Genomic DNA, 72089 nt, shown 5'->3' with positions numbered 1-72089 from the left:
CTCTTGGACTCACTCCTGCCAATAAAACTTTTTTTGTCCTTTTAATTTTATTTAGACATCGATTTCTTCCGTTTTATGCCCAAAGGAACGTTAGCCCAGAAGGGTTATTAGTCTCAAAACGGAATTTCGCATTGAATCACTATAAAAGTCTGAATCACTTTTCAAACTGTTGCCACCAAATATTATCGCCCTGTGTTGTATTTAAAGAAATTAAATAGTGAAGATTCTGCATAAATGTATGCATTTTTTCCTCATTGTGAAAAAACAACGGCACCTAGAGCCATTAAATTTTGAATAACATAGTCCTCCACCCGAATATGGATACCTGGAATCCCGAATTTTGTATTTGTTTTATTCTGTATTTCATATTTTTGAAAACTTTAACAAATGTTTGATTAACAATTTGAATGTGGTTTCTAATTTCGAAAACTCGAATTTTATCGAATTTTAAACAGCATTTTTTGTTTTGGTTCACGTCGGAGCAGATTATATCTTGATAACTGATTAAAAATTTTCTCTTAAAACATATTTGCTTTATATTATTAAATAAAAACAAGAATAAAATGATAAGAAATAAGAATAGAAAATATGTTATGAAAAACCTAAAAGTATTCTGACTTTAAAGTCGCACTACAGGGACTACTGTTTCAAAGCGAGTAATGGCAACACTGTAAGGGGAAAAATAGTTTTATCTCCAGCACGCTAGACTGTCTATCAGAAATTCCAAACATATGTTGTTTTTAAATATTTTCGCTCAAAGAGCATTAGACCAAATACCCTCAAAACAAGTATGTGTTTGTAAAAAAAAAAAAAAAAAAAAAAAAAAAAAAATACCCACCCACTTTTTGGCAGTAATATAAAGTTTGAAAGCTTCCACCAGATTTTTTTTTTTTCAGTTTTTTCTCAGATTATTATGGTAATGCTTAGTTTTCTTAGACTTAACGCAACTTTTTTTGTCTTTCTGTTATAAACTTCATTTACTAAACATCACTTTCTTCGCCCTTCTGCTACATAAAATTCAACAGCAAATCCCAAATTATTTAATAAGAGCCTACTTCTAGAATTCCTGATGGAGCATTAAGTATTGTCGTGCATATATTTAGATTCGCTGTATTATATCTATATTTCTATAAAAACTAGTAAATCCTTGATTCTGGAACGAATCGAACAAGCTAACCCATGAAACTCGCTACGTATAAAGTCCATGGAAATAGAAATAGAACTAAAAAGTAAGAATAAATACAATAAGTACAATAGAGAATAAATAAAACTCTAAGTTGCATAAACATTTGGAGACTTGGTATCAGAATATGGATTAAACGAAGACAGCCCTTCGTTTTCCTTTGTTATTTTCTTCTCTTTGAATATCTGAATCATATTAACCAAGATGTTGATGCCATTGCTAACGCTGGAAATAGTATCTAAAGAAACAATAACAATAATAATAATAATAATAACAATCTAAAATCTTTCAGATTTTGCATTACTCTCAAAGGGGCGCTTTTTCCATTTACACTTACATACACATTTCGAGAGCATTTGGGCTAAAAATATTTAAAAACAGTATATCCTTACAATTTCCGATAGAGAGTCTCGCTCGCTGGAGATAATGTTTTACTCCAATATGTTGTCACTACTCGCTTTGAAGTCGTTGAGTTTCTTAACCAAAATTTCGTTAAAGTTTAAAAAAATTGAAAGAGATGATAGAGTCTGGCTACTAGATGTATATATTCGGGATGAGAACTACGTTATTCAAAATTTGATGGTTCTAGGTATCGTTGTTTATTCACAATGCGAGAAACATACATACATTCATGCGGATTCTTCATTATTTGATTTCTAACATAATACAGGCGGTAACATTTGGTGGCAACAATTTAAAAGTTATACAGTCGTTTATAGTGATTCGACACAAAATTCCGTTTCAAGATTAATAACCTTTCTGGGCTAGCGCCTATTTCAGCTAATAATAACTAAAGTAAGCAACTCATGCGTTAAAGAGCATTCCTCTCATAATATGTTAAAACTAGTATCCAAACAATTCACAGAATGCAAATCATAAACATAATAACGCTTATAAAAGCTTACGAACTACATGCAAACTTAAAATTCACGCTTTTAAATATATACTACTTCTCAAAATTTCATTTTAAATCGCTTTACAAATCGTTGCCATTCTAAGTCTTAAAATAAAGAAATTAAGTAATAATATAATAAAATAATGAAATTAAATCTTTTGATGCTTTCCAGCGTTAATAGTTCGTGTAAAGCTTGGAAATTAACATACCACAGCAGCAAAAAAGCGAACCAAAAATTTTGAATCCTTTTTACAACTCCAATCAGCAACAATTTTTGCAGGGGAACATACTCAGAGCAAATCCTGATATCTCCATCAATTTATATCTGAAATATAAATGCTAAAGAGAATATTAAAAAAGTATGGAAATATTCTGCAAACATAAACATTGATCAGCTGAGTTCGTCCATGTCACACACAATTTTCTTCCTGTTCGTTTTTTCGAATATAAAATTATGGGCAATACCATATAATCAGTTATTCTTTGTGCAAGCGGTTGTAATATCGGGTTTTAAGGATAGTTTCCCGCCCCGTAAATATCGTCTGCGCAAACAGTTCCGTTGGCGTCTTTAATCACATTTTGCCAAGCGATTTTTGGGCATTTGAAAGAAAGAGACTTGCTTTAGAACACTGTGTTGTGAAATTTGTAGAAAAATAGCGTTATCATTCAGTACAAGGTGTCTGAAATAGAACTATCACGCTATCAGATTAGAACCATCTTTTGCTTCCAGTTCTGTTGCAAAAAGCCAACTACGAATGTCACCAAATCATGTTTGCATCTTTAGGTTGTTGTATCATATGACACGGTAAAGGTTTGGTACCGAAAGTTCAAAAACAAGGACTATGACATTCAAGAAGCAGAGCGCTCTGGCCGGCCTACTGATGTTGATGAGGCCCACCTGCGAGAACTTGTGGAAGAGAATCAGTATAAAACCACTCGAGAGTTTGTTAACGAGTTATACGTTAGTGCCATGTCCATTAGTCGCGGTTATGCGTCGCATAAACTTTACGTACAATTTCAATAGCTGGGTGCAGTATGAGCTGACTCAAGCAGATAAGAACAGACGTTGTCCGGGGCCTGCACTAATCTGCTCGAATATCAATGCGAAAACAAAATTGCGGACCGGATTGCCACTTGTGATGAAAAGCAGATTTTCGTCAACAACACAGGCCAAAAAGGAGGTTGGTCTGCGCACGGTGAGCCCGTCAGCAGCATCGCAAAGCGCAATTTGACTAACAGAAAGATCATGCTTTGTATCTGGTGGCACTGCCGTGGTATTATCCGCAAAGAGTATTTGGCATACTCTTTGTGGATAAAAAGGTAAAACCCTCGACAATAAGGTGTACAGCGAGATGCTAGTCTGTGTAAACACTGCTATTAAAGAAAAACATCCAACTGAGTCCCGGGACAAAAAGGTAATGTTCCATCAAGATAATGCAGGACTATATGTGTCTGCATTCACCATCTGGGTTCAGTATGGACTCAAATGGGATCTTTTTCCTCATCTACCATATAACCTCGACATCTCACCTTAGGACTTGTACCTTTTTTCACATCTGCAACTACATCTTGCTGGTGCTATCTTCCATTCTGCACAGGACTTCCAAAATGAGGTTGACCCTGTTTTGGACACCCGATCACCAAGTTTCTAGGACGAAGGCTTTGGAAAACTGCCGAAACGTTGGCAGAAAATCATAGATTTGGGTGTTGACTACTATCCGCACTAAAGGTACAGCTTTCATGTTTTTTTCCTAACTTTATTAAGAACGTCGTTTTTTGGAGGAAAACTTTCGTTACAACTAGATATTTTTAATGTTCTTTCCTCATAAGAAATTCTTTTCTAGTTTGTAAGATTTTAATTAGTGTAATTCTCAATTACCGTAGAAAAAGACGAATCATAAGAACTAGTTAGCAAATAATCGCTTAAATTCGTGTGACAAGAAACAACAAGATGGAAGGGTAACTAACACTTTATTATTCCAATAAGATTTAACAAAACTCAGTCTTGGAGTGTACAGTCAAAGCCGACACTTGGGCTTGAACTTATGAGACTAAAAATTAAACTAAAACTAAGATTAACTAAAGAAATATAGCCGAAGCTATCAAGATTCTAATCGAGTTGGCCCCTTAACTCTATTTGACTACGAAGCTTATCAAGGGCCTGAGTACGGCTGAGCATAATAACAGCTTTGAGAGAGAGAGTGGCCAAAAGGCAGACGCGCGTAAATCAGAAAAACTCTGATTCTCTCTCACTCTGTAAGTTCGCGGTTTAAATACCGCTCCTCCTCATTAAGTATTCAGAAACATTCCAAAACTACGTTCTGGCCGGAAGTAGTAAGTTGAAGTTAAGAATTTGAGAGGAAAGGAACTTTAAATTAAAATTTAACTGTTAATAAAATTAACATAATCCTTACAAGTTGTTTCGTATATTTTCTGAAAATTGCATTTATTCTTCTACTGTTGATGGGAATTTCGAAATTTACAATTACTTTTGAGACCATTTTTGAATTATTATTATGCATAAATGTCATATAGTTATAAACAACTCACTCTGCAATAGTAATAGAAACAAAATTCTCTCAAGAATAAACATATTAATCAAACAAAGCTAACAGAACTCCACCTCTCGTGTCAAAATAAATACATACAGTAGTTTATGCATAATTTGATTCGAAGAGTAAATATGTAGAGCTGAATTTTATTTAATTTTATTCAAACACGTTTCATAATTACAAGGTTATTTCTTGAACAATGAAATCTTTACTCATTGCTGTTACAATTCATAAAGAACGGATTATGTATAAATAATTTACTTTCCCGAAAACAAAAACTTAGTTGTCGGGAATCAATATCGTAATTAAAATTAGAATGGTAAAATCCTTTTGTGCGATAAATAAACTGAAAGTGTACTTCAGTTAAAATATTAACGTTGAGGACATTAATTTTCATCCGTTTTATAAAATAGCTGGAGCATTTTATTGGCAAGGAATAAAATATCATTAAAGATATCTTAAAACAGTGAATTATTTTAACTATTTTTAGTACGCTACTAACTAAAATGCATGTAAAGAATTTACGATATTAATGCATATCTTTGAATTATATTGCATTGTTTCGTGAAAAGGAATTATTTAAAAATTTCTAAATATATTTAATATTAAGACAGAACAATAAATTCTATTGCTATTTTTAATAATGTTATTTATTACAGTTTTTAAAGCACTCGTTATTGAGAGGCTGAAGTACTTCAACTACATGCATGAAATTTAGATTTTTAATGTTTTCTAATTTAAGAATTTAAATTATTCGAGAAATATCTTTTAAAAAATTGGGGAAACTCAAATAATAATTTTATATTAGAATAAAATTTTATATTAGATAAAAATTTTCTATTAGAACAGGCGAAGAGAAAAGAACATTTGTGGCGGGGAAGCACTCAGCTGATCAGTGTTTACGTTTTTAGAGTATTAGATGACGCCATTTTTTAATGTTCACTATATAAGGTATTTCTCCCGCCTTCTGCGCATGCCTTCGGGGTGGGGTGGTCTGCACGCTGGGCGCGTATTCCAGAGGTTCGTGGTTCGATTCCCGGCGAAAACGTTGCATATTTTTCATCTTGCCTGCTTCCAAACAAATACATAATGTCTCTACAAGTGGCGCCCGAACTATAAGGATGAGGTCCGTGGTTCGATTCCCGGCGAAAGCGTTGCATATTTTTCATATTGCCTGCTTCAAAAAAATTACCTAATGTCACAACTAAACCAGTGATCTTCAAACTTTGTCGACTCACGGAACTCTTAGAACTATAAGGTATTTCCGGGGAACCCCATCCGAACTTAGAAAAATATATCCTAAAATAATATTCAGAGTAAATCAATATGTTATAAGTACTTTATGTAAAGAGAAATTAAACAGAAGTATTGTATATTTTATTTAAAATTTTAAAATAAAATAAATTAATTTTACTCATTACTATTTAATGTAAAATAATGAAGATATCCGGATTTGCTCCGGAGTGTTCAGCTATAAAAATTGTTACTGCTTGTAAATGCAAAAGATGTTCCAAATTTTCGGTTCATTCTTTGGCTCTTCTGCCATGCTTATTTACAAGTTTATACAAACTGTTAAGACGCAAAAGTACTCATTCAGTATCTGAAAATGTGGGAAAATATCAGAATGTTTAATTTCATTATTCATTAAAAGCATCTTAAAACGTAAATTTAAAATGTTTTTGATAAATAAATTTACATTTATATTTTAAAATGTTTCTGATGTTAGACATGGCATTGCCATTGAAAATTCTTATGCCGTAATTTGCTACTGCTTTATCAGGGTGATAAAACTTTGCATCTTATACTTTTTCACAAATTTCGTGGATTAAAGGACAAGGATAATTTTTCCTTCTTAAATTCTTCTGAGACATTTTTTCGACAATCGCCTTTTATTGATGTTACTTAAGCAGCTGTAGTTCTTTCTTGTTTCGCTGAATTTAGACTCGTCCAGCAATTTCTGCACGTCTTCATTGTGAACTTCCCAGCCTATGGTTTTGCCAAGAGATATGATGCCATGGATAATAAAAAAAAAAGGGATTTGGTTGCTGACTCTCAAAGTCTCTGCTTGCAACCTGTTGGAAAATCTGCATTCCCTCTTGCGTCTGCGCAGTGCTGCCTTAAGAAGTTCTAAATAATCTATATAATTCCGCCTATAGAAATCAAGATTGTGTCTCTTCGTAAATATCATGTAGCTTTTGCCTGATTCTACATTTTAAATCAAGTCATGTGACTAAGAACTTTTCTCCTATTCTGTTGTATGTTTTCTATTTTGTCTATATACACTGCTGGCCACCCAAATTGCAACACCAAGAAAGACAAGAGATATCACAACAAAATTTATTTAGTAGATGACATGTTGACCAAGTATCAAATGATTAAATTTATAGACTTCTGTGAAGTGTGGTTCCTTCCAGAATCAGTAGCCAGAGTTGGAGATCACTGCTGCCACACGCCTCGGCGTTGATTCAAAGAGACTTTGGATGTGTTCTTGGGGTACAGCAGACCAAGCAGCTTCCACACGTTACCAAAGTTGACCTGGTGTGGCAGCTTGGGATGTAATCTGGGTCAATCGTTCAGCAACTATGGACCACATGTTTTCTATCGGCGAAAGATGCGGAGAGCGAGCCTGCCAGGGAAGCAATTCAATCTGCCGTGACGAAGAACCCTTGGATAATGCATGCCACGTGTGGTCGCGCATTATCCTTTTCAAATATGGCTGTGGGCAAGTCCTGAAGGTAAGGAAGGACAACTGGCTCCAATACCTCTGAGATGTAGCGCTAGCTGTTTAAAGTATCGGCAGTGCGTATTAAAGGAGTGCGAAGAGTGATATCCAATACCACGCCATACCAGCCATAACATAATACCCGGTGCTGGACCAGTGTGGCGGTGCATAACGCAGCTGTTCAACATCCTCTCTCCACGATGTCTCCAGACCATCGTGGTGTTGCAGACAGAAGCGAGACTCGTCAGTAAAGACAATTTCATTCCATTCTGCCTCCTAAATCCTTCTTTCATCTCACCATTGGCGTCGGAGATATCTGTGGTTCTGCGTCAAGGGTAGACGAAGCAATGGACGTCTTGCGGACAGACCACTCTGCTGTATACGGCGTCGAATGGTACGTGCAGACACTGGATGATGTGTTACAGACTGAATGTGTTGTGGTATGGTTCGTGATGTGACTGAGCGATCCGTCACTGCCATGCTCACAATGTTCCTGTCATCACGTGAAGTGGTGCACTGAGGTGGATGCGATCGAACACGCCGGTCCGTCGTACCCTCCTGCATCCAACGGTCACATATCCGCATCACAGTTGTTTTCGTCCAACACGACTACTGATTTCCCTGAAAGATAATTCACACTCTCGGTAGGCCACTATCCTTCCTCTGTCGAACTCGGATACTTGATCAAACGATAATCGCTGTTTACTGCGAGGCATAATTGATCGTTTTTTTGAAAAAACCACAAGAAAAACACAATTGCCGAACATGAAATCCTCGAAAACTCCAAGCCTTAAATAGCGCTTTGAAGTGGCGCTACAGGCGCGCGTGATGTGCGTCTGCACTGAAATTCTAATCATTTGCATATCTCACCTCCGCTAATGTTGTAAATTTCATGTTATTTGCATGCTTCCTTCAGGGTGTTGCATTTACGGTGGCCAGTAATGTATTATTCTGTTCAAGACGGAAATAAAAACAATTAACTGTACATTTATTTATCTTATTTTACATATATTTTCATGCATTTCTTTTAATTCTAGGTGCAGGCCTAGAAATTCTTCAGCCAATGCAACGAGGGAATGGGACTACTCATCGTCGGCGTTTCATCATCACTCCATTTCTCCTTTGGGCCAGTTCGCCGTCGGGCAATCGTCAAGATATATTTTTTTTACATGCCTATATTACATCTGTTTTGTTTACATCTGGTTGAGTTAAATTTCAAAAGAAAAAAAGCTTTTGTAACTAAACACATCTTCTAGAATTACTAAAATGTACTCAAATAATAAATTCATTAATGATATGCGGGGTTTAAGCAAATTGAAACCAAGAACTAAACGTATTCATAATTAAGATCAAATATAATATAATTACAACAATAATATATAATAATGAAATAAGGCATAATATAAAACTTAAACAAAATATGGTGTAACATTCACAATAAAGATGTAATTATTTTGAAATTTTAAAATAAATCGACTATTTTTAAGATAAAATTTGAGGAATTTAAAACATTAAGTTCGTTTCCAACCTAGGGAACATTTAACGGGTACTGTTTTCATATAATTAAAAAAACTGAATTTTGTTTTTGACTTTATATCAAAACTCGATTTCTTGTAAGCATTTTAAAACAAATCGCATGCAATTTTTTTCCTACAAATAAAGTTATGGTAAATCGTCTTTGTAAACTTTTGCCATTTAAAGAACGAAATGATTTTTTAACATTTGCATTTCAGTAAATTCCTCGTATTAAAATCTTTTGAATAATATATAAAAAGCTTTCGTATACATTCTTATACAAATATTTCGTTATGCATAATATAAAAATTAATTTATTAAGATATCTGTCTACTTATATATTAATTTTAAGAGAATTTAACAAATATTCTCTATTGGTATAAAGCTAATATAAAATTAAAATTTAATTAAGAAATTTTAATTTCAAAAATAAAAATAAAAGTTAAATTTATTATTGCTGTGAACTAATTTACAATATCATTTAAATTCTAAGAGAATGTAAATTAAGTGCACGTATCTAAAACCATGAAAAAACATATTATTTCAAAAAATTAAATAACATAAGTGAATAATTGTTGAGCAGGCAAGAGACAAATTTATCAAGGGGGAGTTGCCTCCAAACCTAACTCTTCAATTACTCAATTCGTGCTTCGTCATCCATATAGGCAAGGACAAAAGTAAAACTCAAAACTAAATGTAAAATCAAATGTTGTGAATTACTAAAAAAGAAATTAAAACTAGTAGAATTTTGAGAAATTAGCAAGCAAATGACTAAAATTAAATTAATTAAATATCAGTTAAGAGTAGAAAACCAAAGTAATTTAGAAACTCTTGCCTACTGGAAACTTCCCCTACACGAATTATGCATGTAAACCTAAAATAAACTGTATACAGTCAATCAAATAATAATAATAATAATAATAAGGCTAGTAAATAGCAATTTTTAATTTAATTTGCCTAGAACATATTTGAATTCCTGAGTTGGACTAGCATTTGCTAAACTAGGTGAAGTTGAGTAGTTTGTTATTGCTAACTGTATAAATAGAGGACGCTAATACCATGTAAAGTTGAATGTAAAGCTGTTACCTGTGAGAGCTATTGTAAAAACCTATGATGTAAATTTTAATAATGTAAAATGCTTTTTTGTGGGAAAAAATGTTGCTAACTTTGAGGCATTTTAAGAGATAATACGCTAAAAAAATTTCAACGTAATTCTATTTCCAATTAAAATTTCATTAAAATGTGAATTTCCTGCTTGCATGAGTGATTTCTCTGGATAAACTGATTAAAATTTCAAGAAAGTTTAACGAATCGTGTAAACATTGCACCTGCATGATTTTAGAAACCATAATATAACAGAATAACACAGAAGATTAGCCATAATTATGAAATGTGATGATTTCGTTGCATTTGATATTGACATAATTTTATAAGAAACTCTGTGTCGTTCCTTTACATCCCATATGTCCGTTATAATCTCGAATTTTGAGAGGAGACGAAGGAATGTGTAGTAGGGGTTGCTATTGGCGAATTTTTACTCTTGCCATGTAGTTTACGTAAAAAAATATAGGAATTAAAAAACTGTAACTTTAGAAGAATTAATTTGGTAAAATGATAAAAAATGAAAATTAAGTAACAAATGTTAGAAAGGAAACAATCGTCAATCTAATCGGCAAACAATAGAGATTTTTGAAAAGAAAAATTGTCAATTTTTTAGTAAAAGAAAGAATAGAAATATCACACAAATTTTATAAAAATTACACTAGTTACATATATACACTATCAAGTTTCTTCTCACACATCCATACCGGTGCTCCTAAAATAAAGGTTTAAAAATGGCTTTCATACCGTTACATAAAACTTTGCTGAGTCTACTACAGCTTTTTTTTTAACTGTGAATTAATGAAAGTCAGTGGAATTTTCCCCTTTCAGTAATTTATACCATTATAACTTTATTATTTTTATTTTTTATTTTTTTACTTAATTTTGAAAGATTGCATTTAATTTCATTTCTAATTTATCTTTGAAAAACTTCTGTTGACTTACAATATATTGTTACGAATTTGTGCATAGATATATCATTTTAATGTACTTATATGTGAAATTGTTGTATTTTTTTGTATAACGTAACATGAAAATCTTGAGGGAGGAAGCTCTGTCGAAAAAAAAAGAATACAGGGGCAAATCTCTTTACCATTGAGTACATGGCTATCTCATGAATTTGGCTAGATATCGCCAATCCGGCAAGGCTTTTGGCGGCTAATTTATATTACGCAATTTGGGGAGAAATCGCCAAAAATCGCCGAACTTGGTGACCATTTGGCGACATTTGGAGCCGCTCTCTTTAGTACAGTAATAGGTATTGTAATTAAATAACTGTAATTGATTTCATATATAGTTGTAACCGTAATTCAACCCTCATATACCTTCTAGTAATTTCGAAAAGCAGAAAGTACTAGAAATATCTCGGCCGCTGGGTGAAAACTCTATAAGACCGGACAGTAAGGCACTGGACTGTGAGATTATGCAATATTTCAACATTTTTCAGTGCGAGATTTTAAATGAAAATCGACACCTTAGACCGTATGCAGCTATTTTCTCATGGATAATCAGAATTGCCCCACCTAATGTTGGTCATGTTTCTGATGAATTGTATTTCTGCAATTAATCACAAACAAACACCCCAACCCACCTCTTCATAGTTCCAACGGTATCGTCTTTTCAGCCCTGGATAAAGCCAACTGTCTTGCTGATGACCTGGAAACTTCCTTTCACAGCAACCTGTCTCCCGATGACAATAACACAATCAGCATGGTAAATCGCATAGTCACATCTTTTCTCCATCAGCTGGATACCAAGAATTTCTCTCCTATTACATCTCCTTCTCAAGTTAAGAAGGTCATTAATAAACTCAAAACGAAAAAAGCTTCTGGTTCTGACGGTATCTGTAACGTTACTGTGAATAATATTCCCTTAAATGCTGTCACATGTTTTTCTAAGATCATCAACTCCTGTCTCCAGCTCCCTCACTTTCCTGACCAGTGGAGAACCCCCACCATCATTACTCTTCCCACGCTTAATAAGAATCTTCTCTTTCAACACATCAGTCTCTATCCAAGATTACGGAACGTGTTATCCTTAGCATTTTCATTAACAACTGCAATATCCTTATTTCTCTCCCGCTAGGCAGTTAGGTTTTGGGGCGAAGTATAGTACCAATCATCAACTCCTTAGAGTAGTCAACACTATCACCGAGGTCATGAATGCCACGATCTATTACTGGGGACGTCTTCCTTGACATCACAAAGGCATCCGACCGAGTCTGGCACCAGGTACTCCTTTATAAACTCATCCAGCTTAATCTCCAGGATTTCGTCATTCACCCCATAGCCCCCTTCCTCACCAACCGGGGCTTCAAGGTACGAGTGGGGCGTATCTTCTTTTCTAGTCGCCGTTTTCAGGCGCTGTACTGCAGGGAAGTGTGCTTGGGCTCATTCTTTTTAATCTCTACACTCATGACATCCCTCATGCTCCCAGGATGCAGATCGTTCTTTTTGCGGATGATACTGCCATCTTGACTCAAGCAGCCCACTTCAAATACGTTAGACATCTCCTACAGAACTACATCCTTACTCTTGAGGACTGATATATCAAATGGCATATTACTGTCAACACACAAAAATCTGCCGCAATTATCTTCAGAAAAGGAAATTCCAACAGAAATCTTGGTGCCCTCCTCCTCTTTGACGAATCAATAGAATAAACTAGCAACATTGCCTACCTTGGAGTAAATCGCGACAGCAAACTCACCTTCAAAATTCATTTCAAGAAAGTTAATGGAAATTTAATTATGTTATTTGCAATATGTTCCCTCTTCTTGGAAGCCACAGCAAGCTTTCCATCAAAAAGAAGATTATATTGTGCCAATCTGTGCTTCGTCCTGCTGTGCTCTACGTATCTTCTATTTGGGGCCCAGCCGCTAAATCCCATCTTTACCACCTACAGTTTTTTCAAAACGAGATTATCCGAATGACTTCCCTTGGTATATCAAGTACTCTGTCATCCACCACGAAATATATCAATGACTATATTAGAAACAAGGCCTTTAAACAAACAAGGCCTTTAAACTCTATCTTTCAATCAAACACCATCAGAATCCAATTATCTCCAATCAAAAACACATCCCTTTCCACTGGAAAAATACGCTTATCTTGCTAACACTTTGATCATTTAATTCTCTTTTCCACTTCTGCTTTTGCAGGCTTCAGGTCCACATATCTCTAATCCGTTTCGAGTTTTTTCTGACATTACCTCTGCTTGAATATCACAAATTTTAAATCCTTAGGGACTTCCTTAGGGAATTTTTTCACCTGCTGAGCAGTTTCCCTTAAAAGCATTCTTGTTGTTCAAATGATGAATTTTCAAATATACTTTGTAACTCTTACGGAGAAAAGGGAGCTTCGTTCAACATATAGTCAAGTGAAGCGACTATAGAGACAACTACTTTCGACAGCCGGACCGCGCACGATAATCGCGGCGATCAACGGGAGTTGGAGTTGCCTCAGTAGTTGTTGCAGTTGCTAGTTAAGACGGACTTTAGGAGTATTGGAATGCGCTTTGCTTGCATTGTGTTTAACGTTCTTAGTAGTTTGAGTTGTAACAACTTATTGTACTCTGTCATGCTGTAAACACCTACACGAGGTGTTTAACCTCCTATAAGAGGTGTATAGGAGGTATTTCTGTGGAAAGTTCCAGACCTCTGAAGTGTTTCTTTTGATAAATTAAATTTTGCCATCCTATATCGGACCTGTGTGCATTCAATCTACTACGAAACCGTACACACTTTGGTATTGCCATTGGCAATAAAAAAAGGGAGGTTCGCAAATGGATGTTATAGTAGACCTATATACAAAATTTCAATGTTCTCTGGCTAATTCTTTTTGAGATGCGAGATACATACGTACATGTGTAGGTGGAGATGTCACAAAAAATCAATTTTAAATCCATTTTACAATCCGCTTTGAAAAAGAAAAAAAAAGAATTCTTAATTCAGTCCGTACGTACACGTAAGAAAATTGTCAATATATATATATATATATATATTTTTAAATATGATATCTTTAGTGCAAAGGAAGTAAAAACTCATTGTCAAGCAAGTCATTATCTTTTTTAATTTTAAATTAATTTAATTGCATTGTCAAATGTATTTTCCGTAATCTTTTTTAAGTTATAATGTGAGCCTCATGCTTTTACAATTCGCTATATAAAATTATGCATGCATTCTGTAAATAGCATCATTCAATCTATTTTTCCCATTAAACTATATTAAAAATTATTTTTCTTTTTTTTTACTGCCTTAATTATCATACTCATTTGATAATTATGCACTCATAAATGAAAGCTTAAAGTGTGAAAAACCTTCTTTTTTAAACTTTTTAAAAAAATTTGTTTTTTCTACTTTTTAGTCTCAACTGCATGTTATGAATGTTGAAATTTTTAGTCGTTATTAAAACACAAGCTTAAGAAAACTATGAAGAAATTATGAATTATGAAATATGAAGAATTAAGAAATTATGAATCATTAGAAAATTATGAAATATAGAAAAATAATTGGGCAACATTCAAAGAGTAAAGAAATCGCTTTGAATATTCAGTTTCGAAAATTGGGTATAATAAAAAATGTAACAACGAGCATTTTACTTTTGAAGCTAAAACGGAAAAACAAATATTGGCATTTCATCATTTTTCGAATTTGCTCCAATCTGTTTGAGACTTTAAATGTAGAAAATCACTCAATTAATATTTTTTTTCATCATTCAAGCTTAAAAAAAAAAAGAGTGAAAAGTTTGTTTTATAATCTGGATGAAATACAAAACTTAATATTCGATACATTTTTAGATGCTTACCTTTTAAAATCATGTGAAATAGTCTAATCAATTTAGCGATTTTCAAAAATTCGCGAAGAATTCAGGAATTAAGGGACAATTTTCATGCAAGTTTAATTGAAGAGACGTTCTTCCGCTCTATTTGGTGGTGCAAACAGTAAAATTCTGGTATGCTTAATTCGTTCGTTAAACGAAGATATGTGCGAAAAGTTGTTGAAACATTTAATTAAAAATAATCTAAATCGAATTTTGAAGAAATTCTTTCACCACACTGCAATGTGATCGACCAACAGTGTATGTGCAAAATTTAAACACGATAGCTTTTCAGAAAGTAGGTTAAAAATCGATGACGAAATTCCATTTACAGTGAAACGCCATGAGTATAAATAGAGACTTGGGAAAAAAAAAAACGAAGAATAACATCCGCATCATAAGAGTTCTGCTGAAAGGAAAATACCAGCTCAAAAATTTCGAAGTACACATCATAATTTTACAGAAAGATATGCAATCTTATTGTCATCATTTCTCAACAACAGACCTAAACAACTGACTTTAAGAAAGAAACATATTTAAATCTTCAAAGCATCTTCACATGTTTTGTTCTACAATTTTTACTACTACAGCGCAATAAAAGCACAATTACTAAACATTCTATTAAGTAAACGCGATTCAGTTTGAATACATTCTAAATAAATAATTGTATTGTTATCTGTTTAGTGACTTTTGCTGAATATATATTGTTATGACAATACGTATTTCGTTTGATATTTGCTCTGAGAAATTTATTCGGATGTTCTCTTCATATTTGTACGTTGTCAATAGAAGCCGCTGGACAAATTCTACACTTCTGTCTTAGAAAGATCTCATGAGGGAGGGAATGAGGTGTGTTATTGTATTCTAATTCATTTTTTAACTTCTGCCTGCTTGTATTTTCGTTCTTTCACATCAGTTTAACTAGAAGATATATTTACAGTTACAAATTGAACAAATTTCGGAAGCGTATATGTAATGCTTACTAAATATAATAAGAACTCGCCAAACTAAGCGTTGTTTGAGCAAAATCCAATTTAAGGGAATTAACACCTCTAAAAATGTATGTATAATTTTGGCGAAATGAAGGTATGGCATATTTCTAAGTTATTTTTACAAAAATTATGAGAATAAAAAAAAAAAAAGGAAAAAGAAAATCTGAAAGGATTCAAATGTTAACCGTTGCAGAAAGTTCTGTTGAGGTTTTTATGCTGTCGCTGAACATCGCAGGATACCAATCTGCTCTTGGACTGATTCCTTCCAACACAAATTTTTCCTCTTTTTAGCTTTATTACTATGTAGGGTTTATATTTATTTTAACTAACATTTATTTTAAGTTTAAGCTATCTTTCCCGTCAAGCCTTTACTTTTCCCTAGAATTGCCAATGCCAGAGTATGTAAATCATAGTAGAACGCGCAGAGTATTCAAATTTTAAGCAGAAGTAATTTGAGTTAAATAGAGGGGAAACGAGATTTGTAAGTGTGCTTCTTGAATCACGAGCGTAAAGGTTGCTAGGTAGAAATTTAAGAACCGCGCGTTTCGGCCTGTGTGCCTACTTCGGCAGTTAGTTGAATCTTTCAACTTCTTATTCAGAAAGTTTGCCGAATCTCAGCTGTATCTTAGAACGCGGTTAAGATAGTTACAATTATAGAGCCTCGTAGATAGAGACTTCGTTAGTTATTCATCCTGTCATTCATTTTTAGTTGTACTTTTCTATTTTTGTTTAACCGCCGGGTCGGCGTAGTTTGTGAGCGTCGAGTGAACGCAACTGTGACTTCTAAAGTGAAATAAAAAGAGAGTTAAAACCCTTCTTAAGAGTCTGTGTAATTTCCAGTTCATAGCAGTCACTACTACTATTGCTAACAAGTTGGGGCCTCTCAACATCACAACTAAAGCTCGCTTTCTTCGCACTTACGTCACATAAAAATTCAACAGCAAAAGTGCAAAAGTTTTTTAAAATAGCATATGAGCATAACTTTGTAATTCCCGATACAGTGCTAACAGTGCTGGCGTACATTTTTCTACCTTTTTAAATCTTTTCTCATTTTATCCTATCAATATTCAGTTTTCTCAGTAAGATAATTTATTATTATGTATCATGTTCTTACGCCACATAAAATTCAGCTTACTCAACATAAATTAAGCATAAATTACGCACACTTACATTCAAACGTTCAACAGCAAAATGTACAAAATATTTAAAAACAGCATAGCTTTAGAATTACCGATAGAATATTAGGAGTTACTATGCCTTTTATTATATTCGTTGTATTATTTCTTTGAAAAGTAGCCGCCTAAAAGAGTTATCACTAGAAAGAAAAGAGCATATAATGATTTTAATTAGTCCAGCTAGTGATATTTCATAAAAATATTTAAAATTTCTGATTAGATATTTCATTTTTTAAAGCATTTTTATTGAAATCAATCATATTAAAAAGTAGAAAATAGTCTTCAGAACTTTGTTTATTGATTTTGACTCGCTTAATTTGTTACTTAATAACTTACCAGATTAAATCTGAAAGTTGAGTATCTGAGGTTTTACTGAATGGCAGCACACTGTGTCGTGAAAAACAAAAGTATTTTATTTCCTCTAGTGGCGGCGAATTGCTTTCAAATAGCCGAATTTGTCAATTAAAATTGAAGGAAGCTATTTTACATTTTGCCGAATGGCTACAGTCTAGTACGCCGAAGATAAAAATGGTTTGTTTTCAACAGTATTGCCCCTTCTCGCTTTTTATAAATACCTCTCTTTTTCTGGGAAACGAACCCTGGGATGGAGGTTGAGACTTTTAAGGAAAGAAATACTCCAACCCAGTATCTAAATCTTGTAAAATTATAAAAATCACATATTTTCCCCTTGACAGATGGCATCACGTGTTGTTTTCTCTTTCTTCTACGTATTGACTTTCCTAAAAATACGATTGGGGTTCCTTCCATCTTTACAAAAATTTTTTGCTTCTGAAGAAGAAGGATCTGTGTCTAATTCAGCTCGAAATCGATGGAACTTTATTTAAAATCTACGCAGTCTGAAGCTGCTTTTCTGCTGAATTTTAGATTTTTGAAATGTTTGACTACAGTACTGATAATAAGTCGGTTACTTGTTAATTGATTAGCCACGCAGCAGTTATCGTCTTAGGGAATAAATTTCAAAGCAGAACTGGCTCTTATTATTACGTTTCCAATTTTAAAACTCATGCAACCACTTCGCTCACTCAAAACCAATTTCGGAGAAGTTACTAGTATTCAAGTATCTTTCCAATTCTGTGGTCCTACACCCAAAGGAATCTGCTTTAATGTTCTTGGATTATCTTCTAAGAAAATTTCTGTTGCGCATTTTGCTAATCTTTATAAACAAACAATTCTTTCGCATTTTAGAATTTTAGTAAAATTTAGTGAAATAAAATTGTTGGTTTACTTCATTAATTTCGTCTAGTAAGTGTATCCTTAAATGATAAAATTATCATTAATTTCGTTTATGGTATTCTTAAATTATAGCATTATCATTAGACGATAAAATTATCATTAGTTTCCCATAGTTTATTCTTAAACGATAAATTGTCCTTAAGGAAAAGAAAATGAGTTTTTCATTTGAAAAATTAATGCGTGTATGGGACTGCTACCACTTAAATTTATTAACAGTTGAGCTAAAGCTAAACACTATCCTATCTTTCTTTAATTCACGTCTCATATATTTGCTTAGACCAGTACCTCGCTTCGCATCATTTGTATTCGGTGGAGGCCGTATTATTCCCACTTGTTGTGCCAATTTGTAAACTGCTTTATATGCATAATTGATTGAAAAACAACTAAGTGAGGAGGTTTAAGGGAAACTTGCTCTTGTATGTTTTCCTCCTCAATAAGTCGCTTCACATTTTGTTTACTCAACAGTGATAGGTGTGACTGCGTTTTGTGCTGCTTATTCTCTTCTTAGTTATGAATCATCAGGAATGGATAGATAAACTATTATTTAGTTTTAATCTGTCTTTGTCTGAAGTTGGTCAATACAACAAGGGGATAACTCGCAAGGATAAGTCTGCACAAAACACCGTTTGGTAAACAATATTATAAGAATAGCTAAACAAGAGAGTTATATGTATGCTGAAGTTTCACCAGGATTGCTCAACTTGGTGCTTTACCATCTACTGTGGTTCTGTAAGGCTTACATTGATATGCTTAATACCTGCAGGCATTCAAAGTTTTGTTGCTTGTTTCCTAATTCTGCTCGCTAATCTATTTTTATGATGCGGAGGTAAAGTAGAATCTTTCTTAATCGACAGTAACGGGACCGCACCAATTCCGGAAAAGAAATTTTCCTGGATAATTGAATATATATTACTAGACCTTTTCTTTAATGTTTTTTGAATTTCATTTATAGAAACTGCAACATACAGAGACACTGAAAACGTAAATATTATTTAAAATTAAAACACATAAACATAATTTTATATTTCAGAAAAATAAATCTGAATAAAGTTTAAAATTGAAATATATACTCTGATAGCACAGTTATGAATTTTTTAGTGTGAGTACATATAACTTCAAATGTTCTGCCTGCTTACGAGACTGTTCCCAGAGTTTTAAAAATTGGCTTTGTATATAATGGAGCTTAAAAAAATCATCCACTGATATGGAAAAACATTTCTAGGCAAATCTTATTTGAAAGCCAGCAATTCCGTGTTAGCTATTTTCCACTCAACACTCTTATTTTGCTTAGGTTTTTATCTTCATCCTGCCCTTTCTCTTCTTTTCCTTTCTCAGCGCATGTCCCAGCATTTCTTCATCATCTCGAGAGAGCGTTACAGGAGTAGAATTGTCTACATCCGCCCAAGCCCGCACTGCCTTTTTTTTTTAAGCTTCTTGGAGCATGCAATTAAACTCAAGATATCAGACAGGGACACCAGACGTGTTTTAAAACCAAGAGAATTTTCTTCACTCGAATCACCATCTATGTACATGATCATAGCCCAATATTTTCATGAACAGCGATGCAAAGTTACATTTTTTTCAGGCAATAAACGAAGTAAATATGATCTCTTTCAATGTGAATTCTTTCTAAAAATCATCAACATTACCCTTCAAAGTATACACATAGACGCATGAAAAGGGATTCGGTAATTAATCTGTATATTCTGGATAATTCATTGGTTAGATAAGGCCAGTGGCGTAGCTGGAACTTTTGCCGCTCAGGGAGGTCTGTGAGTTTTCCACCTAGGGCGAACCCTGAATTTGCCACCCTTCTTCTTAAACAAATAATTTCAAAAAACATAAAAACGGCGTGTAGAGAAATAAATTAAAACTACGTTTATTTTTGAAGAAAAAATGTAATTCTAACAAATTAAAATTATATTGTTTTGCTTGTTTATCTATTGGTGAAGCCATCGATGTCATTGTAGTAGTCTGCTACATTGCTCCTGTTTCTTATGTAGACAGTATATAATAAATATTGCTTAGCTGTAAAATTTACGCTTGTAGCTCTTTAATACATCTTAAATAACATTTATTTAGAAAACGCTTCTCACAACTCGCCACACTTATAGCGAGTGAGAGAAAACTTCTTTAGCAATAACCGAAATAAAACTCTAAATTAATTCTTTCTTGACGAGGAATTCTTCTTTATGAGTGTCAGTCACCATGACTATAATTAAGTTGATATTCATAATTTGCATTCTATAGTTACCCGGAATGAAAAAAGGTGTAACAAAAGTACAGCAGTTGAAATTTACGTGTTGAATTTTTTTTAAATACTTTATCTCGGGTAAAACTTTTTTCCCCTCAATTTAATTCCGTATGGAATTTATAATCTAACTATTCTTCTCGTTCAAAGATCCGGCTGACTAACTCAAGTAAAATTGTATTTCAAGCAAGAAATGCTGAACCTAAAAATGTGCTGCCCGGGGCGGACCGCCCTCTTTGCCCTCCTCTAGTTACATCACTAAATAAGGCTTGTTACATTGGATTTCAAAAACGCAATAGAAAGGTTTCCCACTTTTAAGTCTTCAGGTTAGTCCATCACATATTTCTTTTTATTTCATAGGCCTAAATTTCGGATTTAAGTTTAGGCCTTCATAAAGTGTCGTTATTTTGATATTGTTGGTTACAAAGGATTTTGCTGTAATTGGTTCTAAACCACCAGCGTTCCGAAATAAATAATCTTTGGTCCTTCATCGTTGCTGAAACTTAAATTTTGAAAACAAATTCCCTAAATGGTTTAAGAAAAAAATTTCTTTCGTTCAGTTTATTATGTGCTGTTCAAATACCAAATGTATGTCGTACGTATCTGTTTTTGGATAGAAAGAAAACCGAACGGATGCATTAGGCGAGAAAATTTCGAGGCAGAGCCGAGAATTGCATTTTGTCCTCTCTCCCCTTAATCCATGGAAGGTGTTTTCGGCCGTACGTCCCTCAGGACTTTACTGGCGCGCTGTTGACAAGGGGCGAAAAGAGGAAGTCTTGATCAATAAGATCGATATTGTCCAAGGTATAGCGCCTCATATAACTCTTGGCCCATATTTCAGCCTTCTAGAACAGCCTGTTATAGACAGCCTGCGAACACAGTTAAAGTTTCAAACCATCGGACTTGGAAACTTGCAGAGATTGAAACGCCATTGATTGGACGTATCGTTATATCGAATTTGGAGAATGTAGATATCTAGAAATATGTGCTTATCAATAAAATATTTTATTTTCGGGTTTGTCTTCGAACAGTTTTGGGTTGTAATCTTGTAATCAGACTGTACCTTTTGTTGAAAAACGTAGGAAGCTTTATTTATTTATTTATTTTTAGCTGGAAAAGAAAGCGTGTTCCAGCAGATTTGTTAATATGTTCGCAGTCATAAAGAAGTCATCAAGCAGGTCAGAAAAATAGAAATTGTATTAAAATTACGAACTGCTTTATCAGAGTGGTTCATAATGAGAAAATGCATTTATGGGTAAGCAAAAAATCATTGAATTTCTTTCTTAAAAAAAAAATAAATAGAAAAATTGAAAGAATTTAGATTTTAACCTCGCACCAGAGGATTCGCTAGGATAGTTTATGCTCTCGATGAGCATCGCAAATTACCAGTCTGTTCTTAGACTCAGTCTCGCTAACACTTTTTTTTTCTGCTCTTATTAGCTGTGTTATCAAACATCGTTTTCTTTGTCCGTACGCCCCATAAACTTCAAGAGCACAATATTTAAAAACAGCATGTTTATGCAATTCATGATAGACTGTTAGCTGTTAACATACATTTTTTATAATCGCTTTATTATTTCTTTGAAAACTAGCCGCTGGAGCCGCCAGCTGACTAAAAGAGCTATGAAAAAATATATAATGGAAACGGAAAAAATATGTAATGGTTTTAAATGAGTGAAGGTAGTTCCCTTTCACAAAATTATTTTATATTTCTACTCGTAATTAGATATCTCATGATTTAAATGCATTTTAATTTGAATCGATCAAATTAATAAGTAGAAAAATAATCATAAGAGTTGCGTTTATTGCTTTTAAATTACTCGTTTTGTTACTCAGTAACAAAAAGATTAAATTTGAAAGTTAAAATATTTTACGCTTTACTGAATGGCAACGGCACTGGTGTGTGTGGAGGTAATAAGTATTCTACTTTTTTTGAGTCATTTGGACTACATTACCGAATGGCAACAGTCTGATCCTCTTTAGATTAAATTTTTTTTTTCTTCCGAACTGTGTTGCCACTCCTTTCAAATCATTGAGTCTGCTAAATAAAAAATTCTTATATTTATACAAATATGAAATGAATCAAAAACAAATTCGGAACTTAAAATTTCGAGCTTTCAAATTCCTATGCTCAGATGGAGGATTACGTGTCAGTGGTGCGAGATCGTGCGATTTTGCGCAAATTTGCGACATTTGAAAAACTTGCGCTACTAAAATTTTAATATTTGCGATTTGCGAAATTTTTGCGACATCCATCGTTTTCTTATGCTACTTTTTGCTACTTGAGAAAGATTTTTTAATACATTGTAAAATGATTTTATTTTAAAATAGTTTATGAATTAAATATAATTTATATTAAAAAATAGTTTATTTAGGCTTAAATAGAAGTTGACATCTGGCAATCTTATTAAGATGTGGGCTTTCCCTTTCAAGGCTGCACAGCCTGATGCCGGTATAACGAGAAAGCGTAAAGGAAGTGAAAAAAGCAAAAACAAAGGGAAAAAAAATGCTTCTGGACCTCTCACCCCCCCCTCGTCCCCCGTGCATTTTGTTTTTAAGTCATCCCCCCTCCCCAGTTCTATGGTGATAATGAACTGAACCAAAGAACTCGCAGCTTGCGCGCCATATATTGGGTACCCAAACAGAGAAATAAATTAAATTCATACTCCTGATTATAATATTGTTAAGAACTAAGCGATGGAAATGACTTGAAAATCAAAGCAACGGCATTTTTCTAATTAACAACAAAAGTAAATTTAACAGTGAAAGAAGAAGGCTTTGTTAAGTAATCAGAATCTGAAACAGATCCAGAACAAAAACGGAAAACTCGCTGAAAAGCATTCCTCAATTAAAATGTTCACAATTAAGCAAAAAAACAATGAATTAAAAAAATTAGCTGCCAACTCAAAAAATTTAGCTAGCAGTCTAAACGTGAGGAATCTCGTAAGAATGGATATCTGCAAATTAATTTTAAAATTGAAACTAAATTAAATGAGAATTAATTAAAAAAAGAAATGGATATTTAAACAATTGAAAACGAGCAATATACTAGTTTTAAAATTTTCGTTAAAGCTAAGATACGTAATAAAAACGACTAAGAATTGAATACAGTCTATAACTTACGAAACCAATGGACGGTAAATTTGTGATGACGTCTGAAGTCCTTTGAGCATACGCAAATATGACGTCAAAAAATCACGTAATTTCTGACGTCATTTGCGATCTTTTGCTACTTTAGTTGAAAAGTTTCTGGCAACAGTGTTACGCGTATGAAAAATTCGGTGGCTGGGTACCGTCGTTTTTCCACAATGCGAGCAGCACGTATATTTACATACAGATTCGTCATTATTTAGTTTTTACTTCCTTGTACGAAGTAAAGCCAGTATTGTGATTGCGAAAAATTTTGGGTATCGTATTTCAACGAAAATATCCATTTCAGCCGCTCCATTAGAAACCATTTAAACGATGCTTTTGTGCGACATCTGTACACGCAAACAGAATAAAGGGCTATTTTTGCCAAAAAATGATTATAAAATGGTAAAAGGGATTCAAAGGAGATTTTTTCTTGGCATCCGTTCGTACGTATGTATGTATTTATCTCGCATAACTCAAGAATGAGTAGTTGCAGAACATTGAAATTTTGTATATGGGACTCATATAACATGTAGTTGTTCACCTCCCTTTTTCGTTGTAATCGGCTGCACCAATATTATATATATATATCCAATCTGTTACCTGGCTCTGTGAGCTTAGTTTTTTATTTTTGTATGTTGGTAAACTGTGCATTTTTTGCTTTAAAATTGATTGAATTATGTAGGTTTATGTTCCGATTGAGGTTTTTATGCCTTTAGTTAATTTGCAGGCAATAGTTGTAGAATTATCAACAATTTAAAATTTTAAGTGGCGAGTTAAACCTAACGAACCGCCATTTGTTCACATTTGAAACTCAGTAAGTGAATTAAGGTAGTTTCTGCACCTTTAATGTCTTTTTGCCGAGTGGGACCAAAAGTAAACTTTCAGCTTCGTGCAGCGAAAAGTCTGCCTTTTTGCCTGATGGCCGAATTGCTGGTTTTTGTGTAGAATTTGTAATTTTAATTGTAAAAATTGTTTTTTAACTATTTTAACTTGTAAGGATTATATTAATTTTATTAACAGTTAAATTTTGAGTTAAACTTCCTTTCCTATCGCTTCTTAATTTCAACTTACCACTTCCGGAAAGAACGTAGTTTCAGAATCACGTCTGAATGCTAATGAGGAAGCGCGGTATTTAACCGCGAACTTCTACTGTCTTGGTGAGAGAGATACCAGATATTCTGGCTAGCACGCGTTGGCCTTTTTAGGCTACTAGTAGTAACCGGAGGTAACCGTGCGGTCAAAGGATGCCGCCATGACGTAATATAACAATAGATGACGTAAGAGAACAATAGATGTCGCAATGGGGGCGTTCCTTTGATGTGCCGCCTCCGCCATCTTGGATCACGTGACAACCGGAAGTGCCGTCACAGAAAAGCGTGGCCTCCGACATCTTGGATTTCTCCGGAAGTGACGACACCAGCGCCATCTTGTATCACGTCATGGAATGACATCATCAAAGTTTCGTTTTTATTCTTTGTGATATACGTTTTAATTTATTATTTTAAGTGTTTAATCATTTTTATTCATTATTTTTAATTATGTTTCGTTATTTAATTGTGAATCATCCTTTTTTAATTATTTAATCCGTCATTATTTTTAATTAGTTTTAATTGATTACATTATATTTTTAATACTTTTTAATGAATTTAATATTATTTTACCTGAATTTTAAAAGTAACTCCACGGCTGAGATTCGAACTCGCTATCTCTGGGATGGGAGTCTAGCGCTTTACCGCTCAGCTAAGCCCTTCATGTTATCAAACCTGTTATTTTTCCGTTTGGAGCGAAAATCACCATGACGTCAATAGGCTGGGGGGGAAACAGGCAAACGTCATCTCTTTCACGTTGCAGCCTGTCGAAACCGCTTCACGCTTTCTACATCCGCCGTGGCGAACGTATACAATCTTAACAACCAATCAGATTCTCACTAATATTTTCTATCTTATTTCAGCCAATCAGCGTGTTTGTTTCTTATACATCGCCTATAAATTCGCTCGCTTTCACGATTTCATCATTACTATATGGACTTAGGCATGGCCTTCCACCCCTAAGAACCAAAATAAACTGGAACAACTTCACTTACCTCCTCAACCAGCACATCCAAGCCACTACCAGCCTAGGTTCAGGCCCAGAAATTGAAGCAGCAATAGACTACCTTAATAATCATATAAATCAGGCCATTAATCACTCCAAATCTGCTAGCAACGATACCCCTGCCACTTTACCTCCTTATATTCTTCAAAAAATCACCGAGAAAAATAATCTAAGAAAAGCTGCTCAAAGAACTCAAGATCACAGAGATAAAAGAAAATTCAACAAAGCCCAAAAAGAACTCAGGAAATTAATGAAAGACCACAACGACAAAGCTTGGAATGATTTTGTATCCAGCTTAAGCAACACCGATCACTCTGTCTGGAAAATTGCAAAGGTTTTAAAAAACAGGAATTACACAATAGGCCCAATCAAAAGAAACAATACCACTATCTCGAAAACCGAAGAACTTGCAGAAATTTTTGCCAGCGACTTTCAATCCCAATTCTCCAACAGCTCATACCCTTGCAGTAACGATATAAATGTAATTAATCATGTGAACCATTTCATCTCAGAAAACAGCAATAACCCAAACCTCCCTACCAACCCAAATGAAATAAGAAATATCATAAAAAATCTCAATGTCAAAAAAGCAGCAGGTCATGATCAAATCAGCAATAAAGCCATTAAAAACCTACCCAAAAAAGCAATCATCCTTCTATGTAATATATACAATGCTTGTCTAAGAAATAACTATTTCCCAAACTGCTGGAAGCACGCCATCATTTTCATCCTAAAGAAACCTGGAAAAGACCCATCTAATACAGCAAATTATAGAACTATTTCTCTTCTCCCTTCCATAGGGAAAATCTTTGAACGAATTATCATCAAAAGAATTAAAGACCATCTAAATCAAAATAATATCATGAAAAATCATCAATTCGGCTTCCGTTCAGGATATTCAACTGTACACCAAATAACCAGGCTAGTGGAGTATATCGGCGAAAGTTTCATTAAAAAGGAAACAGTAGCCGGTATATTCCTTGACATTGAGAAGGCTTTTGATAAAGTCTGGCTGGACGGACTCCTTATCAAATTAATCAATTATCAATTTCCACCCAGCCTTATTGTGCTCATCTCAAATTTTCTAAAAAACAGATCTTATCAAGTCAAGGTAAAAAATTCATTATCAACCAAGCATTACCCCACTGCGGGACTGGCTCAAGGTTCTGTAATTTCTCCCACCCTCTTTAATATCTATATCAATGATATACCTACTGATCCAAATGTTCAAATCTACAGCTACGCAGATGACACGGCTATTCTCAGCAAATCCATAAACCCCAAAAAAGCAAATAAAAATCTACAAAAGCATCTGAACATAGTCTCACAATATTTCAAAGCCTGGAAAATTAAAATAAATGAAAGCAAATCCACCCTCATCTATTTCAGGAAAAATAATCTACGACGACAACTTGAAAATATCAGTATCAATAATCAAACCATCCCTCAAGCTAACGAAGTAAAATACTTAGGAGTATTCCTCGATAACAAGCTCACTTTCCGGAAACACATGCTCTACACAAGAAATCAAGCCTTTAAAGCATTTAACGCAATCATTGCACTCACAGGCAGAAATTCTCATCTCAGCCTCAAAACTAAAAGATTAATCTACATTCAAGCCATCCGACCCATTTTATTATATGCATCTCCCGCTTGGGCAGCCACAGCCAAATCTAATAGAGAACTACTTCAAACTCTCCAAAATAAAATGCTCCGTATAATATCTAATGCACCATGGTACATCAGAAACAACACTATCCACAGAGATCTCAAAATTTTGCCACTGAACAGTGAAATCATCAAAAACAGCCACAACTTCTTCTTAAATTGCAGCAAACATCCAGACTCCACAATAACCGACCTTCTAAATTACGACGCTACTCTGATTCAGCGACATAACAGACCGCGTACCATCTTTCATAACGAAAGATGGTAAATGTACATATGTGTATATATTTTATTTTATTTTCTTCATATTTAATCAAGTTACTTTATATTTCATGCGATTACACAGAAGGACTAAAAATTAAGGACTGGCAAATCGCAAATGTGTATATGTGTTCACGTGATCTTTTCAACGAATCAGAGTAGCGCTCGCTTTAAAAATATCCAGATCATCACCCATACCTTTTCAGTCAGCACTAAAGCCTCACGAAGGAAGGACGTGCGGAACGCAGCCCAAATCTAATGCCTATAATCATCAATTGCTTATCAACTTAAAATGCCATCTGCATACGCCATATCTTCCCGATAAGAAAATGCCATAACTTCCACGGAATCATCATATATATTGTTTTTTCCACGATTCTAAATGCCACATTCTTACCTTCTCAGCACTAAGGAGGTGCTTTGCTCCGATTGAAACGTTTGTTTCAGGAGGATATTTACAGCTAGGCTCCCTAATAAGGGTATTTTGGCCTGGTAAAAGTCCTTCTCAGGACTGCATACCAGTTTTCAGGCTAAGGATACAGATACAGATTTCATCATTTCCACTCTGATTCTTGCTGAGTGAACGTCATTTTGACTCTGTCATTTTCCTGCGCCATTTCGTTTTCTTGTACACGATGTCTGCTAAACGAACTTATTCTGCATCTAATGTAAGTATTTTTTCGCTTGTACTTAATGTCTAGATTACTATTTTAAACACGAATTTTATTTCTTTTTGAATGTTTTATTTATTTAAATTTTTAATTGTTAGGTCCTGTTTGAAGATCCTGACTTTCCTTTTCGGGACTCAGATGACGATGTAAGTTTTTACACGTATTTTTAACGCACTTTTTTATTTAACGTATTTTATTACTATTTGAATGTATTTTAAACGTATTTTATTTTATTTTGATAGTTAATCGATGAAGTGGATCAGATTTTTCTGGAAAATCCTATGGATCTACCCTTGTATTATCAAGTGGGTTCCGGATTTGAGGTAAATATTTAAGTATATCTTTATTTAAGTATTTCAGCATTTTTAGATTCTGCTAGAATACTTTTTTCTTAGTACTAAAATTAATGTATTTATTTTTAGACTTCTTCCTCATCAGCTCATGGCCCTGTGTATATGGCTGCTTCGAATGAACGATCGGTATATATTTTTCTTTTCTTGCATGATTTATTAAAATAATGTATTTTGAAAATGTGTAATTATTACTGAAACTTATTTATTTTTTTTCCAGATTGATGAGGCGATTGTACTCACAGAGAAGTCTCGTCGACGGAATCATAAATATCAGGCCGAGGAGATTACCTTGCGGGCCAGTATAGATATGAAACGGCTGCCTCAGAACGTGCAAGGCATCCCGATGGTCCGAATTCCTGACACCGTCCGGGAGTTGTTTGAGCAACTTATTCGCCGGACAACAGCAAATCTGGGCCCATCAGACCTCATCCGATTCTGTATCCAAGCAGATGGGTTGGATAAGCCGATTAGCACGTCCCTGATAGCAGTTTCGACTTTAACAGTTGAAAAGATTCTGGATGCCGTGATGAAAGTGTTGCAGTCTAAAGACAAAATTGAACTGGATACGGGATTTGCAGTTGATGTGATCACCATAAAACGCCCTGTGGGTGCCGGACGAAATAGGAAAGTAGTCAACATCTCCATGGACAGATTAAGGAAACAGTCCATTCTGTCTATTCCATACGACGAGGAAGGACTGTGCTGTGCCAAAGCTATTGTTTATGCCTTGGCGCAGTTGAACAAGGACACGAGGGCCATTAATGCATTGAGAGATCGGCGTAATCGCAAGGGAACTTCATTTGGATGCGAATGTATCTTTAGGCCCTTGCACTTTTGTAGAAATTGCCATATTTGAAGAGCACTTGGACACACAAATTGCAGTGTTCTCTTCGGAAAATTTGAATAGGGTAAGTCAATTTTTGTCTCAAGATATTTCTGCTTGTAAATATTAGCTTTGAAATTACCTGAATTTTTTCTACATATTTATTTATTTTAAAATCGTAATTTGATTTTAGTTCCATTTTGTTTATTTGTCAAATTGTGAATGAAAAAAATTTATTTTGGTATGATTTTTAAAATTAATCTTAAGCAGTTTTTGTATTAAAGTTTATGTATTTATTGGTGATACTTTCATTTTGTTTATGCGTTGAAAAATATAGCTTGACAAAACTGAATGCAGGCTGAAAATTTATTTTACTTTAAATTTTAAGATTAATATTTGTTCATGCATATTGTTTTTCCATGTTAAAAATATAACGGCTAAAAATTGATTTCTAAATTGTTCGATTTTTGAATTATTTTTAAAGTTTCTGCATGGTGACTTTTTCATTTCCACCTTAAAAATATAACTTGTAAAAATGTTTTATTTTTGATAAAAATTTTAAACTTATTTTATGCAATTCATTTACATGTTAAAAATATATCTCGTAAAATAATTTTATATTTATTAAATTTGTATTTTATGCATGCATTTCGTTTCCATGTATAACTTGTAAATTTACATGCATGGTAAATTTTTATTTTTAGATTACTTTTCAAATTATTTTTTATTTTATGCATGCAATTTATTTAGACGTTAAAAATATAACTTGGAAAAAGGTTTTATTTTTGACAAAATTTTAAACTTACTTTCTGCAGTTCGTTTAGATGTTAAAATTATAACTTGTAAAAATTTTTTATTTTCGGTTAAATTTGTATTTTATGCATGCAATTCATTTCCATGTATAATTAACTTGGAAAAATTAAATGTGCAGGTAATTTTTAGATGTTAAAAATGGATTTATAAATAGTTCTTTTAAGAGAAAATGTTTGTCTATGTTTTAGGTGGTCTATAAAGGCAAAGAGAGGCCTCAGCGGATCAATTTGTGGCTCTACGGTGGACATTACGACGTCATCAAATCTCTGAAAGGATTTTTCGGCAGCAACCATTATTGCACAACCTGTGAAAAGGCCTACCAAATGCCTGAAAGTCATAGATGTGCCAATGCCTGTCCCATATGCTTGAGGACCGACTGCTTTCCAGGCCAGCCCCAACGATGCCCTGACTGTGACCGTCTCTGCCGATCCGATGCCTGTTATGCAGCACACAAAGCCTTCACTGGAAACCAAGAGTTTTCACTTTGCGATAGGGTAAGTGTTTTGAAAATATATCTTAATGATCAAAGTTATTTATCATATAATTTTCTCAAAATTGTTATGTTAAAAAAATTATTGTCGTTATAGGTATACCAGTGCAGGGACTGCTGCCAAGTGATTGAACGCCGTAAGTGCCCTAAAGATCTGCATAAGTGCGGTACCACCAAATGTCCGTCTTGCGGCCAGTTTGTCGTGGCTGCTGAGCACCGTTGTTATTTGCGGCGTGTTGCTCCGAAGAAGTCTGATGACAAGTTCATCTTTTTTGACTTTGAAACGGACCAGTCTTCGGGGGAGCATCTCGTAAATTTCGCGGTGGCTCAGTATGCCGACGGCACTGAAAAGGTGTTTCCGGGTTACGAAGCATGCCAAGATTTCTGCGCCTGGCTGTTCACCCCACAACACAAGGGCTTCACAGCCGTGGCACACAACATGAAAGGGTAAGTTAAAAATACCATAGTTTGCATGCTTTAATTATGACTATGCTTTCAATATTATTCATGATATTTTTTTTTACTTACAGATTCGATGGGCAGTTCGTGATGGCCTGGCTCTTGGAGCAAGGTACAGCGCCGGAGGTGATCCCTAACGGGTCTATGATCATGAGTGTAAGACACCCCAGTCTCAACATTCGGGTCATAGACTCGTTAAACTTTTTACCGATGGCGTTGGCCAAACTACCGGGATGCTTCGGTCTCACCGAATTAAAGAAAGGATACTTCCCTCATCTCTTTAACTCGAGGGAAAACCAGAGTTATGTCGGACCGCTGCCTGAAGCCCGGTACTACAGCCCGGATACCATGAGCACTTCAGCCCGACAAGCATTTCTGTCCTGGCATGAAGCACACAAGGGGGATGTGTTTAACTTTCAAGATGAGATGCTGGCCTATTGCAGGTATGTTTTTTCCTTTTTTCTTGCTTTAATTTTATATTTTATGTTTCGTATATTTAACATTTTCTTTTTATATTCATAGATCGGACGTGGACATTCTTCGCCGCTGTTGTCTGGAGTTTCGAGCCCAGTTTTTGGATGTGGCGAATGTGGATCCATTCCAGTAAGTCATTTTCTCATTTTCTTATACAATAATAATCATATTTACAGTTCATTAAATCGTTCTTATTTTTGTCTTTTCAGATACGTGACCATTGCGTCAGCCTGTATGGCAACGTATCGGAGTGGCCACATTCAACCCGACACGATTGCCATGGTGCCTACACACGGCTACATCAACTCAACGAATTACAGCCCTGATTCGATCCGATGGTTGGACTTTGTTGCTGCTTCGGAAGGCCTACAGATTCAACATGCGTTGAACGGTTCCGGAGAGCACAGAGTCGCCGGAATCTCGGTAGACGGATTCTGCCAAGAAACACAAACCGTCTATCAGTTTCAGGTATGTAAAAAGTAAATTATATTTCTATATGATTCTTTTTCATGATTTTACACTTTTAATGTTTAATTTACATGTGGAACACTATTAATATATTTGTATTATTTTAGGGCTGTTTTTTTCACGGATGTAGTTCGTGTTACGATGGTGATATCATACATCCACTGAAAGGGGTTTCCATGGCAACGTTAAGAGAAAAGACAGAAGAGACGACAAGAAAGCTTCGCACCCAGGGTTTCCACGTCATCGAAATGTGGGAGCATGAATTTCAAAGAGAGAAGGAGGAAAATCCAGATCTCCAAGCTTTCCTGGATCAACACCATCTGAGGGATAGACTCAATCCTCGCGAGTCGTTTTTTGGAGGAAGGACCAATGCCCTCAAATTGTTCCACGAGGGAGACGCAAAATATGTGGATTTTACCTCACTCTATCCCTGGGTTCGTACTTTTTATTATTTCAAAAATGTTTACTTAAACTTTTCTAAATTTTCTGTATATTTTATGATGTGTTTTTTCTGACTTTTTTTGTTTTTATTCACAGGTGAACAAGTATTGCGTCTACCCTGTGGGACATCCAACAATCATCACGGAAAGCTTTAGAGATGTGGAAGATTATTTTGGAATTATCCAATGCCGAGTGATTCCTCCATGGAATCTGTATCTTCCGGTACTGCCCTATCGGTGCCGGAAGAAGCTGATGTTCCCCCTGTGTCGGACTTGCGCCCTTCTTCAACTGCAGACTCCGTGTACCCACACAGACGACGAGCGAGCTCTTGTCGGAACGTGGGTAACGGAGGAAGTCAAACTGGCGAAAAAGAAAGGCTACCGCATCACACATGTAAGTATCTCAAAGATTATTTTAATCTTTATTTAGTTTCAGAGGTTACTTTTAAAAATTTTTTATAACTGACATTTATTTTTTATTTTCTAGATTTACGAAGTGTACCATTTCCAGCCATCGTCTACTTCTCTGTTCAGATCATACATTGATCTGTTTCTGAAGATCAAGCAGGAAAGTAGCGGATGGCCTTCGGAGTGTGTGACGGAACTAGCCAGACTGAAGTACATTCGCCAATATGAAGAAAGAGAGGGTGTCAAGTTGGAGGCCGAAAAAATATCGAAAAACCCTGGGCGTCGACAAGTCGCCAAGTTGGCCCTGAACAGTTTCTGGGGCAGGTAAGATGATTTCTTTTGGACTTAAATTTTTTGTAAACATTTTTAATTCTTTGTGATTTATGTTGGATTTTTTTTTCAGATGGGGTATGAACGTCAACAAAGGACAGCTTACTTATGTGCATACGGTGCCAGAATTTAATAAGATGTTGGCGGATCCTACTAAAACAGTAAGTTTCCTTACCGATTTTATTCATCTGTAAACTCAATGTATTTTGAGCTGTTAACTCATAACTATTTTGAACTGTTATCTCATGACTCTTCTTTTATTTTCAGATCAAGGATGTCTTTCTTCCCACGCCTGAGGTGGCTGCCATTTCCTGGGAATCTTCAAAGGAGTTTGTGCCGCAGGATGCCTCTACCAACATTTTCCTAGCGACGTTCACAACAGCTTGGGCTCGTCTCAAGCTGTATAGTGAAATGGAAAAATTGGGTAGGGACGTCCTGTATCACGACACAGACTCCATAATATATGCCTCAAATGGAAGAAATGATCCCCCGTTAGGAAATTTTCTTGGAGAGTTCACGGATGAACTGGAGGGTGATGTCATCAAAACCTTCGTCTCTGGTAAGGACCTTTAAAAAGTTCTTTATTTAATGTGTACCAAAAATGTTTAATGCATTTTTTTTATTATTATCTCTTTTTCTCATGATCTTGTTATTTTTTCAGGAGGACCGAAAAACTACGCATACCAGACGGCCACTGGGAAAACCTGCTGCAAAGTCCGAGGATTTTCCTTGAACTTCCGGAATTCTCAGTTGCTGAATTTTGAAAGTATGAAACGGTTGGTCTGCAGCCTCGACCGAAGTGAGATCATCTCTCTCCACAACCCCTCCAAAATCACCCGAGAAGCGAAGAGAAGAAAGGTGATGAATAAACCCGAGACAAAAATGTACAGAATTGTATTAGACAAACGGGTAATCCAAAAAGACTTGAGCACATTGCCGTATGGTCATTAGTATATTGAAGAACTTTTTATGTTTATGTTAGAACCTTATCTGAAAATGAAATTTTGTATGTAAATATATATATATATGTGTGTGCAGAATCATGCATTTGTATGTGTATAAAAGAAAACTTATTTAGAAAAAAAAAATAAATAAACAGAAGTTTGAATGATAAAATTGTGTTTTTCTTATTTGAAAGGATTTCATGAAAGGTAAGTTTTTCCTAGAAAATAATTGTCATATTTTATTTTCAAAAATTATGTTAACTTAATTAGAAAGAAATACAACACCAATGATCAGCCATTACATTTATTCACGTATCATTACAATTTCAGCCATAGTTTGGAAGATGCGTTTCTTTTAGGTCTAGCATACATAGTTTTTACATTCATTAAATGTTTGTTTTTCACAAAGTCTTGAGGAAAGTTGTTAACATTCAATACATTTTTAAACTGTTCAAAGGCAAAAGGTTTTTGAGTTCTATTTCTCAACAGAAAGTTTATCAACTGAACAATGTCAGAGCCAGAAAACACATGATCATCCAGAATGAGTTCTTTATTCTGTGTCCAGGAAATCTGATGCTCTTTTAGAAAATCTATTATTTTCTGTGCCGTTCTTTTCTGCTTCACAGGAACTATTTGCATAATTTCTTTTTCTATATCTTTCTCAGAACGTTGTTCAGGCGGTTGTTCTTCGGAAGTGTTCACATGAGGAAATGTAACATACTTTTGCAGAACCTGGATGTACAATTTAGACTTTTCTTCATCGTCCATTTTCTTTTTTAAGATGTTTTGAATTTGGGTATCTAAATCACTCAAATGTTCATCTTCAAATTGCTGCATACGATCCAGGGGTACCAGCGCAAATTTCTTACTGTGTTCCATGGATAAGGGAGGATAAGACACTGACTGCTGCAGGAATCAGGAAAGATAGGAAACCGTCACCTTTTTGAACCAAAAGACGTCTTTTCTTAAAAAGAGGTACTTTTTTGTCCGCTAGTTTTCTTAAAGTTCTTTTAAAAGGGGCGAGTCGATTTTTGACGCGTTTGGTGATGGGTACGTTTCCTTTTAGAAGATTTAAAACGCATTCACAAACTGATTTGATGGGATGATTCGGACACTTTTTCAGTACAGCTGCTTTTATTCGACTTTTTCCTAATAGTTTTAGATAATCCACATCCTTCAGATGAGACATGCTGATGACAAATGAGCTCTTTTTCTTGCACACTTTCTTTTATATAGGTAGCAAATGCAGCCACTTTGTTTAAAGCACAGCAATTAAATCCTTTTGCATGAATCGAACATGTTAAAGAACTTTTCTTTTTTAAATTCTCTATCTTAGGACAGTCTAGATTTATGATGTCTCTACCTAATAAATTTTCTAAAAATAATTTCTTTTCTAATCCTTTCACGTATATGACAGAATAAATAGATGACAAACATTGCAAAATAATACGAAGATGAGTATAAGGTAAAACACCCTCATTCCAATTCACATGATGACGATTTCTTGTGACCCAAGCAAAACACTTTTGCTGAGATCGTGATAATGTTTTCCAAGGCTGAGGAGGTAAAAATGACCAGCAACTGTGATATCCTTCATGCACGGAGTAAAAAGCTAATTCTTTAACAATGTAATAATGAGGCATCCACTGAAAACCTTCGAAATCGATCACGATGGGAGAAGACATGTTAGCCATTCGACGTCTCAAACTGAAATGAACTATCGGGGCTGGTAGACATAGTATTTATCCCCAGGAAAGATGCCTGTACGAAGGCGAAGCGTTTCACTTGTTTCAGGTCGTAAATCAATCAACAAGTAGCTAAATGGAGTTGAAGTAGCATCCTGAAAAATTTCTTGAAAGGCCTTTACTTTTCCGGGGAACATTTGTCTAGCTAAATGCATAATTTGACTTTTATCTCTAGGATTTTTGTATAGGACAAGGTAATGGGAATTTAAATGAATATTTCTCATCTCCTTGCCTTGGTGAAAAAGATTTTGTGTTATAAAAACGACTGAAAGGTTTCGGTGATGACTTCCTTTTGTAAAAAGTTTGCTTAAGCGAGTATCACTTGCTAATTCAGACATTAAATCGTCTATGATAATTAAAGCATTTTGAAGAGTCTGCAGGTTAGATGGTAATCCTTCTTCAAAATTTACGTTTTTCATGGAATTAAAAAGAGGTTGATAACTTCCGTAGCAATAAATAATATTGGTCGGCATGGGATGGAACATTTTATGATCTATCAATTTCTTCACAAAAAATGTTTTTCCCGAACCGGTAGGTCCGCTCAGAAGACAAGTAGAAGGATGTACGAACTTGGGCAGTTCCATTTTTGGAAATGACAGCATGTTAAGAAAACACTGACTTTTATACTTTATCGAAAATCCTTTTGCATGAGACATTTATTCATTTTGTTTAAATAAGTGTAGAAACAAGAAACACAAGAGACATTTTTACAAATTAAAACAACTTTATTTTTTAAAAATCATATTTACACCATATCTTTTTTTGACAAATTGAAATATTTGGAAATCATGATTCTTCCCATCTAAGGGTGATACAATGAGTTCCATACAGAGTCCTTGACAGCGTTTAATAATGAAATAAATACAATAATGTCCACATACATTAGAAGTTAAACTCTGAAGCGAAATCTTGTTCCAGCAAACATGACGATATTTCTTGACAAAGAATGTGATATCTTTTCCATATACTTCAGGCGGGAGTCCATAAGAGTCAAAAAATTCCAGAGTCTGTTTGTCTGCAATGTAGACAGCTAGCCAATGAGTTCCTTTTTCATCATGTTTATCCGTATTGAGCACCAGTGCACAGGGAAAACTTTGAATCGCAGGTATTTTATCACAAGGAAAAACACCCGCATAATATCTCAAAGAAATAGGATCTCGAGATAAGATTTGATGAATCTGTGATGAATTCATCAGTTTCCAAAATCGTACAGAATATTTCGAGCTTTATTGATTTCTATCAAATTTTCAAATTCAGCGTACACTAATAACGAAACAGTTTGTTGTAAGGGAGTCCCAAATTTTATTTCTAATCTTAAGTTGCTGTGTCGAACTAGATTTAAATGAGAGCCATCACAAAGGTCAGGTGACAGGTCGAAGCGAAATAAGGAATATCCTTTTGAAAATTCTGATCTTGAAAGGTAAAGTCCTCTGTCGTCTGCATTCATAAATAAATTCTGATAAGCTCGTATGAAATGATTTTTGTCAAAATTAGGCTGAAGAGGATTATGAGGTACCGGTTGCCCGTCCACATAAACGCCGATAAAGTTCATATTATAATGCTTGAATTCAAAAGGAGACTTTTTATAGTTTCCGTTAAAGGCATCATTATCGACACATGCCACCACAATACGATTAGGCATTTGACCTATGAAAATATTGTCTTGAATAAAACTCATATTTCCCGTTGGAATGGAATAGGCTTTGCAGAGCACTCTATTAATGGGATATTTGGCTGTTGATTTTTCTAGGCTTTTGGCATGTCCTAGCACAACACCTGGGCTGACTCTCACTTTGCGTACAAACAATGAAGCTTGTTCGAGTAAAACTTTAAATTCACCTTCGCCCAATAAACAAAATTCAGGTTTGCTGCGTATGAGTTTAATTTTCATATCCACCATATTCAGCAAAAGTCTTTCCTGATGAAACATATCCAAGTGCAATCGGCCAATCATATCGACCGAAGCACTCAGTTTAAACAATTCTGCTCGTTGGTTGAATCCTTCATTCGGCTGAGTGTCTTGAATATCAAAAACGTTCATACGTCCTGCTGTATCTTTGAAAAACAATTCTGATGACAGTTGAGACGTTTTCGTATCAAAACCATGATTCAATAATTTTTCTATCATGGCTCTGTAAGGATACGTGTTATTACTGGTGGAAACGAGTCTTTCATTTAAGCTAATATCCACTTGAGAAAACATAGAATGTAAAAAGAGATTGACAGGTCCCACTTTACTTTCAGCCGTGATTGGCTTGCCATCATTTTTTAAAATTTTCACTTTGACGTAGAGTTGTGTCTGTGATAAGTCTAGGTAGTCGTCTCCGCTTCCAGAAACATTGAACTCGACAGGACTTCCTTCCGATACATTGGCTAATGGATGAAATTCAACCCACTGACCTTTTTCGATAACTGTTTGTGTGGGAGGTAACGAAAATAAATCCAATTCGGATTTTGCGCATTCCGGAGAATCTTTTAACAGAAAAGCCATTACGATTCAAAAATATCACGTCGTTGCACCTTCCTGGCTTTAGACGAAATGAAGTGTTTGGGGGTTTTGCGCTTCCTTTTAAACCTTCCGTGACCAATCATCTCATCTGCTTTCTGAACTGCTTTCCTCGCTAATTTTTTGCCAGCTTCTTTAGATCTGGTTTTGAGGGAGACTTTAAAATTTTCTCCCGACAATACGTCGTTTGCAATTTGTGTTCCAGTTCGCAAGGCTTCTTTTCCGACTGTTTTGGCTCCACTCATCAAAAAAGGCATAGCACTGCGAAACAGCTTTGCAAAAAATCCACCAATACCATAACCTTTCTGTAAAATGGTTCCTTGATAGTAAGGTAATCCATTTCCAGTTTGAGCTAAATAATAATCTTCAAATTTTTTCGTGCAACACGTATAAGGCACCCGCATGTTTGATGCTTCTAATCTTGCATACACAATCCAAATGAAATCAATTTGCAAATGAAGGCTTCTTTTATAGAATTTGTCTCAGACGAAAATGCAACACAAGAAATACTTTGCCTCTTTCGAATGGTACTAAATCTCCAGAGTGAAGTCTTATGTCAATATGTATAGTCTGAAAATGTTGACGGATAACTGGCAAGTAAAAGGGCCGGGGGTAATGAGCGTTTATGATGTCTCCGTCATTTCCTTCTACGGTGACAATTTTTAACAACGGGGCTTGTACATCTCCCACAATTTGAGGTTCTACGAGATCGCAATACACATACATGACAGGAAAAGATACTTTGGGATCGGCTACAAAAGGACTTTGTTCCAATCCTTTGTAAACACCCGGCTCGAACCCTAGAAGCTCCGCTAATCCTTCGTGAAGAATGACTTTGCAGTTTTCGTCGGTCTTAATGGTCACTTTTTTCGTAACAGGATGGTAACTGAATTCAATCTTATTTTTATGGGAAGGTATTTTCATGGCTTTTAATAAATCTGGTATCGTTTCATAACATCCTGGAGGCACTCTTCGACCTTCCAATTTTCCATCACCCAAATCAAATCCAAATAAATTATTGTCTTTTCGGACATTATACCATGTGTGAGGGTAAATAAAGTCCACAAGAGATAACTCCCACTGACTATTTAAATCCATCGGAGTAGGAAGCTGAGTGGTAAATTGTGATATTTTGTTGTCTGGAAAAAAACGCATGGAACTGTCGCTGATCAGTGTGATAAAGACATGTTTCCTTCAAATGACAGATAAGCAGAATTTACGGGCTTTTTATACCCTTCTCACATCCTCCACCCAAGCACTGAAGCTTTCGGGGTACCCCTGAAATTTCACAAAATATTCTATTTTCCCGCGACGTTTCCTCTTTTTTAAAACTTTTTCTACGGGATAATAACCAGAGTCCGAAACCTTTTGAAGTTCTTGTTTGTAAAAAGTTCCTTGTATAACTTCTCCTGCTAGATCTTTCAGTTTATAGACAACAGGAATCCGTCGAATAATTTTATAGATTGTAAAAATTTCTCGTGTCCAATTTTGTTCGTATCCTTTCTCAAAGACCATTTTTTTCTCGGCTGATGCGTACCGTATCTCCAATCTTTAAATCTGAAGAAACAGGCACTTGTGCTGGTTGCTGTCCGTATAATGTTTTCCAAATTCTTTCTTGATTTTGTAGCGTAACGGATACAGGTTCTGTCTTAATACTACGATGCCATGTATGGTTATAACTGGATATCAATTTATCAATCACATCAATGTACTTTCGTGTATTCATTTCGGTAAAGTATTTCCACATTTTTGTTTTTAGAGTTCGATTAAATCGTTCTACGACAGAAGCTTTGGTTGTATTATGTGTCGTGAAAAAGCGAACGTTTCTCTTTTTCAAAAAATTTTGAACTTGTTTATTGGTAAACTCTTTCCCTGCATCTGTTTGTAATGATTCGGGTGTACGTTCCGAAAATATCTTTTCGAAAGCGGATTGGATGGACACAGATGTTTTATCTTTGAGAGGGATAGCCCAAGCGTATTTGGAAAGGATATCTATACAGGTCAGCAAATATTTATATCCATCATTAAAAGAGGCCAGAGATTGCATATCCACTAAATCAGATTGAAATTGCTCGTTTAAGCCTCCTACGATGACTCTGTTCCTGGGAAACGTGTGCCTCAAAGGCTTGTGCAAAGTATAAGAATCCTTGGTTTGCAACCATTTCTGGATGTCTTTTGTTTTCACGCGACCTTTTAAAGCACGATGCAAAGCAGCAACACCCCCGAAGCTTGCGGGGACCTGAGGATCCCGATAGGTCTGAGCCAGAGCTGCGTTCATTGCAACAGTTGTTATGATCTAAACGTACACTGATATTCATTTATATATGTTTAACTAGAACAGAAAAAAAGTTTACTAGTTTCACGTATATTAAGATTCTAGAAATAGGTCTAAAAAACAAGAGAGAAAAATGAATGTTACTTAACATCTCAAAGTCTGAATAATGAATGATACATGTTTAAGAATAACAACACTATTTATACTCTATAAAAGTCAACAGGTATTTTGAAAATAATTTATGTGAGTAATCATTACAGATAAATTCTTTTAAATAAGGTCTGAACCTGGAGACAGTCATGAGATCGTTGTAAAATAAAATAACATTTATTGAGCATCCTAATTATTTTACAAATATTCATAGTATTCAATACCTAAGACACCATTGGTAGTACAAAATGTGTTTCTTACTTCATCGAGTACATGGTTTAAACACACAGATTTTAAAAAGTCCTTGGTAATGTAGTGAGCAGATTTCACTAACATTAAATAGGGTCCTTCACCCCAAATGTTTCCATAAAATTGCCTGGCGATGTCAACAGCATTGAATCTCAGAGCAATGGCATTCACAGTTTCTGTTTTATGAACGAGTTCTTCACAGTCTTTCAGCTGCGGATATTTCAGTTCGTCTTGTTGATTAAAATGTTCTTCAAGTGACGTCTTTAGAATGATTTGAAGTCGCGCTCTTCCCATAGAAATGTCAAAGGATTGGGGTAGATTTTCCTCTCTGACAGGTTCGTCGGATACGCTTTCGTAGGCTTCACAAAATTTCATGTTTTGATAAACGAGGTTGGTGACAATATCGCTGATACGGCTAAAGTTGGACATCAGTTCTTCCCACTGCGTCGTTGTAATGCTGAGGCTACTTTTTTCATCTCCTTGAGCAGAAAGTTGTTTCAGAGTGAAGTGAGAATCTTTATACGTGACCACAAAATTCTTGGGCAACTCCAGATTCAGTGTCAGCAGGTCTTGTTCCTCCACTGTCATGTTGGTTGCGAGAACATTCAAACACCATGGCTCAAAATTTACTCCTCGTCTTGTCGGATAGTAAGCTTTACCATATTTCGCATACTCTCGGATGTGCACAGTCACTTTTCCCTTCTAAATGCTGGGTCCCACAAAGACATTGTCTCCCATGTGAGTGAGCTCCTCTGGAATAGCGTCTTCGGTGAAGAGTCCTTTGCGCTGAAAAAAAAATTCAGTTAGTAAAGAATACATAAAATTGGGGTCACATACAATATCAACTTTAATATATAAGATTTTCGCAAATACGTACTTTTTTCTCGAAATGGGATGTTTCTTCTGCTTTTCTTTTGGCACAAGAGGTAGCTGATTCATTGAGAACATCTTGGGTGCGGTCTTCATGGCTCAACACTTTATCGTTCAAAGGCATAGGTTCATTCTCAAATAGGTTTTCCATCTGAAAAAAGTAAAGACAAATTAAGCACTTATTGCAAATTCAACTCTTTTTTAAAAATTAAAAATCTAAAAACAGTAACTTTTCAAAACGTTACTTACTTCTTTGTTGTTTCGTGCCTGATCCATTCGAAGCAGTGAAGAAAGATTGTCGAAGCAAAAGCAGGTACGTACACTCAGGGCGACAGGCAGGAAAGAAATGCGGAACGTTGCTCGGGATAACCTTATATCGGGTAGGAACTCTTTATTTCATCTCAACGGTGATTGGTTAAGAGACGGTGAGGTCATATTTCAAAGAATCTGATTGGTTCACAGAAAAGTATCCATACACCTTAGCGGAGGCATACAAAGGTGTTATACGGCAGACGCCATTTTGTAAAAGAACATGCCCCAACAAGAAATGGATGATGTCATTCCAAACACGTGGTTCAAGAGTTCGTTGCCACAAAACCTAAAAATATATATTCAATGCCACAAAAAATAAAAACTTTGAGACATAAAATCGTTGCCACAGAATCAAAACGAAACTTTGATGATGTCATTCCATGACGTGATACAAGATGGCGCTGGTGTCGTCACTTCCGGAGAAATCCAAGATGGCGGAGGCCACGCTTTTCTGTGACGTCACTTCCGGTTGTCACGTGATCCAAGTTGACGGAGGCGGCACATCAAAGGAACGCCCCCATTGCGACATATATTGTTCTCTTACGTCATCTATTGTTATATTACGTCATGGCGGCATCCTTTGACCACACGGTTACCTCCGGTTACTACTGCTACTCTCTTGTAAGCGATTATTACGCTCGGCCGTACTTTAGGCCCTTGATAGTTTCGCAGTCAATTAGCGTTAAGGGGCCAACTCCGTTAGAATCTTGATCGCTTCGGCTATATCTCTTTAGTTAATATTAGTTTAGTTTAATTCTTAGTTTACTAAGTTGAAGCCCGAGTGTCGGCTTTATTGTACAACTCCAAGACGGAGTTCTGTTAAACTGTAGTTGGAATAATAAAGGGTTATTTCACCCTTGTCACTTATTGTTTTCTACCTCACGACGAACTCAAGCGATTATTCTCTTACTGGTTCTTAAGATTCTTCACGTTCATGTGTAACTTAGAAATACATAGTGGGGAATCCTACAAACTGTATTAGGTGTTTCATGTTTTTCTGTATTTTAGTTTTTAATGAAGACATTTTGAGATTTTTCTGTATTTTTGGTTTGCCGCGAAGTGAATTAATTGAAGGAGAAATATATCACTAATGAAATTCGAAGAAATAAGTTTAAAAAAAATGCAGCAAAAAGCGTGTATAATTTAAAAGCCATACAAGGAAGGTCATGTGGTTACCACATCAAATTTTTTAAACATATCTGGGGGCGATAATTTTTGTGGCAACAATTTGAAAAGTATTTGGACACAAAAGTGATACAGACAAAAAGTAAGTTTCGAGACTAATAGCACTTCTGATGATACACAACACTCTAGTATTACGGATGTATTCTGTCATCAGAGTCTATATTACTTTGGGTTTATTTCGCAATTCTTCTCTATATTTGTACAAATTTTCACCAATGCACGTCTGTGATCTCAAAATGACGGACCCCCAAAAGCAGTTTTACTTGGCCCGCAAATTTATGTTTCTTAAATTAATTAGCATTGTTTAACATTAATTATTAATTTAAGAATTTGGAGGAAGAAATTTGATTCAAACATTACATTATTTTCGTTACCATTAAAAACGAAAATGACTAACTCACCAGAAACTCTACAAATGGAACTAATAAATTTATAAAGTTATAAAGTTCCCACCTGAACGTTACAGCTAAGTGTGCGGAACCTTGAGAACTGGTAAGCGAATAATCCTTTAGTTCAGGAAACAAAATCAAGAAGGATTAATTACCCTTTATTGTTCAAAAAAGGGTTTTACAGATGGTCCTTTCTCAGGACGTGCAGAAAAGCCACTACTTGGGCTTGAATTCAAGAGTAATAAGAAATAAACCTTAACTAATGTTTAACTAAAACGATGTAGCCGAAGCTATCCAAATTCTACAGGAGTTGGCCCCTTAAATGCTAACTAAACGGCAAAGCTATCAAGGGCCTGAAATACGGCCGAGCGTTGTAATAGCTTAGAGAGAGAGTAGCCAAAAGACGAACGCGCGCTAGTCAGAATCTCTGGCTCTCCAACGAAGTCCGTGGAACTTCGACTTAAGTACTGCTCTTCCTTCATTTGCATTTAACCACGATTCTAAAAACACACTGGCAGGAAATTTGAAAGCTGGAATTAGAAGCGACAGGAAAGTAGCTTTAACTAAACAGATAAACTTAGGATAAACCTTACAAAGTGATATAAAACTTAATTTAGATCTGAAAATACAGATGTCATTAACTTTTATTCGTACCTGTCAAAAAATGAATAAGCTCAGCTGCGAATTTTTGCTCTAAAAATAATCGTTTTGTTTGGAAATACATTTATGTATGAGCAGCTTTTTTACTTCTTTGTACGAAGTAAAAAGGAAATATTGTAATCGCGAAAAGTTTCAGGCAGCATATTTCATCGAAAATATCCACTTTGACCGTTATCGAAAGCAATTTAACGATGTTTTTGCATGATATCTGTACGTAAGGACAGAATAAAAGACTCGTTTCCTCCAAAAAAATTATAAAACTGCTTTAAAATTAAATTTGAAGAGAAGTTTTCGTACCGTCTGTATGAACGTATGTACGTGCGTACGTACGTATCTCGCATAACTCTAAAACGAGTAGCCTCAGAACGTTGAAATTTTGTATATAGGACTGCTATAACATGTAGATGTGCACCTCGTATTTTGGTTGCAATCGGCCGCACCAAACGTATATAAGTATATTTATATGTATATCCACTCTACTACCCGGCTCAATGATCTCAGTTTCTTTACTCTTATATGTTTGTCAATTATACATTTTTTGCTTTAAAAATGATTGAATTACGTTGTTCTTATCGTCCGGTTAAGGTTTTATGCCTTTAGTAAATCTGTATGCAATATTTTTAGAATTATCAACAATTTTAAAGTTGTTTAAGTGCCACTAAGCCTAATAATTTTTTTGATGGTGGCCATTGCTTGTTTACATTTGAAACAGCAGACTAGTGGATTTGTTGCCAATCTAGAGAAACTTAGCTCCGCAAAAACAAAGATAACGCCTTCATTTATTATTGCCAATTAAATCATGCTTAATCCTTTCTGGAATTTTTTCGAGGAAATAAGTGTTTAAGATTTACTTCGCAATTTTTAATATAGATATTTTGAATTTTTATGTATTTTTGCCTTCTCGCGAAGTGAGAACTGAATTAATTGAATGAGAAATACTCAATCGTCTGTGAAAAACTGTTTCTTTTTATTTTGTTTGCTTAATTTCTTTTATACATCATGCTAACTTTATTATAGTATTTGAATAGAACATGTGGCAACGATTAGATAATTTTATTCTTTAAATGATATTAATTTTGTGCATTTTGAGTTATAATATGAACGAAATATAATACTGTTAAGTGAATCTAGCGCCAGAGTGTCGCTATGGTAAACAAATACTAGAGTGAATTTTAAAGAATGCATTTATTCTATTGTGGTTTATGCGCTGTCGGCGAAGTAGATTTAATTCAATCCAATAAGTTTAAATGAAATGCAAGAAAAAATGCGTATAATTTAATATTCCGTACAAGGAAGTCGTGTGGTGTACATATCAGATTTTTTTTACAGAAGAAAATGAATAAGAATATAAATCTGTTGACGGATGAGCATCTGCAAACCGTGATGAAGATAATTTCTTGCAATCTCTCTCCAAGGTACAACTTTATCAATATCAAAATAGAAACACCATGAAAGGTTATAACTGAAAGTTATAATAAGAAATAAAGAAATTTATTATTATTTCCATATAAATATATATTTTTTTCCATTTGCGTCAAAGAAATTTTAATGAGTAGAAGAAAGGTAATGAATAGGTTTTCATTATTTATTCTCGAGTTTTTGTCACTCGGAAAGTTTTCTTAATTTATTTATTTTTTAGCTTAAGTTAATTATTCGTTAATTGGTCATATTAGAACTGTTGTAAGGACATGCCAGTCTGAAAAATTAATATTTAGCTATCAACAGGTGTGATTTACAAAGTGTGATTAATAGAAACTTCTTGTATATACCAAACATTAGACTTCAAACAGAAAATAAATATTGTTACGTTTTTTTTCTTTCTGACACCAATTGTTACGTTATTTTCTTTCTTCACGTTCGTTACGGGGTTCGTATGGATTTGTAGTGAATAACGACGAAACTTGATAAATTATTGAAACACATTTTATTTGCCAGTATTATCAAGACAGCTCCAAAACACGTTTTACAGTCGTCGATGAACTACTATAAACACGCTGACACGTTCAGCGACACAGACTTCAAACTGTCAGGCAATAACGGTGGAGACAGCTTCACTGCAAAGCACCAGAGTACAGTTCCCGACTCTGCTCGGTCGTTCTCGTAACTCCACGTGCTCTCGAGACTCTCCACGCTACAACACGCGATGCACTCGACGATACGCAGAGCACAACTCCCGACTCTTCGGTTCAGTCGTTCCCGGAGCTGAACACACTCTCTTGACGATGCACTAACTGCGATACACTAAGAGGCTCTTCGACGATCCACTCGGCACTCGCTGCCCAGCTGTCAACTCGATCTACTTCTCACGAACTGACTACCTTGCCCTCCACGAGGTACACACTAACTGACTGTGGATCAGCAGGGTTTATATAGCTTTCGGCTTGTGTTCGAGAACATTCTGGGCTAAACCGGTAAGAATTCGTTCCAGAAGGTTCTCCATCCGTCCATGGCATATGCCAATTTTGTCGCCAAATTGGTGATTTCTCACCAAATACGGCAACCCTGCCTTTCCTTGCCGTTTTATGGAAACCCTAACGGGGAAGCTAACTCCCCGCGCCTGGACATTTCGTAACAATATGTAAATTCCGCTGTTTTGTTATAAAATAATAAAATAATTTATTTAACTATTAGTCTTGGATATGTATTCTTAATGATATAATGAATATATTAGAATGATTTATCCTCATAACAAAGAAATTCTTTCTATAAATATTCATCTCAGATATGCATATGCTTTCAGTTGTTTGTTTTTATGATAATAAAATGTTTTCTTAGACACATTTTTTAAAATTATTTCGTATTATAATCAAGAAATTATTTCTTTAAACATAAGTCTTAGACTTGTATTTTTAATTATTTCGTATTATAATAAAGAAATTATTTCTTTAAATATAAGTCTCAGAGATGTACTTTCAATAGTTTGGTTTTAAAATTATAAAATTATTTCATTAAATATTGATCTTAGATGTATTCTCTCTTATTTTGTTTTACAGTAGTAAAATTATTCTTTTAAATACTTGCGCAAGTTAATCTATTGCACTAAACGTTAAGATCTCTATCATATCTTTCTTGCGGCTTCACAAATATCTTATTTTAGGTTCTACAGGGGAAAAAAAAGAAAAAAATTAGAAACAGGTTGAATAGTTTTGAACAGTATGATTCAAGAACTAAGCTTTTTTTATGCAAAATATAAAAAAAATTGCATCCATACGTCAAGCACAGACGTCATGTTTATTAAAATCGAACTTTTGTGCAATTAGGATTTGTTATTATGCTTCTGAAAATTTGTCTATTTTGTAAAATTAAAAAAAATAATAATAATAACTTTGCTTTTGACATCTTACTAGAGCTGCAGTTTTTTTTCGTTTTTTAAAAAAATTATCGTTCGGAACGTTTTCAGTTTCCACATGTGTATACTTTAATATCGATTTTTCTGAGATTTCGACTGAATATATTGTCTCTCGGAAGGGGGATCTAAAATTTCCTGCTCCGTTTTATGAAGAGAGGAGGAATCGGAAAGATAGTTTGGTTGCAATCATCTTACTTTTCATTTCCTCAATTTGCCATAAAATCATCATGGATTTTTTTTTTCTTTTTTTTATGTTGTAGTTGCTGGTATCTTCAACGACGGCTCCGCTTGCTTAAGATTTTTTTTCGTCTTAACGTTATGGGTGTCTTTTATTCTTCCCATTATTTCGTCCAACCTCATTTCGATAAACCAAATATAATCGCATTCTGATTTCTTTTCTTTCATTTTCAATATTCCGCACATTTCTTCCATTATATAATAGCCGGAGGTGTTTCCAGAGTGCAGAAATTCCTGCAAATGGCATGTAACAGTTTTTGTAACTTCATGTTTAGTTTCTCACCTTAGTAGTCGGGTGTGAATGGTTGTCCAAGTTCGTATGGTTTTTTAAAGACTAGTTGCTTGCGCGGCCAGGCGCCTAAAACAGTTATGATAAAACGGAAAAAATATATAATTATCTTAATGAGTTCAGTTAGTGTCATTTAAAAAAAATATTGAATATTTCTGATTAGACATCTCCTGATTTAAATGCCTTTTATTTAAATCGATCACAGTAAAAAGTAGAAAATTTATTCTTAAGAACTGCATTTACTGTTTTTCAGTTGTTTGATTTATTGCTGAATATCAGACAGATTAATTTGAAAGATATGCTGATCTTATGCTTTACTGAATAGCAGCACGCTGGTTCGTGGAAGATAGTAGTATTTTATTTCGGCAGTGACAACACATTGCTTTTAAATAGTTGAGTGTGTTGATTAAAACTGAAAGTTAAATATCTTTTATTTTGCCGAATGGCAACAATCTGGCTTTCCGGAAAAAAGAATGTTTTATTTCGAGCAGTGTTGCCATGTCTCACTTTCAAATCGCTGAATTCGTTAATCAAAAATTTATTAAATTAATACAAAACAGGAAATAAATCAAAAACGAATTCGAAATTCAAAATTCGGATTTCGAGAAGCATACGTTCGGGCGGAGGACAAAATGTATTCCAAATTCGACAGCTGTAGGGGTCGCTTGTTTTCCACAGTGCGAAGGAGATACATATAAATTCTTCATTATTTAATTGTAGAAAAGAGACGACAGGACCTCATTAAATTTAATTTTTAAAATTCATGATCTTTTTCTGTTTCTTATTTTAAATTTCTTAGACTTAGCAGAGGTTTTAAATAATTAAAAGCTCGTTATGATTTTCGGACCAATAATGTTGAACAACAGAAGACTTCTATGATGGTCCGAAAATCACACTTTCAATTTTTCTGCTGCCAAAATTATTCAAAAACCATCTTCCATTGGAGAACTGGATTTTCTAGAGAGCTTTCGCATTAAAAAAATCTAGTTAATGATCCTAATTCCAATCCATCTTTGCCTTCGGCCTTTAAAGAAATTATGTTTTAGTTCTGCTTTCATCAACGGATGGCGCCACTTGCTTATTCTTGTCCAGGCTTTCTTATCTTATCCAATCATTATTTCCTATCTTGTTCATTTGTGGTTTTGCAGCTGAGGATGGTGGTCCGGTAAAACCATCGAAACTAGTCCTGTGAAAATTTTGAAAATATAACGCTGATTTTTGTTGTTTGACTTCTGAATTAGTATTTATTCAGCGTGTTATTGTCTTAAGTAAATAAATATTTTTAAAAATCACAAATATAATTTAAAACAGTATTTTAAGTGGCAAATCTATTTCAAGTGGGATATTTTTTTTTTTTTTTTTTTTTTTTTTTTACGAAGTTTTCTGTTTTTGCATTCGATTATCGAATTACAAGGCACTGGAATTACACTTGGCACTGGAGTATGTCGGTATTTTAGTGACGAAATCATAACCTTTCTGATATAATTCTGAAAGTTCTTGAAATATCTGGGGAACGGGAACTGACGTTTCTTCTCGGACCCTTTTTCTGCAAGTCTCTAACTTCCTTTTAACTTCCATCTCAGTAATGCTGGGCACACAGGAATGTTCAGTTTTCTTCAGTACTTCGTACTGAAAATTTGTCTTTACATTTCCTTTACAACGATCTGTCTTACATACCCAGCTCATTCCTAATTTATTTTTAACCTGTAATCATCTACATCTAAATATTCTTTTCCTTTATTTGTAGAGAGTAATCTTGTTGAAATCGCTATGGGCTCCATCACAGATTTTTTTCGAGGCTATAAAACGACATACACACTTCATAAGGATAAAACATCCACTCAAAAAAACGTGAAAAACCTTTACTCTTAAATCGGCTTATCTCTACAGCAGGTGCAAAGCTCGAAAGTACATGATAGGTGACATGCGACTAATTAGGTAAACAACACAATAGGTGCAAAAATCTCCGCTCTATCCACCCAGCTACCCTCACGTGTCTGCTATAGCCACTGTCCGCTCCGACCACGTCCGCTCTGACAACGTAACCATCCCTTTTGAGGATAAAAATGCTAAATTTCATATCACATAAGGCTTATTTCAGTTAAGATGTTAGTTTTCTTCCGTCAGCTTTCCCAGAATTAACTTGCTTAATTTAAACAGCAAGTGAATTTTTAATTTAGAGAGAATGCTGGGGCAACCGCCCGATTTAACTATCAGGAGTGTTTTGAATGGATGAAGATGGATTATGTTTTCGTCAAAGTGGCAGCACTAACATCTTGATCCGGTAGCTTACCCGAAACTGCTTCTAGATGAATTTAAAACAACCCAAATTAATCAGATTTAATTTAATACAAATCCATAAAGGAAGTGTTTAAAAAAAAATTCATCCAGACCGGTTGAGAAACTTCCACGAAAACATTATCAATCTTCATCCACACGAAACTCGTCAGATTTTCTATTTTTATGAGGTTCTCATTACGTGCTTTTCACTAGAGAAATTACCGTTTAAAAATTTATATTCTTTTAAGTACTATGATTATTACTCCGTTTATATGTTTAAGTTTTTATTATAGTTTATCTATGAGAATAGGATTACTTTAATAATCTGTAATATGTTTATGGATATGTGACATGAGAATTCGAATTAATCACCTGCGTAGATATTGATGATGAGAAAATTGAGAACTATCGTGAACAGTCGTGACCGCTTATTTGAACACACAGTTTATTTTTCTTAATAGAGCAAGCCTTGGTATACATAATCAGACTCATCTAGCATCATTTATGGAAGCCAAATACACCCTGCAATTTCGTGTTGCTCGCATTTTTAGAACAATGAGAATAGCTAACAAAGGCTAAGCGGCACGTTGCCAGTAGGAAGGAGAAGGAGAGATAAAAAAAAAAAAAGGCTGTGCAGTTATAACAGCAGAATTTATAAACTCGTTTTTTAGTCCAAAGGACTATTGTTTTCGTTTTGCGATTTTGCGTTGGTTCACTATAAATATCCGTTTCACTTTCAAACTGTTGCCACCAAATGTTAGAGTGCTCCATTATATTTGAAGAAATTAAATAATGAAAAATCTGCATAAATGATTTCATATTTTGTAAAACTTTAAATAATTTTTGAACAAACTCAAGGATTTCAAAGCGAGCAATTAAAACATTGTACAAAAAAAAAAAAAAAAAAAAAAAATCTGAAATGTTTCAGATTTTAAATTACGTCCAAAGGGGAGTTTTTTAACATTTTGTGTGTTACCTTTCTTTATTAAATATCATGTTCCTCGCACTTAAACCATAAGATCCAGTGCAACAGCAATATCGCAAAATAGTTTTAAAACGAGCATATCTTTAGAATTTCCGATACAGAGACTCACGCGCTGGAGATAAAAATGTTTTTTCTGCACAACGTTGCCATTGCTCGCTTTGAAATCCTTGAGTTTGTTAATCAAAAATTCGTCAAAGTTTTAAAAAATAGGAAATCGATCATAAAACAAATTTCAAATTTCAAATTTGGTCTTCCACATGCTCATATTCGTTGGAGGATTACGTTATTCAAAATTCGATGACTCTATGTACCGTTGTTTTATCACAATACGAGAAATATACATACATTTATGCAGATTTTTCATTATTTAATTTCTTCAAATATAATGCAGGACTCTAACATTTTGTGGCAACAGTTTGAAAAGTGAACCGACATTTATGAGTCCGACGCAAAATGCCAAAACGAAACTAATAGTCCTTCGGGATTCAAATCCCTTTGGACTAAAAAAAAAACATTTTTATCTCCAACGTGCGACACTCTGTATCGGAAATTCTAAAGATATGCTCGTTTTAGAACTATTTTGCGATATTGCTGTTTCACTGGATCTTATGGTTTAAGTGCGAGGAACATGATATTTAATAAAGAAAGGTAACACACAAAATGTTAAAAAACGCCCCTTTGGACGTAATTTAAAATCTGAAACATTTCAGATTTTTTTTTTTTTTTTTCCGTACAATGTTTTAATTGCTCGCTTTGAAATCGCTTTAAAACCATTTTGCGATATTGCTCTTGAACTGAATTTTATGGTTTAAATGAGAAAAACATGATATTTAATAAATAAAGGTAACAGACAAAATGTTTTACTAACGCTCCTATAGACGTAATTTAAAATCTGAAACCTTTCAGATTTTTTGTTTTCTTTTGTTTGTTTAAATTTTGAGCTGCGCGTTTGGATGAGAACCATCCGCAATGCAAAAGGTTAAGACGATATAATGCAGAATTAGTTTACAGATGTGACACAGTTTAGATTCCAGGAAGGGGACGTAGCCAAATTAAAAGCTTCATATTTTTTATCTGATACCCCCATATATATATATATCAATTTTGAGGAGCACCGTGGTTCACCATTTTTTCAGTTTCTTTAAATTTGGCGCCTCTTTTTATGGTTTTTATGTATTTACAACAACTAGCTTTTAAAATTTTTTAAAATTTTTAATCAGTTACAAAAACATTTTATATTAAAAAAGATAATAGCTTTAAGTTATCGAGACAGCCCAGTTATTACTCACTAAAAAGACTTTTGGTTTCCTACTAAATCACTTATTTAGATAAGTTCATTACGTTTCCTAGCTTTCATAACATTTCTACTTTTCCTCTTGCAGTTTATTGTAATTTATACATTTTTGTTCACCTTTGGAGTATGCTGAGTACTTAAGTATTTTTCGTATGCAAAAATAAAATAATAAGGATCAAGTTTTTTTCCTTGAGAGTAAGAATTCATGTTGGGAAGGTCTGAACTTATTTGAGACTCACTGTGACCTTATTTTTCAAAACGGAAATTTGTTTAAAACAGTTTAGGTCTCAAATTGTCCAGAGGAGAGAAACATGTATTCGGAACTCATTAATCGACCAGTTTAGTGTTTCAAACACTTACCCCTTGACAAGTTCTGTTTGAAGCAGAAGGGAGATTAATATTTTGTTTTCGTATTTTTTCTCATTTCTCTACAACGTCTCACGTGTTCATTGCTCACTGCTGCTTTTATGGATTTTTAACTTTAATTTAAAGTTCACAATTTTGTTTTAACTTGTTTAAGATTTCCGCACAAAAGGTTTACTCATTTTTACTTTATTTTCTTCAATACACCTTTATCCTTAGAAAGGATAGTCAGGATTACTTTTTTCCGAATTTACTCAAACTTATATATATATATTATATTATATGAAGTACCTGGCATTATATATATATGTAATATTTCAGTTATTCCAACACATCGTGGGTGAATGGTGGGGCTATTCCATTACACGTTTTGGCAGATGGTTGACGAAGCTGGGATGATTGAAGCTCGGAGAAAATTGACGACTCAGAACTTTTCACTTTTAACAGCATATCTTTATTTTAATTTAGAGCAGATGACTTTTTCCAGATGAAGTTAATCAAATAACTTATTCAGTAATTGAACTATTAGATACGACTGACTTTAAACTTTAATACGTCATAACGTTCTAACAAAGAAGGAGGAGCATAGCGTAAGCGTTAGCAGGACGAAGGCGAGAAGGCATCTGTATAGGAAAACTTATGACGCAGCATTTATTTGAGGAGGTTATGTAACTGAGTAGCTTCTAGAAAATGTAGGAAAACTTATGACGCAGCATTTATATGAGAAGGTTATGTAACAGAACAGCTTCTAGAAAAATCGCGATCTATTTTTTTTTAAATCTTACATCTTATTTATAAATATGTAATGATTCCAAATGCGTAGATGAAAGCAGTGGAACTCTCAACAGCTTACGATATTGCGTAGATGACCGAGAAGACCGTAGTGGCTTGAAGGTGGCAGAGTGAAAAGCATGATGACGCAATTTAGCACAACATATTTTGAAAAATCACAATCTTTATTTTTTTCCACGCATATCAAATCATCCTTTTTCAGACAAGATGTTTCCTAATTATATTTGAATACATAAATTGCAGTTCGAATTAGAGCGTCATCTTAAGTAAGTAAGCAGCAGCAGCCTAGTTTCAAAGCATCTTGCCAGCAGGAGAGCTATGCGGGAAAAGTTATAGTACTTTCAGAAGAAAAAGGTTGGGAGTGGGAGAGTTTCAGTTCAGAGTTTTGGTTTACAATTAATTTGATTGGAAAAGAGGCTTCTGCATTAAAACGTTACGTAAGATAGAAAAGTCTGGAATCTGTGAGAAGAGATGAATTTAGGGGTAGATCATCAAATTTACAAGTTAGCATTACTAGCATACTACGCAATCAAAATCTTCTTCAATATGGGTCTAATCACGCATCTACAGTGTTCCGTCTTTTCCTTTGCTTTTATTATGACATATATATATATACTATATAAAGTACCTGACGTTACAGAGCCTTCGTGCAGAGCGAGAAGGATTTATTTAGTGGGATAAGACGTAGTTTTTTTAAATGAGGTAAACAGCAATTTTCCATTAATTTTAGTTCATGATGAATTGTACAAAATTTTGCAAAGTTCGAATAAAACTCCCAAACAATGTAGAACTAACATAGCGCATGGGTTATGTAAGTAGATATGGCTTAGTAATGGAATGGTACTTGCTTTGTTATCGGTTATGTGTTCGCCGCCTCCCCCCGGAAATGAGCCTTAGGAAAATCATCACCCCTTGGCTGATTTCTTCACCGTTTTCGAAATATTAATGAAAAACTGATAAAGAGGGGATTTTAATTGTGTTTTAAAAGTTCGACACTGTTCTGAAAAGTTCTACATTCTTTTAAAGAGTAAATGAACGCAGCGCCATCTAACGACTTTAGTAAGAACTGATGGCTGGAATGCAACAAAGGGGATGTGAACCTAAGAGTGGGTGACGTGATTTCGAAATTGAAACTGTGTAGAAATATTAATTTTTATTCTTTTTTGTGAAAAAGCAATTAATTATAAATTTTTTGCCTAGTATGTATGACTTCTACTGATAGAGAGAATGCCACAATGGCGATATAATCTTAAGGCGACTCACGTGTACGCAAGATAGGAGTCGTGAGCGCAACGCTCTAATATAACTAATATAAACAAACGCCTTGAGTGTGGACCGCGTGAGGTAGTTTTTCGAAATTTTATGCAGAGGATCTTGTTTTAAAGATCAAATGTGCAAAATTGTATCCAGATGGAATAAAATTGTACATCTATATGAATTACACACAAACAAACAGGCACTCTGTTTATATAGAGAGAAGATTTTAGTGAATCCAGCTTATGTAATTTAACGTATCTAGCTAGTAATTAATAATTATTGAAATTAATTTGCATTTATTGTTTTTAAATCGATAACTTTGTCAATTAATAAACGAATAAATGTGAAAGAAAAGATAAATATCGGACACAAAACTGTGTGGGAGACAAAAATATTTTATTTCGGGCAGTGGCAATTTATTTCTTTTTAAATCTTTATTAATTAAATTCGAAAGAGAAATATACTGCGTTTTGCCGAGTAGTAACACTTTTCTTATGCTTTTGGTCTCGCAGTTTGCAATAAAAAAGGTATGTGTACAACTAAGTGTTATAGCAGTTCCACATACAAAATTTCAACTTTCTATTGGCCTGTTGTTTTTGAGTTATGTGAGATACGTAGATAAGTACGTATAGACGTCAGAGGAAAAATCCATTTTGAATCAATATTACAATTTGTTTTGGAATAATGAGTCCTTTATTCTGTCCGTATGTACAGATGTGCCAAAAAAAAAAAAAAAAAAAAAAAAAAAAAAAAAAAAAAAAGGTCAAAACCGGATTTGGGAATGTTTAAAATGGATATTTTCTTTCAAATTTGGTAAACGAAATTTTTTGCAATTACAAGCCTTCCTTTACTTAATATAGGAAAGAAGAAGGGGGGGGAGGAATTCATAAGAAACTACGCTATAGGAAAAAAAAGGGAGGGCGTCTTCTTATCGAATAAATACAGTAACTAATTTTCGCAATTATTAAAAACTGGATTTTAATTGATTTAACATAAAGAGAAGTCAAAGTATAATTAAATTTGGAGAATAATAATCTACAGTAGATTAACATAAATAAATAAATAAGCCATCATTTTATGTTACACATACTTAGCAAATAGCAATTTTACTTACCTTTATGATGTAAAAGAGCCGTTGTGCCAACGTATTGAATTCCAAAATACTGATGAATAAAATAAAAATTGAAGAAGAGGACTATCTAATCTTCCTTCCCTTGTTGCCACTCAAAAAAAAGAGCGGAAAGAAGTAAATAATAAAATTTTAAAGAGTAACAGTTGTAGCACATTTTCTAAATGAACAGAGAAAGACGATTCATAATATGTTAAGTTGGAAGAAATCGACGAAGATGGAACGAATAAAATGCTTTTGTCGTCTAGAATTGCTCAAAGATTTCAAACTAGACGAAGAATTCAAAATATTCAAATAATCTTCAATCACGGTCGTTAAGTTTAATACATCGAAAAGGGAAATGGGAGTAAAGGGAAAAAAAGAAGGGAAAAAATTGTCATTTGATAGCGATTCGCTTCTTTTTAAATCCAGCGAATTTTTTTCCGCCTTGTTCTGTTCCGCTGTTAGATTTTTTGGAGAATTGAAGTTCTTTTCATTTCATCGAAGCGGTTAGTGTTTAATCCGAATCTAAAAGGAAAACGGATGATTTTCTTGCTCACAAATTAAAGCGAGAAAACGAAGAACGCTTTATTGAATAATCGTAAGTTAAGTCGGTTTACGGTTAAACATAACATTTTGTGAGGGTATGAAAATACTGCTAAGTTCCGAAACGGGTCTTAATAGCTAATCTTAACAGAATTTTCTTGTATTTGACAAGAATATGCACGCCTGCTTATATTTGATAAGCTAACTTATTGTTGTATTCAAACTTTGGAAATAAAAGAAAAATTAAATGTGTTTTACAAAATAAACTTTTATTTAAAACTCATAAAATATTCTATACTATAAGCTATAATATCCCATTTCGGGCTTTCCCGATTCAGGCTTTCTGAAGGTGGCAACTAATACCGTTCCGTTTTAGGCCTTTTTTACTCTTCTGCAGGTGTTCTGAATGAGAACATCAAAAATCTTACCATTTCAGCGTTTCTCTTTTTAACTTTTCATTGTAGTTGGTGCGGAGATTAAGGTGTATAAAGAACATTTATTTCAGCCGGAAAGGAAGACATATTCTTTGCTGTAATATCAGACAGGAACTTTGCTAGGCAAACAGTTGTAAAAGATCCATAACTCTTTATATGGTTTAACATTATTCTTTACAATGGAAGTTACGTTTTCAGAAGTCTATAAAATATTAAATCTATTTTATTAAAGGCTATGATTAGTTTCCCAATTCTTCAGAATATTTTGTTTTTAATAAAGCTTTAATGCTAGTCAAGTCTTCAAAAGTTTCACTTTTTCGATCTTGATTCGCCTTTTTTATTTTCGATATTGCAATTTTCAAGTCTGTTCCGAGAAAACAGTAATATTGTATCACACACAAATTTAAAAAATATATTGTTTTCTGTATTAGGTAAAATCACGGGCATGCTTTATTTAAGTAAGGTTTAAAGTTTAAAAAATGAACAGTATTGTGACATAATTTTATACATGCATCAAAGTCACGTGACTTCCTATCGCGTTTTCTGATTTTGGGTTGACCGGGAATGAAAAGGCCGATCCCATCTGCAGAGGTTGAAACGGCACGTTTTTTAAAAAAGCCACAACCGGAAAAGCCTGAAATGGAACATAAGCAGTAGGAAAATATCATATAAAAGTCTATAGATGCAGTAATTTTTTTTCAGATTATTTAGTTGGATTATCAAGCTCAGATTTATAGTCATAAGCACTGAAAAAAACATTGAAATTTCCTATAAATGCAAATAAATGTTTTCCAGATTATGGATGTCTTTCCATATAAGGCTAGAATTTCTATTTCAAAAATTAGTTCTAAAATATTTTGTTGATAGTACAGCAAATTAGTTCAGCTTTGCTAGAGACTTTAATGCTAGAGACATTTAATTTACTTTTGTAATAAAATCCTGAAACTGTCATGAATTCCATTAGGAAAGTTTCTGTATGTTGACGAAGACATTTCGTACGTTCATTTTCATCAGGTGAGCAATACAAAATTGATCTTTTTATTTCCTTTGTACGAAGTGAAAAGGAAGTATTGTAATCGCAAAAAATTTCGGGTATAATATCTCAAAGAAAATATCCACTTCGACCGCTATCGAATGCAATCTAACGATCTGTACGTAAGAGCAGAATGAAGGACTCTTTTTCCCCCCCAAAAAATTATAAAACTGATTTAAAATGGATTCTGAAGAGATTTTTTTCGTGGCGTTTGTGCGTACGTACGTATGTATGTATCTCGCATAACTGAAAAAAAGTAGTCTCAGAACGTTGAAATTTTGTATATAGGACTGCTATAACATGCAGATGTGCCCCTCCTGTTTTGGTTGCAATCGGCCGCACCAAACGTACGTAAATATATGTATATATAGATGTAAAACATAAAAAAATAGGACGGCTTTGCTCTATGCGAACCAGCAACTTTTAATTCACTGTCTGCAATTCAGGATCTTCCCCCTAGACCAGTACTTTCCAGAACATTCAAACTTATTACGTAACCGCTTCTGTAAATAGAGAACTCGCGCCATTTTGCATCAGAAGCTCTTCTCTTCCTCGGCTGTTAGGATCTACGCTACTGCGCTTCTCATCTTTCTTCCTTTGTTAGAATATTATGACGTAGAGAATTTAAAACTAATCGTATTTAGTAAAAGAATAAATTATCTATCTTTAATTGAAATAAAGATATGGAGCTGTAAACTAAATCATTCTGTGTCGTCATTGGATACCGCCTTAACACTTAGCCACCACAATGTCAAGCTTCGTCATTCATGTCCACAACTGCCGAAATATCACATACATATCCACTCTGTTACTCGGCTCAATGAGCTCAGTTTTCTTATTCTTATGTGTTGGTAAATTGCGCATTTTTTTTTTTTTTTTTTGCTCTAAAAATGATTGAATTATGTTATCCTTATCTTCCGATTAAGGTTTCGATGCTTTTAGTAAATCTGCATGCAAGATTTGTAGAGTGATCAACAATTTAAAGTTGTTTAAGTGCGGCTAAGCCTAATTATTTTTACCATGGCAGCCATATTTGTTTACATTTGAAACATAGCACAATAGTAGATTTGTTGCCAATCTTCAGAAACTAAGCTGCGCAACGGCAAAGATAATTTTTATGTATTTTTACCTTGTCGCGAAGTGAGAACTGAATTAATTGAATGAGAAATACTACATCGTTTGTGAAAAACTATTGCTTTTTTTATTTGTTTGTTTGTTTAATTTCTTTTATGCATCGTTTTAGATTTATTATGGTATTTGAATAGAACATGTGGCAATGATTTGATAACTCTTCAGATCATATAATTTTTGTGCATTCTGAGTTATAAAATGAATGAGATGTAACGCTGTTAAGTGAACCTGCCGCCAGAGTGTCAAGAAAAAGTGCGTATCATTTAATATTCCGTACAAGGAAGTTATGTGGTGTACACATCAGACTATTTGGTGATATTTATTTAAGTACACTCATGCGTCATCAAGTATTGCTACAATTTTCCATTTTTCATCAGCTAGGTGTTTTTCACAAAATTTACTGCAACGTGTTTTTCTTTCCGCAAAATTCTTCGGCAAATTATATGAACTTCGGGTATAAACATTTTTTTTAACTTCAGATTTTTACGAATGATTCCATTTACTATACCAGAAGACATTCCCACTTCCGATGCAGTGGATCTTTCAATCGCTGGATTTTCTTTCAGGATCTCAGACTTTACTTTCTTGATTGGTTTAAATAGTTATGGCAAAGTTGTCGACGGCTATTTACCTGAGGGGAGTGATGACTTCGAGAAGAACGTTTTGGGAGAAACTGACTACATGCTTGTTATGCATGGAGCGAGCACGCTCGCTTGGAACCCAGAATGAACTATCAGTGTTCAACGAGTTTAACGCTCGGCAACTGGTGGGCTTTCACTTTCTTGAGATCTGACCACATTTGAGCAGTCTTAGAATGCAGTTTTGAGGCCTTTTTTAAATTTTTAATTTAATTTAATTTTTATCTCCAGATAGACGCTTTTACCTTTCAAATTTAACACATTAAACATTCTTTTCTTTGAAATGAAATGAAATCGATTTTTACACCGCTTTACAATTTGTTGATGCGAATATTTTACCTCGAAAAGTGAATTTACGTAATATTCGAGCGATCTCTCAGTTTTAAAAACCATTTCGAAAATAAATATCTTATTCTGCATTCCGTTCAAAACAAAACAGTAGCAGACAATTGTTAAGAAAATTCCAAATCTTTATCTCAAAATTCTAGGGAGAAAATTTAAATAGATTCGCTTTCATAAAGTGCGAACGACATACAAAAGGAAATAACTGTGGAACTCCATTTGAAACATTCTGTCGTAGGAAAACGTATTAAGTGACTTTGCCTCAGTCAAATTTTCCCCGAACGCACTTATGTTGCTGCGAAGAACATAGTAATTTTCTGTATTCTAGCAATTGGTACATGAAATTTTCGATCAACTTTTCTTTCTTTCGTGCAGCCATTATGTAAATCTGACTAATTAAGAAACGTATCATTTTTCCTTTTTGGAAGGCCTAAAATAAAGACAATTGTTATCAGTATACAAGTTTCTTCACTTCGCCTGTCATTCAAATACCATTATCATTAATAAAGTTAAGCTGATACCTGTACGTTTACCGTCCAAATTCTCCTCTAATCCCATACTGAAAACAGAAACTTCATTTACCTATCTCTAATCCGTAGATATCTCCTCTAAATCAGAAGATGATTGCAAGGGAGTTGAAATAACCTTCCCAATTCCCAGATTCATCTGCGAGCTTTACCAAGATCCGGGCATAAATGTCTTCAGCCCCTGGAGCTTTTGTTAGGGGAATGTCTTTCAGACTCTTGTTAATTTCATACTTATTAAAAGAGTCCGAGATCGATTTCTCTTTCCCTTTCCGGGCTGATTTCTCCCGGCAATATATCCGTCTCTCTTGAGATCACATTAGCAAGATACTTGTTTAAAATATTATCCATGCCTACATTCATCTGATATCAGTTCTCCATCCAGTGTGTGCAGTTTCATTTCTTATTCAGTTTTGTTAGTCAACGACGGCTTTGGCGTCACTTTCGCGTTTAACGTCATTCAAATTCGTTTCGGCATCTTTTGTATTCTTGGGGCATTCATAAGACTAATCCAACATTGCCTATAGGAAGAATTATCAAGATTATAACAGAATTTTTTATCTTTTTCAAAATCATATTTCCAAAATTTTTCCTGGAGTTGGATCAGTAAACTTTCTTGGTCAGTCGGGGACAATTATGAGAAAATATTTCCAACAGAGCATAATACCTACTAGAATAAGTAACTACGACTGTAAAATCTAAATAAAGAAGTCGTTAACAAAAAACAACAGTCAGTTAAATGAAATTTTTATTTCGGTTATCAGATTCCAACGGAAATATCTATTTCTCCCCGTTCTCGAATCCATTTTGACTGTTCTTTTTGCTTGACGTGTGTAAGTACGTATAGAATAACAGAATAAAAGGCACTTTATTCCAAAATAGATTGTAAAATGAATTCAAAATGGATTTTTTTTCCGTGACATCTGAATGTAAGTACGTACGTATCTCGCATAACGCAAAAACGATTAACTGTAAAACAAAAATATTTGTATATGTGAATACTATAACATCGAGTAGCGCATTTCCCTTTTTTTTTTATTGCAATCGGCAGTGCCAACAGTAGATGCGAGAGTATTAAGCAATTTATTACGATTAATTAATTTATTTACTTCAATCTTTGATATATATATACAAGTATATGTATGTAAGATATAAGAATAATATTCGACCTCAAAATTAACAATATATATTTGATAATGGGCAACTAAAACTAAAATTAACCAATCACAGATTAGCTGTACTTATACATCAAACTTAGTATAAATACCACTGGTGAATTAATTACGTCATTCGTTTGCTAGCTTTTACCTTGCTAACATATTCGCGCTGCTTCGCTTCTTAAATGTCTACGTCATTTCTTTCAAAAAAAAAAAAATCAATGTACATAGAAATTTATCATATTTAATTATGATTGAATAAGTGTCTACCAGACTAATTGGATATGCGCGAAAATAAAGATTGGTGATTTGTCGGAATCCAGTTTCGTCATCGTCGTCTCGTATTGTCACTCTGCCATCCCGATTACGCATCAAAATTATTGCATATATATATATATATATGTAAGATATAACAAAATACGATGGCTGCTTTAAGAAACGATTGGCGACCTCAAAATTAACTGTTCTAGATGTTATGTTCTCACCCCTAAATTCATCTGTTCTCCCAAATTCGAAATCTTTTCATGTTACATAACAATTTAATCAATATCGTTTTAGATATACTTATGCATCTACTCAGTATAAATGCTGTTTTGCAAAGCTCCTTTTCCTAGCTTCCGGCATGCCAGCATCCAAGCTGCTTTGCTTCTCAGTCTGAGATACCTACGTCTTACTTTTAAAACCAGTGTAAATAAAAAGTATCGTATTTAACTATGATTGAATAAACAGATGAATTTAGGGGAGAGAACATAAAATCTAGACTAGTTAATTTTGAGGTCGCCAATTGTTTCTTAAAGCAGCCGTCGTATTTTGTTATATCTTACATCTCTACATGTAATTAAAGAAAGAGTCTGTGTGTCTTTTCTTTCGTGCTGCGCGTAAGCTAATAGACCCAGGGCTCTGAAATTTGGTATATAGGTGGATCTAGAAATTGGTATGTGGGTGGATCATTTGATATATAGATGCCAGTGCACCTCGAAGCAATTTTTTTTCAAAATTCGAATCTGTTCTTTTTTTATTTTATCTTTTCGATTTTATCGCATCATTTTGAATAGTTTCGTTCTTTTAGAAATTTGATTTTGGCAACAGTTCTTCATTCAATTGTATACTGGTCTGCTGACTTGAAAATCAGCACTGTTGCCACTTGGAAAAATGAAAGCGATAATTCTGTGCAGTTTTTAAATTTAATGTTTCTCTTGGACGTTTGTTGAGAGAAGGCAACGAGAATTTGCTTAATTTACTTATCAGGATAATTAATATTTGTATTAAGGGATTGTGCTTATTTCAATGCAAATTTGTTATATGTAATACATTTTTTTTTTAATTTGTAGGGTTTTTTTTTAATGAAGTTGTTCTGCAGAGTAAAATTCTGCCCAGTTTTTAAATTTACCGTTGGTATTCCCTTCAGGCATTTTTCCGGTACATTTAAAAGCCAGACGAAGGCTGGCCGCGTAGCTGTTAGTATATATATAACGAAAGAAATTTAGAACCAAATTTTCACAAAGATTAAAAATTTAAATTCAAATAAATAAATGAATAAATTTTAAAAAATCATATCTGTTTGGGAATATAATTCTTTAAATGTTAAAAGAAAAATTAAAATAAACCATCACAGGAAAAAACTACATATGTTTTTTATAAAAATTGAAAATTGTTTTGTGGTTCTCTCTCTCTCTCTCTCTATATATATATATATATATGTAAGATAAAAATGTATGAATCAGAATTATAATATAACTATAAACATTAATTCTTCCTCTCTATTCTAAAATCGTAATAACTTATCTGCATTGCATCATTCAGTTTAATCATGCGATCTTACGTAACCGTTAATACCAGATGCCTCTTGACAACCAATCACTGAATTGTAAACCAAAACTTTTCTCTTCGCGTGCCTCCATCTTGCATAACTACGCACTTCAGCTTTTGCCCTCTACTCTGCTAAGATGTAATTTCGCTGGCTTGCTTTCTATCTCAACAATATCAAAAATGTAAATCTTCTGTGGAAAGGCACGACTAGAGTGCCAAGTGATTGTGGCCACAAATATCAATTGGAAATAAAAATGGAATTAAAACTGCCTCGACTGCCAAGTTCTTTAAATACTACGCAATCAAAATTCTTCTTCAATATGGGTCTAATCACGCATCTACAGTGTTCCGTCTTTTCCTTGTGGATTTATTATGACATATATATATATATATATATATATATACCCATACCCTTATTCGACTTAAAAGTCCTTACCGGTCTTCATTTTCGCAGTTGTTGGTAGTATTCATACACGTCCAATTACAGAAATATTTTAAATGACGAAAATATTCATATTACAGCAATGTCGAATTTAAAAAGAAAATAATTTTGGGCAGATAACGAAACCTAACTTTAATTCAGTCTCTTGGTTATTTGGTTTGAGAAAGGTTTATACTCGTTATGAAAAAGTAAAAATACATGAATTTTGATTTCCAAGCTAGACAAGATATTAAATTTCAAAATCTGTGATTTTTTATGTCAATTTCGATTTGCCTTGAAGGACCGGTTAGAATAACTCGAGGAGGTAAGTTTAAATGAAGTGCAGCAAAGAATGGGCATAATTTAATATAGGTGGTACATGGAAGTCATATGGTGTCCACAACAGATTTTGTTTCGTTTAAATGATTGAAAGTTCTATCTATATTTCACAACTTTTATGTTTGCAAATTTCCTAATTACCTGATCAGAAAAGCTTTTGCATTCCTTCGTATCAGAAACGTGATCCATTTTTATTTGATCCATTTATGCACTGTCGATCAATTTTTTTTTTTGTGACAGTTTCATTTACGTTTTCACCTGAGCTTCAGACCATGTAAATTCCCTGTTGTTTATCCTAATAAAAGATTCTTCTCCAAATAAACGGAACAAACTGACACATTGGCCGAGACACAAGGACCACATTCATCAAACCGGGACAGTCCCGATCGAAGCGAAACGTCTGGTAAGCCTATCGGTGTGTAACTACTGTACATTTATTTGGCAGTCCTATGTCAAAAATAAAAAAGTGATAGTATGATTTGCAATTTTTATTGTTATCACGCAACATCTGAATAGATTAAAATATGAAACATCAAGAAATTGATATTCTTGCAGGCGTACGAGTTCATAATAGATTGAATGTAGACGTCCGATAAAAGCTTAATAAAAATTTATTTTTATCGAAAGAAATATTTCAGAACTTTCGAATTTTCCACAGAAATATTCGTACAAGTCTTCATAGTATCACATTATAATCAGTAGCTACGCTACGAACTATTAGAAACGTAACACACAGAGAAATGCAAAGCGCATCTGAAGAGAAAGCTAAATCCGATCTCACTCTGAACTCGACACGATAACAATAGCAGCTAACTAAACGAATGACCTGAGATGCTCTCTCTCCGGCTTTTTATAGTTTTTAACCGGTCGCGAGATATTTCTAGTAATTTCTGTTTCTTGAAATTACTGGAAGGCAATAAGAATGTGGAATTACGGTAACAGCTAGCATAGGGGGTCAATTACATTTATTCAATTTCAATACAAATTAAAGAGATACCCATTTAATAAATGCACGGGCCCCTGTATTCTTACTCTTCTGGCATAGCTTTCTCTTAAAATTTGTCTCCCTCTACATTATACAGAAAAATACAGCAATTTTAATTATAGCTCTGCTAAAATCACCTATCTAAATACAAAATTCGTAACAATATAAGGTTAATCTTCAGATTATGGTAACTTAGCTATTTTTTGGCGAAACTTTGGCGACCAACCCTACTACTACAGCAACCTGCTAGTTTTTTTCCGGACGCCATTTTGTTTTCACGAAGTAAAGGCTTTTTTCTTTTTTTACTCAACATTTCCCTTAACAATATGCTAGCCGAATTACGCTTATGCTAAAACTTTTATGGAACAAAAGTGCTTAATCATGACGAAGATTAGGTGCGAAATTGGGAGAAAGTGTAGAATCGCCCACTGCTTGCCGCGTTTTTAAGAATTGCATATACACGGTATCCATGCACACGTCGACCTGTTTTCACTTTAAAAAAAATCTCAGAATTGCACAAAAATGGCATTGCGCATACTCTTGACTTTATCCATGTACACATCGTACTATTTTCACTTAAAACGTCAAAGAAAATTGACAAGAATCCAATTCTTCTTACTCTTGTAAAAAGCGCCAAACAAATAAGTGGACGATTCTGCAATTTAACAGCGAAATTGTTTCTAAGTGCTTATTAGCTAAAATCCCGATTGGAATTTTCCGGAAAATGTTACATGACATGTCTCATGATCTCTCATTTCTCTGAGACAAAATAATCTGTGATTCGAACTGTGTACTTGTCAGATTATTGCTAAAGTCCTAGCTAGTAACCTTTATCGCCTTACCAAAATGTCGCCAAACTACCTGTTATCATATTCCAAAGATTAGACCAATATAATTATCCATGACGATTTTTTTACACAAAACAGACATTAAATTTAAAATTAAATCTTTTCATACTGCGGCATTTAGATTTAAGTTTTACAAATGAAATGTTATTTAATTTAATTCTTTATTTTCTGCCTCTTTTCGCCGCGAGGTTCGGTGATTAGAATGTTTGTAGACTTTGAGTGGTAAGCATATAAAGCAATGGTTTCAAATTGGCGGCCCCCGAAGCAATTTTATACTGCCCGCGAAGGCATTTCAATTATGTATTTGCTGCAATTCGCGTGTTCTTTATAAGTATTTTAAGATTTTATTTGTTTGAAGTCTGAGTTTACCTCATTTTCCGTTAAAAACGAACATGAATAATACATAAGATTTGAAGATGTAGATTTTATTATCTTCTATTAGTACTCGTGAAAAAATAAACAAGCTCAGTTATTCATTCTTGCACACAGAAAAATCGCTTTGTTTCGGAATGCATTTATATGTGAACAGTTTTTTTCATAACTGAATATTAATGAGAAAAGAACCTGATTGAACATCTACTGTCCGCGACGAAGATAATTTCTAGTAATTTCTCTCCAAGACAACTTTATTAGAATCGAAATGCCACCCAGTATCAATCTGTTTAAGAAGTTTATAATTATTTAGGTACAAATACGAGTATATGTATTTTTATTTATGCGTCGAAGAAAAGTTTCATAAATAAGAGAAAGATTTCGATAAATCGGTAAATTATCTCTATTGTAATTCTATCGATAAAATTCTCCCATTCGGTAAATTTTGTCTGTAAACCTAAAAAGTTTAACTTTGGGCCCTAAGTTAAACTTAACTAAGGAGCGTTAGCCCAGAAAGGCTATTAGTCTCGAAACGGGATTTTGCTTTGAATCAATGTAAAAGGCTGAACCACTTTTCAAATTGTTGCCACTAAATACTATTGCCCTGTATTATTTTAAAAGAAATTAAATAAGGGAGTAATATGTGTATGAATGTAATTGTACATTCATACACATTGTCGCATTTTCGCATTGTAAAAAAACGACGGTACGTAGAGCCATCCAATTTTGAATAACGTTATCCTCCACCTGAACATGGGCACCTGGAAGGCCGAATTTTGAATTCCGAATTTGTTTTATTATCTACTATTTAACATTTTGTAAAATTTTAACGAAATTTTGATGAACAAACTAAACGATTTCAAAACGGGCAATGGCAAGACTGTACGGAAACAAACACTTTTTTTTCTTCAGCGCGCGAGAATGTCTATCATAAATTCTAAAGATATGCTGTTTTTAAATATTTTGTGATATTGCTGTTGAATTGAATTTTATGTGGTTTAAGTGCGAAGAACATGATATTTAATAAATAAAGGTAACACATAGGAAGTAAAAAAAAAATTCTTTATATGTAATATAAAAATCTGAAAGCTTTTTTTTTTTTTTTTTTTTTTTTTTTTTTTTTTTTTTTTTTTTAGGACAACAAAAAAATAAGGTCCTCGGGGACTTCGAAAAGGAGAGCCGATTTTGCCATGGAACAAATTGTGCACGTAAGCCAAGATCGAGAAAGATCGAGAGAGAAGGAATGAGGAAAATAAAGCAGGCGTAAATTTGTTGGGAGGGGCATCAAAATAAAATTCAAGTGCTTAGGGTCTCTAAAAGTCTTAATCGGACCTACTTCTTGAGCTCACTTAATGCTGCTCTAATAACTTCTCCTCGTCTTCAATGTAAATTTTCAAGCTTGTAAAGATTTTTTGGCATTTGTAAGAATTGACAAATACCAAAAAAGTCCTAAACGCCAAATCGCTCAATTGCCCACAACCTGCGCCAGCGATTCTGATGAAATTTAGGATTAACAGACTAGTTTTTACTTATTTAGATAATAACATATCGCTGTTTATTTAATTAGATAATCAACAAATAAAGTAAAACTTAGCATTCATTTCTGAAATTAGAGAAATAAAGTAAAACTTAGCATTCATTTCTGAAATTAGAGAAATAAAGTAAAACTTAGCATTCATTTCTGAAATTAGAGAAATAAAGTAAAACTTAGCATTCATTTCTGAAATTAGAGAAATAAAGTAAAACTTAGCATTCATTTCTGAAATTAGAGAAATAAAGTAAAACTTAGCATTCATTTCTGAAATTAGAGAAATAAAGTAAAACTTAGCATTCATTTCTGAAGACAGACTTTAATTTCAGCGTTTTAAAAGTATATTATTATTATTTCGCATGTTTTTTGATTTCTAAAGCGATCAGTGACACTGCAGAAGTAGATTGTTCTTGTTATGTTGACTGTATAGAAAAATTTCTTAAATACAAAATCATTGTAATTCAATGTAATCATTTGTAATTCTTAAATGCTGCTTAAATAAAGTTTAGAAAACGATATAAAAATAAATAAAGTTAAAAAACGATTCTTACGACTAGAAACACTTAAGACACTGGGAAGAAAGTTCTCACAGTACTTGGAATTTTGTTCTGGAGATTGTACTTTAGAACAATGTTTCTTAAATTATGGGTCGCGACCTCAAATGGGGTCACAATTCAGTTCGATAGTTGAATTTAAAGAAACTGTATTCGAAAGACTTTAAAAGAAATTACATTAATTGACATTAATGAGATTGGACTTGTAAAGACATTACATAAATTGATATTAATGAGATTAATCACCCGTTATACAAAGTGCAAAAGGAATTTCAGTAACTAAAACTTTAGTTTTCACAAAAATCCTTGATGAATTCTGGATCGGAGTTAGAACTAAATTTCTCATTATTTCTGAAATGTCATTAAATGTCCTTCTCTCAGTGAGCATCACATATTTTTATAAAACTATTTTTTCAGCTTTAACGCTAATTTAAATCCAATATTGTTCAATGTCGAAACATGTCGAAGATGCTTTATGTCCAGCAGTGTCAAATATCGCCACAACATTTAATTTGCTGTGCAGCAGGAAACGAGCACATCTGTCTCATAGGAATTTTCTTTAAATTTTCTTTGCTTAAATCCCAAAATACTTTTTTATATGTATATTGTTTACCAAGGAAGTAAGTTTATTTTATATTTAATATCTTGGGTCGCGAAAAAATCTCAATGATAAAAAGGCGTCGCGATTGAAAAATGTTTAGAGGCCCTCATTTAGAATAAACTGCAAAATTCAAAACAGAAAAGTGGAAAACTTTCTACTTTTCTGTTTCGGTTTCCCTAATAATAAGGAAAATAAAACTCGAAATATTTCTCTCTTAATAAAGAAAACTTTCCTGTGACTATAACCGTGATCATAATTTTGTTGACCTTCGAAATTTGCATTCAAAAGTTTCGGCTCAGTAAGAAAAAGCATACTAAGAGTACGTTAGTAGCTGAAATCATGCGTTGATGTCTTTAAAAGAGTTGATGTCTTAGTCTAGAGTAAAAATTCATTTACTTCGCAATTTATTTGCAGACGGCAACTTAGAAACAGATTATTCTTCACCTGCCTCCGCTATCCTCCTGAGCCGATTCATCTAAACGCGATCCATTTGATCCCTATAAAATATGTTTCATGCAAAAAATACCGCCCTTAAATATGTGTGGACCGTCATTCCAAATACGCCATTGTCCATTATTGGCGATAAATTGCTTTGTTTCACAATATTACCAGAAACGTTTGACGGCAAAATGCTGATGTTGTTTACACACTTTTAGAACAATTTCGGAGCCTTTTAATTAATGTTTAAAATGTAGAGAGTATTTTTTCCCATTAAATTGCAATAAAAACGGGAGGTGCACAACTAGATGTTATAGCAGCCCCATATACAAAATTTCAACGTTTTACGGTTAATTGTTTTTGAGTTACGCCAGATACATAAGTACATACGTACAGACGTCGCGAAACAAATCCATTTTACAATCCATTTCGGAATAAAGAGCCCTTTATTCTGTCCGTACGTATAGAGATATCCTGCAAAATACTAGTCAAAATGTATTCGAGAACAGTCAAAATGAATATTTCTTTTGAAATTTAAGAACCAAAATTCTTCGCAATTATAGTTATATTCTTTACTTCCTACAAGGAAGTAAAAAGGGGGAAAATATGCTTGGAAATATGGTACTTTTTATAAAGAATAAATTTATAAGATTTCCAGCGTCCAGCTGTTTATAATATATTCAGAAATCTTTGTTTTAGCCCAAAATGGTGCTAGCCCGAACGCTGGACTTGCCTTTAACGGGATTTGCCTTTAATGTCTGAAGCACTTTCCAGATTGTTGCCACGAAAATTATCGCCCTGTTTTACTTTTAAAGGAATTAAATAATGAAAAATTTGCATGAATGTACGTATGTTTCGCGCAGTGTGAAAAATCGACTTACTTAGGGCCATCAAATTTTGAGTTTTGAAATTTATTTTCGTGTTTTGCAGAGCTTTAGCAAATATTTTAGGACTTCAACTATCTGAAAGCGAGCAGTGGCAATACTGTACGGATTAACACATTGTTATATCCAGCGCTCAAGACTGTTTATCGAAATTTCTATAGATATGCTGTTTTTAAACATTTTGGAATTTTGCAGTTCAATCGAGTTTTATGAGGTTTGTGACGCCATCTTAGTAAGAAAATTGAATGTTGATATGCTGAACTGAGGAGAAAAACACAGGGGGAAAAAAACAGAAAAATGTATGCCAACACTTAACACTTCATCGGGAATTCTAACACATGCTGCTTTTAATTTTTTTTAAAATTTTGCTGTTGAATTGTATCAAAGAATTGTACTGCGAAGAAATTGATGCTTAAATAGCATTACATTAATTGTTATTAAGCTGAAAGGACAAAAAGAAGTGGCTTAGCAGGAGTAAGTGCAACAGCAGACTGGTACACTGTGAGCTCAGCAGCAGAAAAATCTTAACAAATCCTTCTGGATGACCATGAAAATATGTTTTTTTTCGGATTTTCTTTTATTCCGCTTTTTTTAGCCCAAAGGGGCTTTGTCCCTGAAGGACTATTGTTTTCGTTTTGCGATTTTGCGTCGGACTCATAAACGTCGGTTCACTTTTCAAACTGTTGCCACAAAATGTTAGAGTCCTGCATTATATTTGAAGAAATTAAATAATGAAAAATCTGCCTAAATGATTGTCTATTTCTCGCATTGTGATAAAACAATGGTGCATAGAGCCATCGAATTTTGAATGACGAAATCCTACTGCGAATATGGGCATCTGAAATCCCAAATTTGGAATTTGTTTTATTATAGATTTTATATTTTGTAAAACTTTAACGAATTTTTGATTTAAAAACTC

At 34.1% G+C, this 72089-nt stretch overlaps 3 protein-coding genes and 1 long non-coding RNA gene across 4 annotated transcripts; 2 read left to right on the top strand and 2 right to left on the bottom strand.

Moving 5' to 3' along the window:
• The first annotated feature begins 28196 nt into the window (after positions 1–28196).
• On the top strand, positions 28197–30597 carry LOC118187169 (uncharacterized). Its single transcript, XM_085824980.1, has 6 exons — positions 28197–28283; positions 28385–28432; positions 28529–28609; positions 28709–28765; positions 28857–29547; positions 30464–30597. The coding sequence occupies exons 1-5, from the start codon at positions 28251–28253 to the stop codon at positions 29493–29495; spliced, it is 858 nt and encodes a 285-aa protein (XP_085681106.1). The 5' UTR covers positions 28197–28250; the 3' UTR covers positions 29496–29547; positions 30464–30597.
• On the top strand, positions 30469–34451 carry LOC118187167 (uncharacterized). Its single transcript, XM_085824979.1, has 11 exons — positions 30469–30769; positions 30863–31212; positions 31296–31667; positions 31747–31827; positions 31908–32166; positions 32274–32600; positions 32704–33000; positions 33094–33338; positions 33418–33505; positions 33612–33903; positions 34006–34451. Exons 1-11 carry the CDS (start codon positions 30599–30601, stop codon positions 34293–34295), a joined length of 2772 nt encoding a protein of 923 aa, XP_085681105.1. The 5' UTR covers positions 30469–30598; the 3' UTR covers positions 34296–34451.
• A 1554-nt stretch (positions 34452–36005) lies between these two features.
• Positions 36006–38524, bottom strand: LOC118179793 (uncharacterized protein F54H12.2-like). Its single transcript, XM_085825113.1, has 2 exons — positions 37550–38524; positions 36006–36128 (listed from the first exon to the last, which is right to left on the bottom strand). Exons 1-2 carry the CDS (start codon positions 38522–38524, stop codon positions 36006–36008), a joined length of 1098 nt encoding a protein of 365 aa, XP_085681239.1.
• Positions 38525–41122: 2598 nt separating this feature from the next.
• LOC118179746 (uncharacterized) lies at positions 41123–42836 on the bottom strand. The gene is made up of 3 exons (XR_015043676.1): positions 42333–42836; positions 42091–42234; positions 41123–41999 (listed from the first exon to the last, which is right to left on the bottom strand). It is a non-coding gene; the product is annotated as an uncharacterized LOC118179746 (long non-coding RNA).
• Between the last annotated feature and the right edge of the window lie 29253 nt (positions 42837–72089).

The sequence above is a fragment of the Stegodyphus dumicola genome, chromosome 10 (genome assembly GCF_044657685.1).
Source record: "Stegodyphus dumicola isolate Sdum_Otavi_A_Nest chromosome 10, ASM4465768v1".
In the NCBI taxonomy this organism is placed as follows: domain Eukaryota; kingdom Metazoa; phylum Arthropoda; class Arachnida; order Araneae; family Eresidae; genus Stegodyphus; species Stegodyphus dumicola.
Note: the sequence above shows the minus strand (reverse complement) of the source record. Positions and strands in the feature narration are given on the sequence as shown.

Bases quoted from the DNA above. Each gene is read 5' to 3' on its own strand.
- LOC118187169 (XM_085824980.1), top strand. From the start codon at position 28,251: ATGTCTGCTAAACGAACTTATTCTGCATCTAAT. The intron at 28,433-28,528 runs GTAAGTTTTTAC...TTATTTTGATAG, and splicing joins TTCGGGACTCAGATGACGAT to TTAATCGATGAAGTGGATCA. The intron at 28,610-28,708 runs GTAAATATTTAA...ATTTATTTTTAG, and splicing joins AAGTGGGTTCCGGATTTGAG to ACTTCTTCCTCATCAGCTCA.
- LOC118187167 (XM_085824979.1), top strand. From the start codon at position 30,599: ATGCCTGAAAGTCATAGATGTGCCAATGCCTGTCCCATATGCTTGAGG. The intron at 31,213-31,295 runs GTAAGTTAAAAA...TTTTACTTACAG, and splicing joins GTGGCACACAACATGAAAGG to ATTCGATGGGCAGTTCGTGA. The intron at 31,828-31,907 runs GTAAGTCATTTT...TTGTCTTTTCAG, and splicing joins GCGAATGTGGATCCATTCCA to ATACGTGACCATTGCGTCAG.
- LOC118179793 (XM_085825113.1), bottom strand. From the start codon at position 38,524: ATGGCTTTTCTGTTAAAAGATTCTCCGGAATGCGCAAAATCCGAATTG. The intron at 36,129-37,549 runs GTACCTCATAAT...GAAATTTTTCAG, and splicing joins TTTATGTGGACGGGCAACCG to GATGCTACTTCAACTCCATT.